The sequence below is a fragment of the Alexandromys fortis genome, unplaced genomic scaffold (genome assembly GCF_014885135.2).
Source record: "Alexandromys fortis isolate MF-2015 unplaced genomic scaffold, M_Fortis_MF-2015_v1.1 scaffold_27, whole genome shotgun sequence".
NCBI classification, from domain to species: domain Eukaryota; kingdom Metazoa; phylum Chordata; class Mammalia; order Rodentia; family Cricetidae; genus Alexandromys; species Alexandromys fortis.
In genome coordinates, this window is record NW_026067952.1 from 9,160,548 (window position 1) to 9,223,982 (window position 63,435).

A 63,435-nucleotide genomic window follows, 5' to 3' on the forward strand; every position below is an offset into this window, starting at 1 on the left:
GGCAGGGTGGCAGACACTATTTGCCATGACCAATCCCTGTGTAATTATCAGTGACTCCCTAAAGTGTTCCAATTTGGCCAGCAAATCGCGTGGATGCCCAGCCCATCTGGTGTGTGCAGACTGAGAACAGTGTCTCCCTGGGTTCTGGGGAGAAGCAGGGGGACAGGCCTGGTGCCGTTCTCATGCCTGAGGAACAAGGCTGTGTAGGGAGATGAGGACAGGGCCACTGGGATGCAAGATGAGTCAGAGACTGACCAGCTGATCTGCAAGGAACAGCTGCTGACTGGCCTGGCTTTCTGTGGTTCCCACGCATCTAGCCACTGTGGAGAAGGAGGCCTGGGCAGAAAGTCAACACATCCCAGCTGCAGCTTCCACAGACCCTTAAGGGAGAATTGATTTCCTGTCAGCCTCGGTTTACCCTTCTGTTAAAGGGGCAGTTACGCAGGCCAGGATGGCTGGGGGTAGAGGGCCAGTACAACTCACAGTGTAGCAGAAGCCCGGCAGAGGAAGCCACATCCAGGCGGGTCTCTTGGGAGCACTGGTGTTCAGTGGCCTGGAAACTCCAGCATGCTGAACAAAGTTTGGGAACATCCCATCGCTCCAGTACCCCCAAGGGAGGGCCTGCCACAAACACGCCCTTGAGTGTGACAGCCAGACTTCGGGGTTCCCATCCAGCTCAACCTTTCCTTCTCTCTGTAAGTCACACTTCTTCTACTGAAAACAGAGACTATAAATCATGGTTTGCGGCTTGGATAAAGCAGAGTGGAGGATGCTCAGAGAGGCAGGAAGCGCGACAGAGCCATTTCCAAAGTATCTGGAACCCTATTCTCTGCTGAACCAGCACAATGGGTTTGTGTCCTGCCCTAGGCAAACCCACCAGGCCAGCACTCCCTGCCCTGCCAGCCTCGCCTACCAGGCCAGCCCTGCCCACCAGACCAGCACCACTCCCCCAGGCCGGCACACTGCCGGGCCAGTCCCATTTCTCCAGGCCAGCAATACCATCCTCTCCACCCACCTGCCCCCACTCCACCCCTCAACCCTCCAGGTAAGCCCCCCCTGAGTCCAGGGTCATTACGATCAGAAGGCCCTGGCAAGCCCTCTGCAGCCAGAGTTCGGCAACAGGTTGCAACAGGGAGCCCCAGCCCACTTACCACGGGCCTAGGCAGGGGTTCCCATTTTCCTGGAGGCCCGACAGCCGGAATCTCAGGATTCAGCAATGACCCGTGTGCCCCAGCATCTCCCTGAAGCCTTGTTTCCCTTGTTGTACTCCAAAGGTCCCTGCTCCACCCTCTCGCCCTCATCGTGGTCACACCCTGTGGCCAGGGAGGCTTTCCTAGCTGTCTGCCTCACCGTTTCCGAGTCTCCTTCGCCAAGGCTGCGCCAGCTGCTGGGTCACAGGAAGAAGTGTAGGCGGGGGCTTTTACTCCATTGTTTGCAAGAAAAGACTCCTCAGGGCCAGTGGCCAAGGCACACAGCTCTAAGTTCTCTGTGCAAGAAAGTCCAGGGTTGTGCTGGACAGACTTGGCCCACAAAAGGGTCTCACAGGCCTGTGAGGATCTCGGGCAACCACTGACAAAACTAATGTGGCCTGGAGTCTCAGAAGCAAGACTCTGACCCAGACCCCACTTCGGGGTCCTCACTCTCTAGGTAGGGTGGATGACATTGTCCCAAGCTGCCCACGATGGTGGGCACCTCTCATTCCACGCAGCCTTTTGACACTGGCTCCGTGGCTGTACAGGTGGGGGTCTGTGTCTCTTCCCTTTGTGACTGCTTTGAGGAGATCGTGCCAGCAGTGTGACACTGTGTGACTTCAAAGCTAGGCTATAAAAATGCACTTCTGTTTGACTGTCTTGGAGCCTGGCCACCAAGCTATAAGGAAGCTTGACCTAATCCCCACACAAAGAGGCCGTGCTGAGGGCCACAGGGAAGGGTTTCTGGCCCGTGCCTGCAGGTGATGAAGGCCCTAAATCCAATGACTGAGTCACCCAGCTAACAACATGGGTGCAGAACAAGTAAAAGACAGGAGATAATAACTGCCCTTCACAGGATACACGTGTAGCAGATCAGACCCAGGACTCGCAGACCCTGAAAACCAGTCACCGCAGGCCTGACTTAGGACTGACCATGCACCTCCCTCTGTAGCTCACTGTACCACACTCGGTAACAAAACTAGATTTCTTATTGCGAGGGAGTTCTGCCCAGAGCCCTGCACAAAGGGGCCACGCATGCCAAATGCTTCCACGCTTGCCCAGAAAATGCAACAATGTCCACCCCTTCTCCATATAATAAAATGTACAGCTTTGTCTGAGTCACAACCGAGCCCAGTCCACTAGGTCTCTTCCATCCTGAGAAGTTTCCGGCACTGGGAGGCCAGAAAGAGTGGAACCTAACCTGCCCCCCAGAAGTTAGGTTCTTGGCCCCAGGCTTCACCTCATTGGTGATGTTAATTGCATAGATTTGCATAATGTGCTCGCTGATTTGCATAATGTGCTCACTGAGGGGCTATTTTACTTGCACTTGAGAATCATCTAATCATCTGTGATTTCCCCCTCTTTATCTTGATGCCAGGAAGGAGGTGAGGGAGGCAAAGGGGTATAGTGCTTCTCTCTGAGTCTCTGTCTCTGTCTTTCTCTCTCTCACATACACACATACTCACTCACATATGTATAGAATACATGACAAAAAGTATCCTTGGACATGGTGGCACATGCCCATACTTCTAGGACTTTAAGAGACTGAGATAGGAGGAGCACAACTTGAGGCTAGCCTGGGCTACATAAGAAGCCTTAGTGTCAAAAAATACATTGTGCTGTGCAACCCTGTTTAACCCAAGACAGACAGACAGACAGACAAACACACACACACACTCACAGCTCACAGTGCTTGCCTGCCTTAGTCTTTTATGCTTACACTCCCACACACACCCCAAGCTTGGTGCCTGCTCCCCAGATCACATAGCTTTCTTGTTTTCTTTGGTTCTTTCTTTAAAAGTTTTAAGATTTACATATTTTATATATGTGAATGTTTGGCTATACATGTGTGTGTGTGTGCCTGGTGCCCATGGAAACCAGAAGAGGGCATGGTGTCACCTAGAACTGTGCTTGCAGAGAGTTGTGTTCCACCATGTGGGTGCTGGGAGATGAACCTGGGTCCTCTGCAAGAGATACCCGCTGAGGGAGCACCGATCGCCTTTTTGTTTTTAATTTAAAATAATCTATTTATATTTCATGTGCATTGGTGTTTTGCCTGTGCATGTGTCCATCGTCACCTGGAACCGGAGTTATAGTTATGAGCTGCCACGTGGGTGCTGGGAATTGAACCCAGGTCCCTCTGGAAAAGCAGGCAGTGCTCTTAACCACTGAACCATCTCTCCAGGCCCTCTGATAGCCTCTTGAGAAAGGTCTTCTGTGACTTTCTCACTCCGTGCCTGTGCGTTGGGGTAGGCGCGTGAATACTCGTATGGAGGCCAGAGGCTGACGTTGAAGCGCGGCCTCTCTCTGAATCTTGAGCTCACGGGACTGATGAACAGGCCTTTGAAAGCTGTCTGATAGGGTAAGGACTCAGAAGCAGCCATTGCCAGAATGTCCTTGCTGAAAGCAAGAGTGCCAGGAGGGTCTGGTTCCTGTTGTGTCAGCTCCTACATGAACACTCCTGCCTGGAGGTTGAAAAGTCACCCCACGAGGTGACTGGAACAGAACAGGCAGCAGACACTTGGTAGGCCTGCGGGTTGACAGTGCACCCCTCCCATAGCTCGCCCCAGTTCCTGATATGTCCTTTAAAAAGTTCCTAACTAGCAACACAATGGTAGCTTATTTCCTGAGATCCCTCCTGATATCCAGGAGCTCCATCCCTCTCTCTTAGGCTCCCAGTTATGAATCTATAATAAATATCACTCTAAAATTTCTTCTCTATGGCCCACTGATTTTTTTTCAATTTTTTCAAAAAAAATTTTTTTGGAGGGACTTTTCGAGACAGGGTTTCCTCTGTGTAACAGTCCTGGCTGTCCTGGAACTAGCCCCCTGTATACCAGGCTGGCCTTGAACTCACAGAGATTCGCCTGCCTCTGCCACCCGAGTGCTGGGATTAAAGGTGTGTGCCACCACCGCCTGACTTTTTTTTTTTTTTCAAATCTTGACACAAGAACACCAAAATCATTTGCTCAAGCCAGCTTGGGCAACTTTAGAGTTTCTTCTGAGAAAGCTTCATCATTCTCAAAGATACCCCACTCTTTCTGTATCCGAATCAGGCCAGTTTGCCAGCCAGTGAACTAGCCTCTTTCTTCCCAGCTGAGATCGCAGACACACACTGCCAGTCTCGGCTTTTATGGGAGTGCTGGGGACCCGAACTCGGGCCCTCATCCTCACACAGCGAGTTCCTTGCTGACTGAGCCGTCTCTTCAGCCCTCCTCTAGCTTCTGTCCTCATTCCTTTTGCTGTTGACGTGTGAGCAGGTGTGAGCAGGTGTGGTAGCACCTGCCTGGTCGTTTGCCCACACTGCTTGTTTCGGCAGGATGTAAGCACCACGGAGGCAGAGGTACCCTAGGGCTCACAGCTTCTGCTTGGCCTGTGATCAGAGTGTGACTCTGCACACTTTCGTCAGAAGGCTAAACACTTCCAAGCCTGATAAAACTGAGATGTGACAGGGTAGGGATGATGACAGCTGCCCAGTCTTGATGTCACCAAAGCCAGTTTTTCTGTGGAAAACTCTCTGAAAGCCTTGACCCCAGGTCAGTGTGCCCCTTAGCTGACATTTCCTGAGCAGAGGAGCCAGCCATCGGCCTTAGGGGAACCTGAGTAAGTTGGTGGCATTTCAGGAACTGGGCAGTGGTTTTTGCAATCCAGGCAGATTCGAGGGGCCCTCACGAGGTTGGGGGGGCAGGGTTGCAAGGTGACCACAGGGACTTTGAGATCAGAGGAGACAGCAGACGTGTGAGTCAAGGTAGCCCTTCAGTCTAAGTTCTCCTGTGCAGAAGGTAAACTGAGGCTCATGACTGAGCAGTCAGAGGAAGTACAGCTGCTGACTACTCTTTTCTGCCTGAGTATGACCTTTCTTCCTGCGGCTCACCCTGGAGGACATTTCTTCCCAGGAAGGCCTCTTTGAAGCACGCGGGTCACTATCCTCTGTTCTCAGGAAACCGCGCTCTTCCCCTTCATTGGCCACGTTTCCTCAGTGACTCTGATGTCAGTCACCCAGTTGCGTATACAATTCCTCGAGATGCATCGCCTGGCCGTGTTGCTCGCTATCCCCCCTCCCAAGCCCAGGGCACTCTGGGTACCCTGGATGAATGCGCAATGTATGTGCTCAGAAATGGGGGGAGACGGGTCAGAAGCGCTTTTCAGTCAGGGGACCACAAACCCTGGCCTAGAATCAAATGGCTCTTTGCCATCCCTGTGTACTGCAGAAGGCATGGCAAGGTCTTGTTGTGGGCACATCGCCCCACGGCCATTATCGTTATATTCCGACTCCAGATAGCCTCTGCCCGGCTGCATACGGAGACATTCATGCATACCACCAGATCAGGAAGCTGCCCTGTCCCTGAGCCTGGATGTGCCAGCTGTTAGATGTCTGGTCCAGCAAGGACCATGGAAACTCCCTGACCTTCATCTTCCTCCTCTGCCAAGTGTCCTCAGCTCAGTGTTCAACATCTCCTGCCCCGAGTGTCTGGGCTCAGAGGCCATGCTTCCTCTGTTCCCAGGTCTCCCCATGCCAAGCCCCCTTTAGTTTCCCAAGGAAGCCATTCTCTGCGTGCCCAGGCCTTGGCACCTGCCAGTCCCACTTGCCTCCCCAGATGGTGCCTACTTCCCTGCAGGGTACCCCAGTGCCATCTGGAAGGCCTCTCTGACCACTCCACCTCAGGTTGCAGTCTGCCCCTTGTCCAGCACAGAGGTGGTCACCTTTGTACATGTCTGTGACACTGCCCAAACTCCAACTGCCTGCGAGCTGACGCGGGCCATTGGCGTGGCAGGCAAGCGGTCTGATCACTAGGGGTGTGTGTATCCCCAGGCTCTTGACGTGTCTGTCTGGGACCTTGGGACTAGCTTGTGTTCAGGGGATCCTGCTGGTCCAGTGGCCTGGCCTCAGGCTGGGAGTACAGTGAGTTGGGGTTAGGGCCTAACAAAGGTCTGTGAGTGAAGGAATGATGCCAGCAGTGATACCAGGATCCAACCACCACCAGCTTTTCCATCTCAGCCTGTGGCTCAGCACCAGTGGGTGAAGAGGGCGGCTGTCTGTTGCAAGGCCGACTGTCCACTGTAGTAGCTGGTTAGCTGTGGGTAAACCACTGTAGTAGCTGGTTAGCTGTGGGTAAACTACTTCTCTGCATCCATGTCCCGACTTGATGAACGAATAGCCCAGAAGTCCTTGCTAGCATTCTGGGGGCCCTTTCTTCTGTTTCTTACATCTGGGGTCAGTAAAAGGCCAAATTACGTGGTCAGAGAGAGAAAGGGGGAGGGTCTCTTTCATTGACAGGGACTGGAGTTGGGGTGGAACTAGATGGCCCTGGGGACATGGCTTTGCCACTAAGGTCCCTAGTGGGACTGTGCTGCTGGCTTCCTTGGCAACCCCTCCCTGACTCAGCCAAGCTTTATCTGGTCTGTCCCCAGTCACCCTTCCAGATACCTAACTCACTAGGTTTGCTTTGGCCTCTTCAACTTTTTGCCTGGACTTGTCTCCGCTGGAAGCAAATTCCAAGAGACCTGGCTCTCCTGGTCCACAGGAATGCAGTGGCTCCAGCTTGGGGTTGCTGGAGTGTTGACCATTGTGATGGATCGATTGCCACAGGACAAGGTTTCTGGACAGCAGAGCCTGGTGGGGGAAGGGACTGAGGATGCTGTTTTGAAACCCAGATCTGTTTTCTAGCCTTTCTCGGTGCTCTCCTCTGTAAAATGGGTTAACAGTAGCCTGAAGGTTGCTTTGCTGAGAGGTCTGGAGACACATTTGTTTGCTTATGAGCACAGTTCACACAGCAGATCTCCAGGGAGGCCACACTCAGGGCAGCCCTGCCTGCTTGTAAAGGCCCGGCTGGTTGGCTGAATAAACCAGGAAGATGGACAGAGGTGCAAAGACTGTGGAGGGACGAAACAGAGGGAAGGAGGGAGGGAAGACAACAGATTAGCAGGGAGAGGGGGAGGGGATGCCTGAAGGGACCTGGGGATACGTGCGTGCATCAGAAGACAGTCCGGACCAAGGATGAACCCAGGTCCCAGTCCCTGCTGAGACCCACGATGCTGAGTGACATGGAAATGCCACAGCCGGGTTTAGACCCGACTTTGCTCTCCTGCACGAGACCGTGAGACCAGGACTCTGGTAGGTGCTTTCAGAGCCCCAGGTGACTGGGCAGCCAAGGAGCTCCAGGAGCTGTCAGTCTCTGACTCAGGGGCAGGAAGACATAGTGAGAGCCTCACTCTGGTCATTGCTACCCTGCTGTCAGGGTGAGCCAATGGCCCTTTACAGAAGAGGACACAGGTTTGTCAGTGGGGTGGTTCTGAGGCCTTCAGTGTGAATACGCAATCACTAAGGAAACAACCTTACTCTTTCTTTTTTCTTTTCTTTCTTTTTTTTTTTGTTTGCTTTTTTTTAATCATTGTTTTTTCCTTTTTGTTTTTTAGGACAGGATTTCTCTGTGTACCTCTGGCTGTCCTGGAACTTGCTTTGTAGACCAGGCCCAGGCTGACCTCAAACTCACAGAGATCTGCCAGCCTCTGACTCCTGAGTGCTGGGATTAAAGGCGAGCACCACCGCCATGGGGCAGGAAAATACTCTTACTTGTTGCTCATCATACAGATGCAGAAGGGGGCTAGGGAATAGTCTTGACTTTATTTTTGTGTTTTGTTTTCATTTTGTTTTGGTTTTTCGAGATGGGGTTCTCTGTAGCTTTGGATCCTGTTCTGGAACTCACTCTGTAGACCAGGCTGGCCTCCAACTCAGAGATCCGCCTGCCTCTGCCTCCCAAGTGCTGGGATTAGAGGCGTGCGCCACCACTGCCCGGCTATTTTTATTTTGAAATGAAGTGTTTATTATTTGTATGGGTGTTTTCTCTGCATGTATGTCTGTGTACCACATGCATACCTGGTACCTACAGAGGACAGAGGTGGGTGTTGGATCACCTGGACTGGAGTTACAGACCACCACGTGGGTGCTGGGAATCAAACCCTGGTCCTCTGGAAGAGCAGCCATTGCTGTCAACCACTGAGTGCTCTTTGGGCTTCCAGGAGTTCCCTGGGGCATCTCAGAGGAAACGCAGCACCAAGAGGCAGATTGGAGCTGGGACATAAGGAGAAGTTGATGGGAGGGGAGGCCAACCTACCAAGGAGCCCAGTAGGGAGAAATAACAGTACCCATAGGATGGGTGCTCGCAAGAGAGATGTTCATGTTATGACCACACTGCCCTTCCTCAGAAAGTTGAATACAAGATGTTGAGGTCACTGGCTAACCAGGGAGGGACAGCAGTCTTATTTGTTCAATTATGATAGACTGGATATTCCCACTTGGGTGTCTGAGGCAACTCACACTTCCCATGCCCAGGGTTAAGCCTCCTTCAGTACCTCCCCATCCCAGACAGTGAGAGTTGCCTTCTTCTTAGGTCAGAATCCTCCCATTTTGTTTTGGCAGCTGTCTCTCCCACCACACTGAAGATGCCCAGAACCCGACCTCTGACCCTTCCACATCTGCTGCACCATGATCTCACATCTGGATTCTGGCTGTAGCCCCTCACTTGCCTAGTGGTTTCAAGGCTCCCCTCAGTGCTTTCTGCCCCCTCCCCCAGCATCAAGAGCCTTCTGCTAAAACCTGACTAAGGTGCATTGCTCCCTACAGCTCTGACTGCTTCACTGGCTCCCATCTCAGAACAAGTCAGCATCTTTGGCATGGCTTTAGACAGGCTAAATGGCCAAGGCTTCCTCAGATTCACAGTAGCTTCTAGGAGGTAAGCAAGGGAGGGGGTATAATGATTGTGTTTCTTGTCACTTTAACCAAATACATACCAAAAGCAACTTAAGGAAGGAAGGATTTATTTGACTCATAGAAAGTGCACTCCATCACAGTGGGGAGGACGCAGGCTGGGGAGGGCAGGAGCTGAAGGTGGTGGGTCACATTGCATCCACCGTCAGGAATCAGAGAGTGAGGAACATATGCACTCAGTTTCTTAGGATTCCAATGCATGGCATTTTGCCACCCACACCAGGGCTGGGGCTCCCCTCTTCAGTTAACTCAGTCTCAAGTTCATCTCCTAGGTGCTAAAAGCTTCTGCCAAGTTGGTATCAACCAACTTGGAGGAGTTGCTCCACTATACTGATGGGAAAACTGAGTCCAGGGCACTGTGGGGTTCACATACCAATCTTGCCCTAGCCACCATTCTGACACTGATGCCTGATTGGCATCTGCTGGAGTCTCTAATCAGGCAGGGTTGTTCTCTGTATCCCCTCTGCAAAGTTCTGGCTCACAGCCCTTCAATGGCGTCAAGCCAGGTGTTGCAATAAGCCAGTGGACACCGTGCACTTGGCCGGAGCAGGTCCCTGGATTCCACCCCTTTTTAGGCCAGATCTGAGCAGTGTGTGGTCCTACTCCAGGCTACTGAGTCACTATCAGAGGAATTAACCTCTCCCCAGGGGCCTGGAATAGGTTAACCCTAAGGCAGACTGCTGGGTCGGGGCTATGCTGATTCACTGAGCCATCCTGGTCAAACCCGTTCTCCACTCAGAGCTACGCTGTGTCTACCACGAAACTCTAGCATCCAACCACGCTTTTCCTCAGAACAAGTCGATGAAGCACAGGCTCACTCTCTGAGGTCAACAAATTGTCTGTAGATTGCTTGGAAATAGAAAGCTGAGTCATGAGAAGCGATATGTCATAGGACATGAGAACCAAAATGTCCAGAGACCTGGAGCGGCAGGACTGAGGGCAGAGTGCGATGAGCTGGAACACGGGGAGTGAGTGACTCCAGCAGCCGGGGCTTGGACTCAACCGCCAGCTAGAGTCGGACTCCGAGGCAGTGCGAGCTTTAAGTCAGCAGGTCTCTGAGGGGCGTTTTACAATTTATAAGGTTATTTTGTGTGTCACAACAATTAAGGGCTGGAGTGACATTTTGGGTCTAAGAATCAGGGATCCTGGGTCTCCCAAAATGTCCAGAAGAGTCTCTCCTCCCACCGAACCTCGCCCTACTCCTTCACTACGGTCAAAAGCCCACTAACAAAAGCCCACTGCAAATCTAAACAAGCCAGGCTTTCGTGCACAGTGGAGCCAAAGGACTTCACAGGAAGTCACAGGAAGGGAACAGGTTGTTAAGGACAGGGAAATAGGAATGGGATAAGGACAGTGACTCAATTTCTGAATCATTTTCTCATTCCACACGGCCTGTCTGGTCAAAAAGCGGAACCGTCTCCAGCTGCAGAGTTAGGGGAAAAGGGTTCTGAGCGTGGCTATAATTACTGCCAACAGCAAAACCAACTGCAGGTGTGGAGGAGAGACAAGGCTTAGCATCCTGCACGAGGTGTGCTGCTAGCCTCTGAGCTGGACGTGTCTCTGAGCTGGGGTGCTCTTTCTGTTTGTGACATCAGTTAGGAACTGCTCACCACTGTGCTCTGGGGGCCCCTTGCTGACACTCTCCAAGTGACAGGTGGCAATGTGTCTTCCTGTGTGTTCTCCTTTCCCAGCTTCCTCGGTTCACATACAAAGGGGTGCATGATGTTACGTCCCGCCCCGGCATCAGGTTTTTCCCTTTTCTTTTTGTTTTGTTTTGTTTTGTTTCTTGAGGCAGGGTTTCTCTGTAGCTTTGGAACCTGTACTGAAACTAGCTCTGTAGACCAGACAGCCTGGAACTCACTCTGTCTCCTGAGTGCTGGGATTAAAGGCGTGCGCTATCACCGCCCGGCTGGGCTCAATTTTCATTTCCAGCTGAAGCCCCTGTCCTTTCACGTCCTGTGCTTCCTGGATCTAAGGGTCACTGGGTACCCACAACCTTGGAATCTGAACTTACTCATTATGGGTGGCCCTGAGTCGGGTCTGTTTCATGTGCCTTCCTGGTGGTTGTTCCCAAGAACATATTGAAAAACATTATCTTATTATAGGTAGCTTCCATCTTATTCCTTCTGTATGTGATAGAGGAGGCACTGCACTGGAGTATGTGTGTATTACCACCTATGAGTTCCATTTAAGAAAATTTAAATGAAAAGAAAGATGAAACACTTGATAAAAAATAACGGACTTGGTGACAGACACTTGTGATTTCAGGCTTGGAGGCTGGAAGTATTATTCTTTTATTTTTTGTTTTTCGAGACAGGGTTTCTCTGTGGATTTGGAGCCTGTCCTGGAACTAGCTCTGTAGACCAGGCTGGTCTCGAACTCACAGAGATCCGCCTGCCTCTGCCTCCCGAGTGCTGGGATTAAAGGCGTGCGCCACCACCGCCCGGCTTAGTATTATTCTTTTAAAGCGGGTGTGAGTGTAGACAAACACAGGACAGACAAGACGTGCGCGCGAAAGGAGGAGACAGACACGCGGCTCCCATGTGGGTGCACTTTAATGGGGGGGAGGGGGACACGATAAGGGACAGGTGTGCAAGACACACAAGGATAAAGGGCAAGAGAGAGCGAGACCTCATGGAAGCTCGCTTTTTAACGAGACGCGCAAGGGTATCTGGGAGAAATGTCCTGCACCTGTGCGCGCCCCCGGGCGCAGGTATCCGTAATCCAGGAGGAATCTGGGAGCTGTAATTTCCAAAAGGAACAACAGGAAGGAAGAGGGTCAGGGATTCAAGGTCACCCTTAGCTGCAGAGACCCTGTCTCCAAACAAAACCTCAAGGAGAAACAGATTGTTTATATATGCCAGAAGGTTTGAGTTAGCAGCACTTATAACAGCCCCAAGTGGGAAGCAGCCCAAGAGAGCTGAAGGGATGTGTTCCCCAAGGAGAGGCACACTGTGAAGTCTTTGGGGGGAGTGTGAGAGAGGGGTTTCAAGACAGGATTTCTCTGTGTAACAGCTTCGGCTGATATGGAACTCGCTTTGTAGATGAGGCCGGCCTCAAACTCACAAAGATCCACCTGCCTCTGCATCCCGAGTACTGAGATTAAAGGTGTGTGCCACCATTGCCCTGCTAAAGCTATTTTTATTATTTTGCACTGCCCCCAGCTGAACACCAAGCCCAGGGCCTTGCACTTGTTAGCAAGCACTCTACCACTAAGCTAAATCCCTAGACCCATGAACTCTTTATAGCAAGGAAGAGGAGTCATGCATCACTGCTCACATGGACACAAATGGAAAGATCACACTCCAACATAGAAGAGAGTAGGAGAGTCAGACACAAGGCTGTATCTAGACACAGCTCCAGAGCAGCATGGGTTATTCTGTCCTGCCAGACACGAGGGAGGTGCCTGCATTTGTGGCCAGTGACCCCTGAAAGTAAACGGGACGGATCTACAGGGAGGTACCCCATTGTTGCCCCATTTCCTGATCTGTCTGACAATGTTAAAAACTCAACAAGTGCGCGCTTGTGAGCACTTCCTTGTGCATATGCCAATCTTAAAGTTTTCCAGAGAAGTAGAAAGGAGAACTCTGTGTGTGTGTATGTGTGTGCGTGTGTGTGTGTGTGTGTGTGTGTGTGTAAGACAGATAGAGGAGATAAATGGATTGAGAAATAGATGCTAGAATAGATAATATTTATAGCTGATAGATGATGGATCGATCGATAGATGATAGATAGATAGATAGATAGATAGATAGATAGATAGATAGATAGATAGATAGATAGAGTATTGATATAAGCTTGCTCTTCAGACCAGGCTGAAGTCAGGCAGGAAGTGACATGGCTGCTTGAATCTCAAGTGAGTTTATGGGTATCCTTACCTCCATTTCTCCCAAGTAATTGAATGAAGGCCCATTGGCTCTACTCAAAGTTGACTGATTTTAATGTTAGATGTTGTTTATCTTGCCTGAAACAACAACAATGAAACAAAAGACTTTCATAGAAACATCTGGGGTCACACCTAGGGTATCATGACCTAGTCAACTGGACGCATAAAGTGAACTAGCACAATGCTGTATTCAATGAAGCGGTTATTAAGGGGAGGGGAGCTTCTGGTTGACAGGTTTGAGACCAGCTAATGTGGAAATGCTCCCAAAAAGCCTCATTAGAGTTATTGTCACTGCAAAGCCTTGTCCACTCCTTGAGCAGACCGGTCAGAACTAGATCCAAGGAGAGTGTGTGCCCATGAGCCCCCACTGCTTGTCAATGTAACCTGGGGAAATGTGGCTGCCTTTGTTACAAACCTGGGGATCATAAGCTGAGCGTCAAGCCAGGATCAGCAACCCCTGTTCAACAACCCAGTTAAAATACCCAGACTATGAGCTAGAGAGACGGCTCAGCAGTTAAGAGCACTTGTTGCTCTTGCAAAGAACTTGGGTTTGATTCCCAGCATCCATGTGGCAGCTCACTACCATCTGTAACTCCAGTCCCAGGAGACCCGATGCCCTCTTCTGACCTCCAAGGACACCATGTACAGACATTCATGCAGACAAAACACTCATACATAAAATGATAAAAGAAATAAATCTAAAATATTTTTCAAAAGAGCCGAAACTAATAGTGGAAATCAGGAAAGAGATTTATTCAGTGTGGTCACATTGAAAAGAGTTCCCGGAAACTCCCTTCTGCCAGGGAAGCTTATACAGCCCAGCAAAATCTTCCAAACAACATAAAAATGACAATGCGGTTACATTCTGGTTTTCAAGTGAACAATTATAATGAATACAAAACAAACAGTAAACACAACTTGTTTTCCACATCCCTTACATGAGTAAACATTTTACATATTACAGGGGAAAAACAAATTATCCCAAGAACCCACATACATTCATACCCAAGCAACTTATTATAGACTGACTATGTGGGCAGCAAGGTATTCTTCTCAGTCAGGTCTTTTACCGACAGGCTCCATTTTGCAGTTACAAAGAAAGGGATGGTTACTTTATTGCTTATCTTGAAAGGTAATCTTATAAGGATTCTTAAAGAAATCACAAACCTAAACTTTTATTTATGAAAAAGAATCAGTCGGCTCTATTTTAAACATTTAGAGTGCAAACCTACACATCAACAGGTTTTTTTTTTTTAATATCTGAAGATTAAGGGGAAAATGGGTATAAGGAATTAATCACCACCTTGGGTGATTAATTAGCCAATCAAAGCAAGAAAGCCACATCTGCCAGTGATAATTGGGCTGCTTTGTTCTTGTTCCCTGACCTTAGTGAGTTCCTCACTCGACTCTGTGCTTTTCTAAAACTTTAGATTGTCTTCTTGTGTTTTTCACCTTAAAGTAATTTGGCAAAACCATCTAGTCTGACCTTAAGATATGTTCAAAGTTTGATTCAGCTATCATACACTTGAAAACCTGTGAACACACCTCCCAACATTAAGGTTAAAAGAATTTAAGCTAACTCAGCTACTGGGACTCAAATTGTTTTTCTTAACCATTAACCTAAGCCACAGTCTACAAGGCTCCCCAACAGAAACTCATGTGTTCTAGCTGTGTGACACTTCCCTGTTTTATTTTTATCATCACAATTAGCATTACTATTATCAATTAGACAGTACAGCTTAGGAAGAAATCATCTTCATAATAATCCACAGGTAAAAATGCCCGGTAGAACAGGATGTATCCTTGATATAAACACACTGCCTTACGGGCAATGGCAATCTACCCACCCCCGTTCACACCATAACGGATACCAGAGAAAGATGGCAGCCGCAAACATGTAAAGGTACAGCAGAAGCAAAAGACATTCCGGGGTCTGTGGTCTCAGGGCCTTGTCTATCTGACATTCCCCCATCAGAGAGGTTCCTCCTGGTGAGCTGACACCCTGAAGTCAACTGCCACCTGCTGCTCCTCTGACATGGCCACCGGCAGGGTGTTCTGAAGGGAAAGCACAGTTTATAAACAGAGGGCCACGTGTATAAACAGATGTGCTCATGTATAACAATTCTAGTTACTCTGTGGTCCAGCCAGCCACTGGCCATGTCTGGGCTTCAGTCTGTTTCTGCAAGGTGGTCTAAGGAATCCTTAGAGCCCTGTAGAATCTTTCAGAGACAAACTTCCCCTCTGGCTAGTGCCTTTCCTTGTCCAAGCAAGAGATTCCTGGGGAAATTCCCATTTCTTTAATTTCAATAATCTGATATCCTTGGAATATCTTCATTTCTTCTGCTGGTCCTGTGGTATTACTAAAAAGTACATTCTCATAGTGACCTGGGCGAGGGTACAGCTAGGCACAGTGGAGCATCACTGGAATCCAGCACTTGGGATGCTGAGGCAGGAGAATTACTAGCTCAAGGCCAGCCCGGGCTACACACCACAACCCTGTCTCAAAGAGCAAAGCACAAATAAACAAAACAAAAATATCTCTGTTTGCAGATATCCATAAGCTTATATAGGGAAAATGGCAAGGGACCAGGAGGAGATTATTAGAGCTCGTGAGCCAGTTCAGTAGGCTTGAGGGACAAAAGATCAATATACGAAATCAATGGCATTTCTACACACTGGCAGAGAATAGTCTGAAATGAAAGGAGCTTCAGTTCCAATAGCATCCAGAAGAAGAAAATACTTAGGGACAAATGTGGTCAAAGTTCATGGCTTATATAGTAAAAACCACAGGGCCTCACTGAAGCAGGGGGTGGAGAGGGAGGGGGGAGGGGGGAGGGTCTGGGCAGAGAGAGGTAGTCATGGAGGCAGGGAAAAACTCACTCCTGAAATCTGTCCCCGTTCTCCACAGGAGTGCCAGGCCACACGAGTGTCCCACCTCCCTACACGCTGTCTAGCTAAATGACTAACTAACTACATAAACTTTTAAAAAAATTCTGGGCACAGTGGTTTGAACTTTTAATCCCAGCCCTGTGAAGGAGACGGGTGGATCCCTGGGGCCAGCAAGCTCCAAGTCAGTGAGCAAAAAGACTGTCTCAGAAAAACAAAATGGATGACTGCTGATGAACGACAACTTTGGTTGATCTCTGGTGACATACATGCCTACACCCTAAAACTAGCCAGCCACACGCACCCACATATACACACATATACACACAGCAATATAATAAGATGCTAAATTTAACGTTAAAAATTCCAGCTGGTTTCTCTTTCCCTCCCTCCCTCCCTCTCTCCCTCCCTCCCTCTCTTTCTTTCTTTCCTTTCTTCCTTCTTTCTTTCTTTCTTTCTGTCTTTTAACAGTAAGAGACATGGTCTTAGATTTCACATAGGATTGCAAGGGACCCCAAACAGTGAGAGTGAGCTGTTTTGTTTTGAACTGGGATCTCATGTAGCCCAGTTGGTCTGGAACTTGGTATGCAGTGGGAGGATGGCCTTGAACTTCTGATCCTCCTGCTTCCATCTCCTGAATGCTGGGATTACAGGTTTGTGGCAGTAGACTCAGCTTCCATCCCTGAAAGATGAGTCCAGTTAGAAGGTTGATGCTTCCCATTTTTAAAATGACAAAACAAAAGTAATCAAGACTGTGTGAGATGGCAGAAGAACAGACATAGATTAGGGAATAGGAGTAAACATTCAGAAATAAACCTGTAAATATACAGCAACTGATTTTCTACAGTGAGCCAAGCCCACTCAGCCCAGGAGAACAGTGTTAGAATGGATCGGTTTAGCTCAGCGGGGTATTTGCATCTGTCATACCGTGTGCACAAAACAACTCAACATGAGCCATGGACCTCAACAAACGCTGAAACCCCCACCCCCAGGGAACTTAAGAGTAGACCTGCACAAGAAGGGGTTTATCTAAGGCTTCTTAGATACCAGACCAAAAAGCACAATACAAACAGCAAGAGGAGAAAATCGATGGACTCAGCAATGAAGTCCTCATGCAGAGCTGGATAGAAGGTACAGAGATAGTGCTTGCTTAGCCAGGTTTGTGGCGCACACCTTTAAACTCAGCACTCGGTAGGCAGGGGCAGGTGGATCTCTATGAGTTCCAGGACAGCCAGGGCTACATAGTGAGGCCTGCTTTCAAAATAAATAAATAGATAATAAAATAAACAAATAATAACAATACGTTTACAAATAGCATCACCAAGGAAGTCAAAAGGCAATGCACGAAATGAGAGAAAAATGCTCGGAAAAGCACCTAGCTTCTCAAGGAATTTATATCCAGGCTGCATAAAGACATTTACAGCTGGGAAGGAAGCCAAATAACTCAGCCTAGGGTAACAGATGTGTGCCGCCGCCATTCGCTGAAGCCTATTCCGGAAGTAAGACAGTATCCTAATACTGATGACAATGGAGAGCCAAGCTCTGTAATCTACGAGGCTCGGTGGTGGTACAATTTTTCAGCAGGTACCTCACATCTCAAAAACAATCGAGGGAATGAGGAAGCCTGACCTAAGTCTACACAGGCAGAAACTTATTCTGAAGAGAGAGTTGTTGACAGGCTCTTACTAGGGGTTCACACCCAGAGCCCAGAAAAACCACATTTACTGCTCTAAACAGAAAGTAATCTAATACAGGAAACTGGGTTCTTGTGAAATCATCGAAAGACCTGGTGAAGTGACCCTGGACCTTTAGGACTGGCTCTCAGAGGTCACCACAAAGCTGGCTTGTTTAGAGAAGCCATTCTCTCTGCTGACAGCCCAGATTAAGGATCATGTTTGGGAATGTGTGTGTTTAGTTCTTATCTAAGGATAGGAGATAGTGCTGGAACCCCAAAATCACTGCTTAGCCCAGGAGCTGGTAACTGAGACCCCACCACAAAAAGTTTCAACGCCTCCAACCCCACGAATATGAAGAGGTCACCTCTACCTTCCTTTGTCTTTGAATGTCACACAAGTGCTTGCTTGTTCTTTTTCAGAGATAGGGCCTTACTATGAGCTCTGACAGGACTCAAAGTTGGGCCAAGAATCTTGATTCTGTCTTCCAGGTGCTGGGATTTATATGTCCGTTCCATGCCAGTATTTAAGATTTAATTTATGTATATGTGCTTCCCCCCCTCGTGTGTGTGTGTGTGTGTGTGTGTGTGTGTGTGTGTGTGTGTGTGTGTGTACAGAAGACAGAAGAAGAACAGGAGTCACAGGCAGTTGGGGAGAAACACCTGACGTAGTTGCCGGGAACTGAACCCAGGGCCTCTGAAGAAACAGGAAATACTCTTAACTGCTGAGCCATCTGTCTGCCCCCCCCCCCCCCCCCCCCCCCCCCCCCCCCCCCCCCCCCCCCCCCCCCCCCCCGCTTCCAGGCCTCCACGGGTGCATTTTAACAGGCATAACCTAGTTGACCTCCAAACTCTAGATGCAAAGGAGTCTGGGAAATACCTTCTTTCTCCTTCCGGATTCTGCATGCCAGAAAGCACACAGAAAGAGGTTGAAATGGACACCTAATGAGTCAGCCTATACCACATGACCCTCCGGCTACAGGGATGTCTCTGTTTGCAGCAATGAACACAAAAACGAGCAACTTAAGTGTGCAATAAAATTAGATGGATAAAAAAGAGTGCATCTATTGCATGAAATTCTATACCGCATTCGCATGCTGCAGAAACGCAAGCCGCTTGAAAAGCAGTAGACACATCGAAAGGGGGCAGGTGGCTCACACGTCACATGGCAACTCTCACTAAAGTAGACACCATGTCCTTCCTGTCCACCACCTGACACGTACTCAGCACAGAGGAGGCCCTCAAAAACACAGGTCTGGAATGATGTAGTGATTCTGTTTTTAGGAAAGCAATGCACAGCTATGCAAGTTTGCAGTTGCCCGGATATAATAGAGCAGGGCAGGGGAGATGTCAACAGTTGCTCTATGCTGGTGATTTTCAGAGTGGCTTTCCCTCTCCTCTTTTAGCTCTTTGAACTTTGTAAATGTCACACAGTGAGCAGGCATTAGTATCAATTAGAGAGAGAGCAGATGTTCTGGAAGAGCCTCAGAGGGAAAACACACTGATCTCATTGCTCGTTCTCTGGTAGGGCTGGCCAAACTGGGCCCACAGTGGGTGCTGCTCCCTGTTTGCTAAGCGGCCGTGGGAGCCTCATTTGACATTGGTGTGTGTGTGTGTGTGTGTGGTGCAGTGTGTGCCTGAGGGGAACTGAGCTTCTAGGGTGATCCTAACTCTTTGGTAGTGTGTTCAATTGGTTGAGCGCCAGAGCTTGGGGCCTTTGAAAGGTCCAGTCTTAAGCACTGCTAAGGCTGGCTCAGGCCACGCTCAGGGTCTGGAAAGACAGGGTCTGTGACTTAGTCCAGCTCCTCCATACACCCATCGGGGCCCTGGGCCATTGCTGTGCCAGCTCCCAAGCCAGGCCTGACATCAAAGCTCCCAGCTGTACCTAAGGACAGAGGATTTCTGGAGATGGGAGGTTAGACAAGCCTGACCTTCCTCGGGGCTGCCCAGCATATTCCCAGGAGACCCTCATGGGAGTGTGCCCATGCCACTGTGTTGGGCTAGAGAGAGGCATGAGATCAAAGTCCAAGAGGCTTCTGCCATCCAGAACTCACTACGTTTGATGAAGCAAGTTATGTGCCTCAGTTTCTCTACCTTTGCCACAGCCAACTGGTAGACAGGACTCCTGGTGACAGCTGCCCTCTTCCTCCTTGGTACCCTTGTAAATTTGGAGCCATTGTAGCATCTATCACACCCACCCAGGGGGCAACAACACAACCAGGGTCACACACTGGGAAAAGAAAATATACGGTGAGGATTACTGTCCCCACCAAGGTCTTCTGAGAATCCAGGGCCGGACCGAAAGGAAGATATAGAGAGGGTTGTCACCATAGGCCCAGGGGCTGATCAACCTCATCCTCAACCCCTGTCCCCCATCCCCTGTCAGACTAGGTGGGAGCTGCTGCCTTGGGTGGCTGTGGGTACCACTGCCACCTTTGACCTCAGCGTATTCATATTTCAGAGGAGCCCAGGGACGTTGACATCACAAAATCCAGCTCTAATTGTCCACAGCTGATTATCTGTCATCATCCCAGACTCTGCCCCAAACATGCACTCTCATTGCGTCAAAATAACCGGCTCTTTGTCGGAACCCAAGCCTGGTGTGTTTTGTTATCTATGCTCCATTCTCTTTCCTTCCCTCCATGGCCTTGAAGCTCCAGTATGGTCAGACTTTTTTTTTTGGGTCGCCAGCTCACAAAAATCAGCACAAAGACTCACTATTAACTATGGAAAGTTGGCCTTAGCTCAGGCTTTCTGTTTCTATTAGGCCACCTCTGTCACGTGGCTCAGCTACCTCTCCTCTGTGCTGTATGCTCAACTTCTTCAGGGTCTCTCTAGTGTCTCTTTAGCACACCTAGATCCTGCCCAAGTTCCTCTCTCTTCCCGGAAGTCCCGCCTAACCACTCCAGCCTAGCTATTGGCCATTTAGTGTTTATTAAGCCAACCAGAAGGTGTCTTAGACACAGACACATCTTCACAGTGTAAACAATAGTCTGTCATGCTTCTCCACGCCTTCTCAGCTCTGGGACTTTGTCCTGTGTGTACATCTAGGTCTGTTGTTGGAAATACTGTACTTTGTCTTGCCTGACTAACTCATGCAGCAACACCCAGACTGTCACCTCTGTGGAGCCTGTCTTGATCTTTCACATCTTGGGTCTCACCTCTTCCCAGCTGTAGCTGAGTTCGGGCTGCGAACCCATTACATGGTGAGCACCTTGGAACCTGCCTCTTTACCCCATCAAGGCAAGAGTTCCTCAACAAAATTCTGTTCACAACTCAGGACACACAAGAGTCTCAATAGATGTTCAGGAAATTATTCTGTCAGTTAATCAAGCTCCAAAACATCTCACAGCTCTGCCTCTAAGTTTCTGGGGGCCTCTGACAAGGGGAGCTATCACTCGCCGGCCTGGCACTGTGGTAAAGAGCTGGCCCAGTATCACAGTTCACCCTGAGTTCCACCGCTAACACCAGAAAATAATGAAGAGAAGGGGGAAGATGGGAGGGAGGGAGGAAGGGTAGAAGAAAGACGGGAAGGAGGGGAGACTGAACTAGCTGCTTCTGAGGTCATGACCTCATGATGTCCAATTTCTGTCTGTCTCCTCACAGCTGAGGTCAGCCTGGGCCCTGTGAAGCTGCCAGCTAGTTCCACAGAAGAGGAAACAGGGAAAGTAAAGTTGACCTCAAGGCCACACAGGCCTAACACGTGGGGCCAAAATCTCCACTGTGGAGCTCCCTCTCTCCAAGATTCCCTCAGCAAGACCCAAAGCTGGGGAAGTGTGTCTGTCTGTCCTGCCCAGACAGAGGGAAAATGCCACCACAAAAATGATGAACTTCCGCTGGAGTCAAGGGAGCGGGGACAGTGCTGGGAGGGGAGGGCCAAGAACAATGGCCAGGCCTTGCAGGAGCTGCGGGGTAGAAGCAAGCAGACGCCTGATCAGCCTAGACAGGTGTGGCGCCTGAAACGTCCACCTGAGTGGGACCAAGGAGTTTGCTGGGTTTCCTGCAGAGCACAGGAATGGGGGTGATGCCTAGCGATTGCATCACCGCCAAGTTCCACCCCATCAGGACTGGTGACCTCATCCAAGGTCCCGCTTTTACTTAGCCTTCCTCTTCTTGTACGTTCTGGTATCTCCCAAGGTCACTTGCAGCTGCGGAAGGATCAATGGCTTGGAACGCCAGGCAAGGGTCTGATGACCCCTTCAGAAGGGTCAGTAGCTCCAGCCCCATTACCACAGACCTGGCTACCAGCGTGTTGTACTGCTCTAGTTGCCATGGCTACGGAGCAAAGTCCAAGAATGGCATCTTGTTATGGCCAGGAGGCAGTGAACACTTCGGTTTAAGTCAAGTGGAGAGGAGCCATTGCCTGCTGCAGGCAATCTGCCTCAGGTTTTAAGAAGCTGTTCTAGGTGCCTTTCCCTTGCTGAGACTAAACACGTTAACCAAAGACAACTAGGGAAGGAAAGGGTTTGGTTTGTCTTCCAGTTCCAGGTCACAGTTCATCACTGAGGGAGGGAGGGAGGGAGGCAAGGCAGGAGCCTGAAGGCAGGGCTGCTTGCTATTTCATGCATGCAGCATTTTCTCCAGCCAGGGAACTCACAGCTAAGGAAGCCGTGGAGAAACCCTGGAGGAATGCTGGCTCTCTTGAAGGCTCACGCATGACTAGCTTTCTTATACATCCAAAGACCACCTCCTAGGGAATGGCGTCGTCCACAGTGGGCTGGGCCCTCTGACGCCCATTAACCACCAAGACGGTTAACTCTGGGCATGACCAAAGCCCAGTATGACCTGAGCAATTCCTCAATTAAAGCTCCCTTTGGATGGAGGGAATCTAGGCTGTGTCAAGTTGACAGTTAAACCTAACAGGCCCAGGAGCCTTCTGACTACTATGTGCCGGGGGGAGGGGGGGGGGGATAGACTAAGGACAAGGGGACAAGGAAGCAGGAAGATTTAATGTAAGTGAAAGACACCAGGACAGGGGTTGTCCTTTTCCAAGAAGCGACTGGTGGATGTGAAAATCATGAGGCAATGAACCCAGGGACCACCGGGGGCAGTCTCAGAACAGCCAGACCTGATTCCAGTAAGGGGTTGCTGGTAGGGGGTGCTTTGAGTCCAGCATGGGAGGTTGCTGGTGGGGGGTGCTTTGAGTCCAGCATGGGAGGTTGCTGGTGGGGGGTGCTTTGAGGAGACTGAGCAAGGAAGGGAGGTGACACTTTGTATTCACTTGGAGATGGGAAGAGTAGAGTAGCTGATGCAGGACCTGTGGGATCCACAGAGATGGATCCAGCACCCATCCCACCCAGCTCAGGAAATCCCAGCAGAGGCCATAGGCGGGTGCCCTGGGCTCTTCAACCTTAGCCTTCCGCACAAACACAGGGCATGGAGCCATTTTGCCGAGAACTGCCCAGAGAATGACAATGTGGGATCAGGTGCAAACAAGCAAGAGTCAGTAATGGACCGGAAGGAGGGGAGGGCCTGCCCAGGAGGGACCACCCGGGTCTTAGCATCTCCACAGCCTCATTCAGCCATAGCTACTGCACAGCATACAGCCATCAGGAAGTGACAGGGTTAATCTAATCAGAGTCTCCAGATTGTGCAGGGACAATTTGCTTTATTTTTAAAAGGTGAAGAAGAAGAAAAAAAGGCCTGTCAGGTCTCATTTAGGAACACCAACATTCTGAAAATACTGGCTCCGAGAGGGGGCTGAGCCTGCTAGAAGGTTCCTCTGGAGGAGTGATACTAATCTAAACTGACAGGGGTATCTCTCTTCTTAAACCAAAAAGGCAGACAGTGCAAATTGCTCTTCTGGGATTGATGGCCTGGGATGCTAACTCGGCAGGCACCCAGCAACTCCAACACCCTGGAATCAGCAAAGAGGCAGATGAGGACCCCTCCTACCCACCCCAGTCACAGCAAAAGCAAACACAGCAGGAGGTGGAACCATCGGAAATGCATTGTTTGATCCCATTTAATCTTTTCACAATGGGAAACTGAGGCCCGGGTAAAGGATATACAAGAATTCCTTCAGCCCGTGGGAAGTCTCTGGACATTCTCTGTCTCCTCCACTGGGGAGGTGCCTGCCTACCTCCAAGGCCACTGAGCCCAGACAGGGGCTATGGTTCTCTGACACCTTACCTTGCAAGGAACTCCCCAAGTCCAGTGTGAGTCCATGAGTATGTCCACGAGTGTCCAGAGGTTCCGGTCTTCTGGGCAGAATGATGAGAGCATCATTAAAGGAGAGACGGGTTCAGTCGTCATTCCACACTAGATGAGGAGACCTGTGAGGGCAGCCACTCGGTCTCCAGCTGGATGACATCCCCCAGATCAACCGGAGGGACTTAGGGACAGCAGGAGACATTCACCCAGAGAGTGAAGACACTGGTCCTCCCAGCGCAGCACCCGGAGGTTGACAGCATCACCTCCGCATCGCCCAGAACTATCTGAAACCAGCCACATAGTCACACTGAAATAAACTGGGGAACCTCCATGACGTGGAATGTTACTTAGTAACGAAAAGGAATCGGTGAAGTCTGCAGCGAGTGGAAGAATCCACCATGATCGTCTAAGTGAGGGAAGCAGGGCACTGAAAGCCATAGGTGCATAAGATTCCACTCATAGGACACTCTGGAAACAATGAAACCAGAGACCTAACAGCCAAGTTGGGCCTGGTGGCTCAGCCTACCAGGTGCTCAGGAGAAGCTGAGAAAGTTTGAGGCCTGTCTGGGGTATAGGGTGGGTCAAGGATAGCTTGGGCTTCTTAGTAAAAATAAAAAAATTTAAAAGGAATCCCGGGGCTATAGCTCGGAAGTAGAGCCATGGCCTGGCATGCCAGAGGCTGTGGGTTTTAATCCAGCATTGTAGATGATCAGCGGTTGCCAGGTACAGAGGAGAGGGAGCAGCTAAGCTTGTAAAAGAGCCTGGAGGCAATTTTGAGGAGCAACAAGAATGTTCTAGAGTCTACATCATGACTGTGAGCTAGCATCCCCTGAGTCATAGCTGACCTGAGTGAAGCGTACCATATGGAATCCAGCATGGGAGGATGGCGTGTAAATTATAATTCAGAATCGGACGTCCTAAAAATATCAAACAAAGCAACTAGAAAAGCCCAGTTAGATGAAAAGTCTGAATGGAAGCCGACTAGGAATAAATCAGCAACTGCCAAACCTTGCTGAAAACTTATGTCCTTGTAAAGATCCAAAGTCCCAGGAGAGTGTCCGATTGGCTGAGTTTGGCCATGAAGTAAGACCACTTGATTGTCATTGGGTAAGACCACTTGATTGTCAGTCACATGAGCTTGAAGGAAGGACCATTATCCAGCGCAAAACCCTGGGCCTACTGTGTCTATAGAGGGCGCTCAAGGTAGAAGGCACTGTGCTGGGGGCTCTGATCCAGGACTCCAGCTATGCCCTCCCAGGTGTGAACCAGACCTCCCTTCTCCCAGAACGACTGGGATCGGGCCTCTCCATGTTGCACTGATTGCTGCTACATATCCACAAGCCCTCAGGAGGCTCAGGATACACGGGATAGACATTGTAGCAAATGTATTTAAATTAGTAGGACAACCTCAACTGAGGCCCTAGAGGCTCATTTGTTTCCATGAAAGAAAGTGCGCTTGGCTCTGTCTGACTGAACTGGGTGTGTCTGGCAGACACAGCCCTGAGTCAGAGGGAGGGATGAGCAGAGCAGCCCTGCAGAATCCGGGCGGAGGATCCCAGCATCCCAGGCATCCCCACTGGGGCTTGGAAACTTGGATGGTCACCTATGCCCATACTCAGGTGACTTTCTCTTATATCTCAGCACTATTGATGGCCATCCTTCATCTCTTCTGTGCTCTGTGACCTTGGACCATTCACGTCACCTCTTTAAACCTTGCTGTATAGAAAGTGAACGTCCTTAGCACCTTCGGGGACTTGAGTCTGAGGAGGTGGAGCGGTCCAGCAGCAAGCATCATTAATCCCAGCCTCCAGAGCAAGGCAAGAGAGATAGCTCCAAGTTCAGGGCTAGCCTGGTCTACGTAATGAGTTCTAGGCCAGCCAGCATAGCGAGAGCCTGACTGATTAAAAAAAAAATACACAAACAGGGCTGTGAGGTGTCGGTCAGGAAACCGCTGGCTTCAGATGTGGGACCCTGAATCTTCTCTTTCTTCCTGGCTCCACTTGTGGCTTCGGCAGGAGAGAGGGCGCCAGCATCCACAGCAGTATTTTCTGCGTTGACTGTGGGTGTGGAGTAAATGTGTCCCTTCTCTTTTTATCCCTGTACTGCATCTACCCACGTTCCCAGCTCCACCATCCTGGAGAATCCCCTTGGTTCTGAAAGCTCCATTCTGAGGGCGCAGAACAGGCCATTCATTCCTAAATTAACCTCCACCTAAGTGAGTCGGAAGAGCATTTCTCCACTGAGAAATGTTTCTCCTCCCCGGGAACACTGGAACCTTTAAGGGCAGCAACCCACCCCAGGCCGGGCCAGGGCCCCTCCCAGCACTGTGGGCAGCTTGGCTGGGTTTTTCCAAACACTCCCCTGCAAGTTTGCATTGACATGCTGAGCGTATGTTTACTGCTGTCTGTCCCCACACAACAGGCCGGTCTGCAGAGACCCCACCCCACCCCACCCCCTGCCCTGCAAATTGCTCTTTTGCTCAACACTGGGACTCAGATTTTTTTTAAACTGAGGAGTATTTAATTCAGAGCCAAGCTAGAGCTCTGCCATGACGCCACAGTCCTAGCCCTGTCTCAAAAAAAAAAAAAAAAAAAAAAAAAAAAGTGTGTGTGTGTGTGCTGTGTGTGTGTATTCGTTAGTCTGGATGTGTGCAAATCCAAGTAGAGACAAGATCCACATACAGTTTCTTTTCTTGCTTACTCTTCACCTTCATTTTTAAAATATTGGGGCGGGGGCTGTGGCTGGGTGAGGAGCACTGGCTGCTCTTGCAGGGGATCTGAATTTGATACCAGCATCCACAACTGTCTGCAACTCCAGTTCCCGGGGGATCTGGAGTCCTCTCCTGACCTCCAAAGGCACCAGACTCAGCACACGGTACATCTGCAGGCAAAACACCAATAAGCAGAAAATAATAATAACAAAAAGTTCAATCTTTATTTTTTAAATAATTTATTTTTATTTTATGTGCATTGATGTTTTGCCTGCGTGTATGTCTATGTGAGGGTATTGGGCCCCCTGGAATTGGAGTCACAGACAGCTGTGAGCTGCCATGAGGGTGCTGGGAATTGAACCCAGGTCCTCTGGAAGAACAGTCAGTGCCCTTAACCACTGAGCCATCTCTCCAGTCTAACTCTTTCATAAAGCACACACTGAGTTTTTACCCCTTCGCCCCCTCTCTCACCTCTTTCTCTTGATACCCCCCCTTTCTTGCCAAGTCCCCTCCTCCTTCAATGTCTTGTCTCCCACCCCGCGTGTTCCGCTTGGTTTAACTGTGGTTTCTGTGTGAACATGAGTGGGAGGTTGGAACGTGGGTGACTTGTGAAACGACCCCATCACCCCCACCCAAGTACCGCCCCTCATCGTCAGCGAAGGGTCAGGCCTCCTGAGCTCCCCCTCCTGCATGGCACACCTATCTGTTTTTTTGAGACTGGGTCTCTCACTAAACCTCAAGTGTACAGTTTGGCTGGGCTGGCTGATCGTTGAGCTTCAGGGTTCTGCCTGTGTCAGCCCCACCCCGAGCCCAGTGCTGGTATCGAGGGCACACTGTTGTGCCCAACTATTCTGTGGCTCTGAGGAATCCAAACTGAGGTCCTCCGGCTTATTTGATTTTAGTGACTAAGCCATCTCATCGGTCCCCAACCTCTTTCCCCTGCCTTTTTTGTTTGTTTGTTTGTTTAGTTGCTAAATAATATTCCTGGGTGTGACTTATTTATTAAAGCCCCCTTTTGGGCCCTTAGGTGGTGGCTGATTTTTGATATAACAATCAACGTTGTACAAAGTGGGATTCGAGCTCTTTCACGGATGTGGACCTGAGGAGGTAGGGTGAGCCTATTGATCTGAAGATGTCAACAGGGACCAGGAAAATGGCTCAGCGTTACATTGCCCCCGGTACATAAGCCCTTGCCCCCAGGTTAACAACCTGAGTTCAATCCTCAGAACCCATACCGTGAAAGGAGAGAACTGACTCCCGCAAGTTGTCCTCTGACCTTCATGCGTGTTCTGTGGCACAGAAATGTCCTCACATGGACACACATAAAGAAATAAATGTGTAAGATGACGTAGGGCCGCAAGGGGCACTTAGCACAGTCTAAGAACTGCTGCACACTGCTGGCCAGATGTGCACCGGTCCCTCTGTGTGCAGGTCAATGTTTGTAGAAGCTTCCGGGCTTAGGTCTGGCTTTCTGCTTTTGCTTTTAGTGACCTGCACTGGTCCCCTCGCATCCTGTCATCAACGTGCGTCATTGGCTATTAATCACACATGATAGAAAAAGTCATCCATTCAAAGTGGTTCTGGCACATCCACAGGCTTGGGCAGCCACCACCACACTCTAATTTTATAACGCCTTCTTTATGTGCCCAAAGAAATCCCTTACTCATTACCTATCGTTCCTTGGCTTTTGGTGGTGAAGATCCACTCTGTCTCCAAAGATCTGCCTGTCCTGGTGTCGTGAAAGCAGAGTTCCGTTGCACCAGGTTGGCCAGTGGCAGCTAGTTCATCTACCAACATGCAGGCCTGAGTCGCTAGGGTATCTCAGCATATTATATTATTATTATTACTATTATTGTTATTCTGATAAGCAGCCCCCCTCTGTGAGTGCTCAAGGCCTACCAGGTGTGGCTTTAGACTAAAAGCCTCTGAGTTCAGTCCTGTGGTCACTGCCCTCTTTACGGAGGAGGAAACTGAGGCTTGGGGTATGAGATCAGATAGAAGACAGGGAAAGTTATGAGGCCACGAGGAGGGGCGCAGATGTGATTTCAGTATTTCAGGCTGGTATTACTTCAAAACTAACAGTTGCAAAGATTGCCTGCATGGAGGCCAAAAAAAAAAAAAAGGTACCCTCCCCTTTCTGGTAATACCTCAAACACAACGGTTAAAACAGCCAGAACACAGTGTGACCTCATCATATGACCTTCTGTAAGTCTGTGTGCCTCTATGATGCTCACAGACACGATAATGACTGTAGTTATAATTTTTTAAATGTCTATTTTTTTTGCTTTTTTTCTGAGACAGAATTTTATATAATTCAGGTTGACCTTTAGTTTTTCCATATAGCTATATAGCTATACCTAAGACTTTCAGATACAAATCTTTCTTTCTTTCTTTCTCTCTCTTTCTTTCTTTCTTTCTTTCTTTCTTTCTTTCTTTCTTTCTTTCTTTCTTTCTTTCGAGACAGGGTTTCTCTGTGTAGCCCTGACTGTCCTGTCCTGGAACTCACATTTAGACCAGGCTGGCCCCGGACTCACAGAGAACTTCCTGACTCTGCCTCCTAAGTGCTGGGATTAAAGGTGTGTGCCACCATGCCTGGCGATGCTTCTCCTTTTTCAAGGATGTTTTTATTGTATATATTTGGATGTTTTCCCTGTATGTATGTGCACCACATGTATTCAGTGCCTGTGGAGGCCAGAAGAGGATGTTAGAACCCTTGGAAGTGAAGTTGCAGACGGTGAGCTGCCTTGAGGGTGCTGGGAACTGAACTCAGGGCCTTTGCATGAGCAGTAAGCTCCCTTACTCACTAAGGCATCTCTCTAGCTCCCCAGTCCTGTTCTTAACAAACTTCAACTTGGCTTTATTCTGGTTGTCCCTGGGATTGTTTGCTGTCTGAGCCATGATCCCAGCTGCACCTGAGTGGACATCCTCGTGAGAAAATCCTGCTGGCAGCGTTACGTTCCTTCTCCCAAGACTAGTGACCCCGTGACAGAACAGACCACAGAAAGTAGCTCACAGAGCTCACCATGGACCTAGGTCTGTCACGCCCCCAGCCTGTGTTGGGTTCCTGGATTGTGACACTGTTAGCGGTGGACTTGAAAGGTTCTGCAGACTGTCACTACTCATTTGACAGAATCTGGGATCACGGGGGAGATGGACCCCTGGGAATGCCTGTCGGGGAGTACCTTGGTTGTCATAGTCAGTTGATATGGGAAGATGTGCCCACTGTGGGGAGCACTATTCCTTGATGGGACTCTGGACTGTGTGGAGAAAGGGTGGGGCAGAGAGCCGCATGTGTTCATCCTTCCTTTCTTCCTGACTGTAGATGCAATACGGTGAGCTGTTGCGTCAAGCTGCTGACTCCAAACTCCCTCTGTGATGGCTTATAACCTCGGACTGTGAGCTAAGGTAAACCCTCTCCGTTTTAAGTTGCTCTTGTCGGAGGATTTTTATCACGGGAACAAGAGAAAAGTGAAGATGGGAAGGCTGAAAAGATACCTCAGTTAGTACAGCATCTGTCGGGCAAGCACCAGGACCTGAGCTGATCCTACACACAAGCTGAATGCATGGTAAACACCTGCCTGGAACCCAGTGCTGGCAGAGTGTAGACAAAGACATTCAACATGGACCTCTGGAGGGATGCTGGTGGCCTTCCAATCAGAGCACCACTGTCTCCACCCCTGCGGCCTAGACATGCCATCTTCTCCAAAAGCTTGCCGGGTCTGCCAGCCCCTTGACATTTCCACACGTCCCTATGCTAATGGCCCCACGGCACCATCATCTCAGCTCAGGGGAGTGGCCCAGCCATCCCGGGTGCCTCACTTCAGATACTGCTCATCCCTGTTAGTCACCATCGGTAGACGAGTGAAGGCGTCTTAGTACCCCTCCAATCCCTGACCCACCCTTTCAGGCAACCCAGGGTCAGCTCTGGCCCAGGGACCTTTGCCCTATGGGAATAGACGGTGTCTGGGAGCCCAGTCATGCTGTGTGACTTAGGTTTGCTCAGTCTCTGAGTTTGCTCTTCCCCTTCTGCCGTTCTTTGCTATTTTTTCTTCAGTTTTTTTCCAACTCATCCCTTTTGCTGTCACGTCACAAGCATTTTGGACTCCCTCAGCATATGACAGACCACAGGTCAAATTCATGAGCTGCAGCCCTGAGGGCCTCCCTTGCTGAGGGCTCAAGACTGAACTGACGGAGGCCCCTGACGGCTTCCCTAGGGCTGACCTGAGCCCTAAGAGTCAGCCTAACCTTTTATCTAAAGCCCTTGACTAAGTGAGGTTAGGCAAGACCCATCCTCTCTTCGGTCCTCTGTTACGTCATTTAACAAACGGCAAAAAGCATGTAGCAAGGCTTCAACAGGATACATGACCATAAATGGAGAATTCAAGTATCCAAAAGCTCACCTTTGGCCATCACTGTGAGACCCAATCATCCCTTCAGATGAGAGACCAAGAACTGAGGGCTATAACACTCAGCACTCTGACCCAGACACACAGAGTCCTCGGGGCACAGGGAGCCCTTTGGAGCACCCCCAGGAAAACCGTGTTCAGCATGTGTGATCTACTCCCCATCCATGGGGAGCCCCACTGTGTGAGGAGGCACCAGATCCTTGCGGGTACCTTCCTAAGGAAGTCATTGGTGATGTTTACTGATTCTATATGTGTATGTGGCCAGTTCTGTGACCAACACCAGTCAGACAATATCTAATTCTTCCAGCTGGGGACCCTTCCATTTTACAGAGGGAGGGATGGGACCAGAGCGCAGAAATCTCAGAAAGCTCAGAGGGTGGGCAAGGGACCCTGGTAATAGGACTGGGAACCAAGCCTCTGGGTTTCAGCTCTATCCTGGCCCCTGACTGCCACCTTCCCTGCAGCCAGCCCTTATTTAACTACCCAGCCCTGTATGGCTCAAGGCCCTGAGTCACTCAAGCGGCTATGGTTCTGTAAGGATGCAGGGCTGGCCGCGGGGTGAGAGGCATGTCTGCAGTTCTGTGCTGAGTTTCTTGCAGGCATCAGGAATAATTGACGGGAAGTCCTCCCCCAATCTGCTCAGTGAGTCACTGCCTGCCGACCCCTACATCGGTCCTGTCACTGTCTGAGCCCACACAGACCTCTCAAGCCCTGCACGGTGACACCATGCACGCCTCCACCATACAGGTGGGAAACAATGATTAAGGGAAACCCAAGCCACACCATTGTGAGGGGATCCCAGACATGACTTCAGGAGGAGGGGCAGCCTCCAAAACAATAGCGACCCTGTGTGGGCAATAGTGTCAGGCCTCCACATCAGCCACAGAGGGGCTGGTTGTGGGCCTTATGGCAATAGTAGCAAGGGGCTGGACAACTTCACGGCATTCCTGTCCTCTGAGGCACGTAGGGTGGAGACAAAGGTCGGAAGAATGTACCCTCCTGGAATGGAAAAGGTCAGCAGAGGCACCTCGGCCCTTCTGTTGTCAGGGCTAACACCCTGGGGACACCTGGCCCTTAGGCCAGCCTGGACTCAAGCGTCCTTAGGTGTTAAGCATTTTAACTATGCCCCAAGAATTCAAATGAATTCTTGTCCTTATTCTTCATGGGACAGAAAGGAAGCCCCCAAAGGTGAGATACCTTCTTGAGCTCTTAGCTGTCAGGGCCAGCATGGGCACTCAGGGTCAGCCTCTTGGCTGGCAGTCGCTCACTAAATGTTCCCTCCGATCCTTCACCAGCCACAGGGAGCAATTTCATAAAGTGGAACAGACATAAAGTGGGGTGACCCAGAGCCCCCAGAAACTGTATGAGTTAGTCCTGGCATCCCGAGTGACATTCAAATAGAGCCCCAGTGTGTTCTTTCAGGACAGAGTAGCCAGTCATGCAAAGTGTTCCAGAAAAAGGGCTGGGGGACCCGCAGGCCTGTGCCTCTTCAGGAATCCCCCCCACACACACACTCAGGCTTTGTGGTGGTAAAGGAGTGTAGCCAGATGTCACCGGAGGAGTTAGGATGGAACTTGGTCCACGGGAAGGGTCAGAGGTCCCTGCAAGGGGACCCTTTGTGCTTTAGTTCACAGTGGGCTACAAAGAAGGGGGGCAGAGGGAAGGAGAGAGAGAAGGGACTAGGTGGGTGGGTGAGAGAGCAACGGGTGGGTGGGGGATTAACGGAATGAGTGACTGGGTGGGACAGGAAGGATATGGGTGTCTGTGGGTGTCCACAAGCCAGTACCTGTGCCCCTGTCTGCCAAGAAAGAGCCTGGAAGCTCCCACATTCAGAGACCTACTCATTTGAGGGTTATATGTGGCTTAGCGGGAATCCAGCCTCACGTCTAGGTGTGGCTCTATCCTGGCTGATCTCTAAGCTTCCAGGGTGATTTAATGTCAGATGTGATCTAAATCACCGTGTTCAAAACTGTTAGTGCATTCTGGGGGACTAGGAATGGAACTCTATGTCTATATGCTTGGTTTTGTGTGTGTGCTCTGTGTGCGTATGTGTGGCGTGTTCATGTGTGTCTATAGTGTGTGAGTGTATGTGGTGCATGTGCACGTGCTCATATGCATGTGGTGTGTACGTGTGTATCTGTGTGTGCGATATAAGTGGTGTGTGGTATGTGTACGTATGTGTGTGTGGAGGGCTGCGTGTTCTTGGCCACTGGTTTATCTGTCCTGTAAATCGTATCTGTGTGTTCCGTGTTCAGTGGCCCTGGTCTGATTTGGGTGTAGATCGCGAGTTCTGTTCCAAAGTTGCCTGTGTCCGGCAGGGGGCGCCCCTGGCCCTCTTGGTCTCTGAACTGACTGCCCCGAGTGTCCGCCCCGCCCCACCCGGGCCCGCCCGGCCACGGGCTATAAGTTCGCGCCGGGCGGCTGGCCCGCAGCACCGAGCTGGTGGTCCACGCCCGAGTGTCCTGTCGCGTCCTAGCTGTCTCCGCTAACCTAGCCATGGCCGAGGGTGAGTGTCTGCGCCGCGTAGGGAGGTGGGGTCGGGACCAGGCAGGGCAGGCTCCAAGTCCCGCAGAGGGGAACAACAGGTGGGCCGGTAGGAGGGAACCTTGCTGGCCTTAAGTTGTGGGCTCAGTTCCCCCAACCCCAGGGCACAGCTCTTAGCCCTACCCCTGAATGAGGTGAAAATGCTACCGGAATGTGTACCTGGAAGGGCAAGGTACCTTTCCCTGACTACTGAGATCTGCATCCCTACTGTGTGCCAGGTACAGGGAAGCTGGCTGAAAGGTTGCACCCCTTGGTGAGGTGCAGCCTTCCTGGCTAATTCTGTGGCCTCAAGTCGAAGGGGCATTCCAGCATTTGGTTGAGCACCGCTGAAGTCAGTCCTGTTCACTGAGGTCGCTTTGAGCCTTCCTGTACTCCAAGCCCAGACCTTGACTGTTGGAAGCTCCATGTCCCGGCTGTAGGTTAGGGACAATAGTGCCAGCCTTGATGTGCCCAGGAGGACTGAGAAGAGAGGAAAGGGTCCAGGGTTCTGCTCATTTTCTGCCCGCCTCCTTTGTGTGGCATGTGCTCTTACATGTTTGTAGGAGGCACACGGGCACACATGGGTCAGGACTGGTACGATGGAGGATCTTCCTAACTGTCTGACCAGAATCCCAGGTGACCATTGAGTCAAGTCCACTCAGGGATGGCCTCTGCCTGCACTGTGACCCCAAGGAAGGGACCCGGGGCAAGGGGAGAGGGGACACGAAGAGGGACCCAAAACATGTAGACAGCAAAGTTCCAGAGGACTAGCCCTACTATGTGGCCTTGGTCACTCCCTTCTCTGGAACCCCAACAGGCTGGGTGATAGGTCACCTAAGGGGCTGCTTACCCCAAGGCAGTTTTCCATCCCTATTTCCAAAAGTTGGGGGACCTGGAAGATGGCCTAGACCTTGGGGCTTCCTCCAGCAGGGTCCCACTGGGTCAGAAGACATAAGGCCTTGAGTTCTGAGATCCTGAGCTATCTGCTGCACCCTCAGCCTGTGGGTGGGGTCCTACACCCTGTCTCCCCAGGCTGGGAGGTAGTTACCCCCAGGGTCTCTAGAGAGACAGCCTCTTTCCCACCTGCCCTAGCCTTCCATGGTTGAGGATTTTGTTTGTCTGTCCTGCCTCAACAGCAGAGCCATTAACTTCTCTACATGGTGAGGTCATTACCAGGGCCACCTTTGAACCTGCTCCAAACCAAAGTAGTCACCTGCTGTGAGACCAGGACCACCCAGCATTTCATCTGAGGTGGTTCCCAGAGCACTTCCCGGACATTTCCTTCCCGGCACAGCAGGAGGTCCGACACCTGGGCTGGATGACCTGGGGGGGGGGACATCCACTCCCTGGGCTTCCACTGAACCACAGGTCCTCCACTGCCCTCCCCACCCCACCCCCGTCAACTCTGAGAGCGTTGTGTCCACTCCCGACCTGAATGAATCCTCAGTCCTGACCATGAGCTTGCTCCGCTCCCGCTTCTCCCCCCCCCCCCGCCCGTCCCCCCTGTCCCCACCACCACCACCTGTGCTTGCCCAGGTCCTCAGCTCCCTCTGGAACAGAAAACTAGAACTTCAGCTCCTCAAACCTCTCCTGGGCTGGGTCCTCTCGTAACTTCCTAGCCCCTTTGGAGGGGTTGGAGAAGGAGGCACAGAGAGGAAGGGACACTTGTCTGGGATCACAGAGCAGCACAGTGGAAGAAAATGTAGGTGTGTCATACGCGCCAAGTGTCATTTTAAAACCTTTCATTCTGGAGGCGACTGGTCATCTGTAAAGCCGAGAGGATAGTGCGGTGCAATAAATTCCTCTGCTCTCACTATCCAACCCGCTCCTGCGTCCGGCCCCTCTGCTGTGCTTGGGGAGAAAAATCTCATGTCGTATCAGCCATGAGTCTGTCAACACATGCCATCAAAAATAAGGACTCTGCTTCACAGTAGACAAGTCAGCAGAATCCCCTGAGGTCTCCGATCCATTAGCGATTCAATTCCCGGCTGTCTCCTGGGCAGAGGGAATGTTTTAAAGTCTTCTTGTAAAAAGCCCCGCACGTGGCAATGGGCAGAACCACGCTTAGTTTCTCATTATGGGGCCTCCCTTCAAGCTTTTTGGTTTGTTGTTGTTTGCTTTTTTGTTTGTTCTTTCTTGCAGTTGAGGTGTTAGGGGAAACAGATCCTTTGCTGGAGGTCTCCCAGAGCCTGAATTTTGTTGACTGTGCCCTGGTCCTGTCCTTTAGCCTGATCCTTAGTCTATGATATTTCCTGTACATTGAAAATTGGGTCTGAGCCAGACAGGAGGGCACAGGCTGTCTTCAGGCCAGGCTGGGCCAGATAGTGAGACTTTGGGTAACAAAAGGGGAAGGAGAAAGGGAAAGGAATAGAAGTAAGAAGAGGAGGGAAGGGGAGGGGAGGGGGAAGAAGGAGAGGGAAGGGGAGCAGGAAATTATTTGGCTCTGACAGCAAATGCTGAGTAACTTCAATAGATCCCACTAAAGCCCACTTGGAGGTTATGACTATGTGGTAGGCCGTGTGGACCAGGGGCCTGTGCATCTTCACACAATCAGTTTACTTAATGTTTGCTGTGGCCCTGTGAGGTCCCGGAAACCAAGGCCCAGAAACTTTGAATTGCTGGCAATCCCATGACTGGGGCACAGCACAGGTCCCTTCTGCTGCAAGCATGACCTTGTGATTAGAACACTGGAGACACTTAGCCTTGTCAAATTCCTGTGACCATGGGAAGCTGTGGGGTTGAATGGGTCAGGGCTGTGCCTTACAGAGGTGAGAGAATGTCACCAGGGTCTAAAGAAGGTCATGGGGGGTGCTGAGGCCCCATATGTAGGTAGTAGGATTGTATCACTGATGACCACAGCCCCCTGAGAGATGCCATGGCGGCTCATGCCCCTTTTTCATTCTCTGTAGAGCTGATCCTGGAGAGGTGTGACTTGGAGATACAGGCCAACGGCCGTGACCATCACACGACTGACCTGTGCCACGAGAAGCTGGTCCTGCGGCGTGGCCAGCGCTTCCGGCTGACGCTGTATTTTGAGGGCCGCGGCTATGAGTCCAGCGTGGACAACCTTACCTTTAGTGCTGTGACTGGTGGGTACCTTGGATCTCCTCTGTGTCCTGCTCCTGGTGGGGACGGAACAAATAAATTCCACCTCTTTTCAAAGCCTTTCCCATCCTCTGAGGATCTCAGCTGTCATTAGCGCCATTTCACAGATGAGGAACTGAGGCCCAGAATAGAAGAGGGAGTGGCTGCATCGGGCCACTATCCACAGCTTTCTGCCTTGGAGGTTCATCACAATCCTATAGGTGACTTTTCTGTCCCACCAGCCAGTTCCCAAATAACCACGCAGAGACTTTTATTAGTTATTAACAATGAGAGTAGTGCATTTTCATAGTGTACAAAAGGATTATTCCACAGCGTGAGGCAGCGTAATGTTTACCACCCTCAACAACCTTCCTGTCTCTTCTCACCAGGGCTTTCTAGAACCCACCAGACCTCCGGGATCTGGCTTAAACCAGCTCTGGGTAGTGGCGAAAGGGGCCTTCTAGAGGAAGGGTGGACTGCTGGCCTGCGGTGACGTATAACAAGACCCTCAGGCTCTCTGAGACTGATTTCATCAGCAGTCACCCTGGAGGGTTAAGTAAGATGGCCCGGGAAATGCCTAGATATTAATGGCTTCTTGCCTCATTCCAGAGGATTCTGGGATAGGCAAAGAGTGCTGGACCCTGTCCACCCTGTTCCCAGTCTCTCTGGTTGACCATTCCTAGGAAACTGGCCTTGAATGCCAAATCAGTTGTCTGACTTCTGGTAGGAACCACTCCCTCGGGGTCAGTAAGGGGTCACCTGACTGGGACTCTGGCCCAAGGGTGAGAAAGGCCAGCTTTCTTCCATCTTTGGGGGCAGAAAGAGTGGCAGGCAGGACTTGTCAACCCAGCCCAGCTGAGGCCCTTTCTATCTGAGGGCTGTTTGATAAGCTTATCTCGGGGTTCACAGGCTGCCAGGATATCCCCTCCATCCCTTCCTCCTCCCTCCTCATCCACAGATGGAGCTATTACCCAGGGACACCCCACCCCAGCACCTGTAGGGCTCTTTCTACCCACCAAAGGGTCCTAGCCAGTCCCTGGCCTTCCAGGCCCTGCAGAGCAGAAGGGCAGCGCTATGCGGTTGTACAGAGCTGGATCATGCTTGGGAAGGTGGTGCACATAGTGGGGTAGTCCACATGCCCACGCTCATGCCATGCTAATGCCTCCAGGGTGGAACCATAATGGGCTCCCATTTTGCAGACAGGGAGCCTGAGGTAAGGCTAGACGGCCAAGTCACTCCCTCAGTGGTTAGATGCACAGCAGGCTTCAGTCCCTGACCCAGCTGTGAGTTGAGGCTCTCTGTCATTTAACCCCGTGTCCACCTGCATGGCCTCGATGTACTCCTTGGTGACAGGGGTGACCGGTGAGCTGTCAGCCTGAGTAGACTGTGAGCACCCACATATCTTCTCCTCCGTCTCCATGGTCTGGGAGCAGAACAGAGGTACTTAGCATCCCGAAGTCAGTGCTGGGAGGTACACTGACCTCCTGAACCCTGCAGCTAATCTCTGTTCGCCAGTCCCCATGGGTCACTTCCATCTGTAGGCAGTCGTGGCTTCCCTGTCCACTATCCAAGACCCTCCCGGGTGCCGGGGATGCCTGAGGGACAATACCAGGAAGCCAGGCTCCTACCTCCAGGCCAGGCTTGAGTCAGTGCCCAGCCCAAGCCTGGCTGGGGACCTCCTTATCCAGCAGAGCCCTCTAGTTTATGTTCAGCCTGTCCTACCACTTCAGGGAAACTGAGGCCCAGAAAAGGGAGAGAGAGAGTCAAGCCACTCAGCGAAGGGGTGTGTGGTCCCACCTCAACTATTTTCCTTAGGCAGTTTGGGGTCTGGTGGGCTCTGCAGCAGTCTCAGGCCACAGTGGACAAACAGCCCTTGTTAAAGGACCAAACACTCCCCTTTTGGAGGGTGGAGGCAGGAGATGAAGCCAGCTCAAGCGGGGAGAAGGGAACAGTTGTGAGGCTCACTGAAGGTGTTACCCTGGAAGCTATACTTGCCCCAGCCCAGGCTGTCACCATGGTCTGGACAGTGCCAAGACCCCTTGGGTCTCTAGAGTTACATGGGTCTAAAGTGGATCTCATGGCACTCTCAACTGCACCAAGACTATCTTGTAGAACCCCAGCCAGGAACTTTGCGAAGAGAGCTATGGAAGCAGTGGTGGGAAGCACAGGACAGTGTGTCCCGGCAAGCCCTCCTGGAAGAAAGGTGTGTGTGTGTGTGTGTGTGTGTGTGTGTACATACACAAGTACATGTGTGACTGTTCCCGGATAGAGAGGTGGGATGCGTGTTTCCTGCCCAGCCCTAGGGATGGTATGTCAACAGAGACAGTGGCAGTGGGACCTGACCCAGGCAGGTTACCAGAGTGACCAGATAATTGATCATCCAAACAGGGACATTTCTGAGAAGGGAAGGGCGATGGTTGGGGTTGCACTGGGGCCGCAAGCGTAATTCTGACTGACCTGCCCCACCCACTCCTAACCACCTGACTCCCTTTGCCTCAGTTTCCACATCTGTGAAGTCATTTCATTGTGCTAAAAGTTATCTGTCTTGTGTTGCGGTCCTCTGAGCCTGCTATCTGGCCTGAGAACTCAGATCCTCGTGTCTTTTTCAGAGGGAACATGTCTGTGGACAGTCCCTGCTCCAAATGCTTTCCATGCGCCCTCACTGAACCCACCAGCTGTGCTAGGACACAGGGCGCGAATAATAGGCCATAGTAACTGTTTACTGAGCACCTACTGTGTGCCTGGCTTGCCTTCCTGAAGTTTCTTGGCAACCTTAGGAGGAACGACTTCATTTCATAGATAGAAAAAGGCCCCATGTCACAGATAGTAGAACTCTGGCTTACAGAAACAAAGTCCCTTGCTACAAGGTTACAAGCCAGCCAGTTCCAGACTTGAAGCTGGCCCTTGTGGGGCATGTGGTCCAAGCCTGTTTCTTTGATGAAGATACTATGGGTCAGAGAAGCCTGGGTTCTTGGCTTAGGTTGCACAGTGCTGGGTTGCGGGAGAGGTGGAAACTAAACTCAGAGTAACTCTCTTGAGTCCCAGGCCTAGCTGGCTCTTTCCCAAATGTCAGCTCTGGAAGTCAGGGAGGGTTTGGATGCCTCCACCTCAGCCCCTGGCACCCAGACAGCCTCTTGAGGCCTGTGTCATGCCTATTAGCTCACGGTTATATTTGGTCCTGGGTGCAGTGGTGCTGGCAGACAGAGAGGAGGGGTGGAGGCTGGGAGGGAGCCCCTCGGTGAGCAGGCCCCAATATTGTCAGCAGTGGATGGCAGAGCCACAGAGAGGGGGTGGAGAAATAAAAATAAACTGCCAGGCTGCCTCCCAGCCAGCCAGAAAGCTCCTCTGTTTCTCGGTTCTCTGCCCAAGGCCGAAGTGACCAGCCCTGCCCACTGTGACTCAGGCCTGCCTGCGTGGGCCAGGCCACCCCTTACCTGGAAGAGGTCTGTGCAGACTGTGACACAGGATCTTTGGAGCCCACCATGAAGCAGCATCTTTGGAAAAGAAGCAGTGTGGTGGTACCAGGGCCTCAAGACCCCAGAAACCCAGGGTCTCCTAAGAGCCCTCCTCTCCAGGCCTCCCTTCTCCACTCTCCAGCCCAGAGTCAGAGCTGTCTATAAGATGCACAGGGCTGTAGGGAAGTGATGACCCTCATGTGCTGCCCATGGGATTTGAACCCATAGCCGGAGGATCCCTGATAGGCTGTTGTCCTCCACCAACCTATAGCCAGGATCTCAAATGTTCAGGTTCTGTCTCGGGAGTATGCAGCTATCTCTGGAGGGGAGCAGCGGTATGCAGGAGAGGGATTCAGAGAGAACTGAGGGTCCCTGGTAATGTCCGCCATCATTCCTGCTTGGTGTCATAGACAGGCAAGCTGGGCCTGTCTAACATCCCCTCTGATCCGAGGTAGATCACCGCAGCTCCCCCAGGCTGTACTGTCCTCTTCCTGGAGACTCTTTCTGCTTGTAGACTCACCATATGCCTATGGCTTTTCAAGTGGGCTCGCAATGCCTACTTGGCCAATGAGAAAACAGAGGTTTAAGGAGGTGGGGCCTCTTGGCAGAGTTCCTCCCGTGGCTGGGGGTGGAACTAAGCCTTGACCCCAGGCCTGGGAGCCTGGACAGTGTCCTGCCAGCTCTTCGCTCACAGCGTCACCTCCCCTCCGCAGGCCCAGTTCCCAGTGAAGAGACCGGGACCAAGGTCCGCTTCCCACTGTCTGATGACGTTGAGGAGGGATCCTGGACAGCCTCAGTGCTGGACCAACAGGACAACGTCCTCGCCCTGCAGCTCTGCACCCCAGCCAATGCCCCGATCGGCCAGTACCGCCTCGGCCTGGAGGCCTCTACTGGCTACCAAGGCTCCAGCTTCGTGCTGGGCCACTTCATCCTGCTCTTCAATGCCTGGTGCCCAGGTGAGCCATTTTCCATCTATGGGGGATAGGGAGTGGCAGGAACCAGTAGAGGAAATGTCAAAGAGGATTGATTGGGCGGGGCCACGGGTCAGCTCCTGTCCAGCCTCAAAATAAGGATTCTTTTGGCATCCCAGTTTATAGACAGGAAGCCAGGTGACTCATCGGTACCAAAGGCTGCAGTCCAGGTCTGGGGCCCATGAGTTCCAACAGCACTAGCAGCTGGGTGTCTGGATCCATTTGACTGATGTCACAGAATCCCATAGACTGGTTATAAATATGGCTGACAGTTCTGGGGATTGGGAGGTACAAGATCAAGACTGTGGGTCACATCCAATGAGGGCCTTCTTATTGTGACCCAGCATGCTGAAAAGTATCACGTGGTGAGAGAGGGAGAGAGGACCAAAGTCTTCTATAGCCACCCTGGAGGTAACTAACCCAGTCCTCTGTTAAGGACAGGACACATTCGTCGGACCTCCCTCCTAACACCACTACCTTGGACTTAAGTTACAAAGCAAGAACGTTGGGGGCACAAGACGGTGTGTGGTTCATGAGTCTCCACTAGGGGAGAGGTGCCCCCAGCTCAAGGCCAGTGCCAGGCGCTGTTCTCGTTCTGTTCACGAGGCCCTGGTTTACACTCATCTAGGTTGCCGTGAGGATGGGAAACTGGGTCGAGTAGGGCTGGTAACCACCTCCTTGCGTAGCTGCCAGGGAAGAAGATGGCAGTTTCCTTGTTGCTCAGACAGGAAACCGAGACTCAGAGGAGTGGTTCTTGGAAGCTCCTTCTGTCGGCAGGGGACAGTGGCAGAGGAGGAAGTGAGAGAGGAGACCTGGGAAAAGCCCAGGCCAGCTTGGGTACTGGGAGGAGGTCAGGCTGGGGCGCACCTCCCCAGCCTCAGTTTCCCCATCTCAGTTGTTTGCTCCTTGCTCTGACACGGTGAGGCAGGAGGGGACTCTCAGGCGGTAAAGCCTGGGAATTCAGTGGCCTTCCAGGCTAGCCCCCCTCCCCCCCACACACACACAGTGTCTGGCCTCTCTGCTGTTAGGCAACTCTTTTCTTCTCTATTTTGGGAAATTTTATGACATACTTGATCGGAGGCTTTTAAAATTCCTCTGTTGTGCCTACTTTGACTTGTCTAATTCTAACAGATGTCAGAAAAAAACTTTTTTTTTAAAAAAAAAATTTAGAGGCAGCATCTCATATAATTTAGGTTAGCTAGCCTCCAACTAACTGTAACTGAGGATGACCTTGAACTTCCGATCCTCCTGCTTCCACACCCATTTAAGAATGACCACTCTGTTTTGTGGGGCTGGAGAGATGACTCTGTGGCTAAAAGCACTGGCTACTTGTCCAAAGGATCAGGGTTTGAACCCCAGCACCCACATAGTGGGTAACAGCCATCTGTAACTCCAGTTCCAGGAGATCCGATGTCCTCTTCTGACACCCTTGGTGGTGTGCACACATATATGCCAGCAAAACACCCATACACTCATACACACATACACATGCACACACACACTCACATGTACACAATGCTCTCTCTCACACACACGCATGCTTTCTCTCACACACACATGCACACTTGCATACACACACTCGATCTCTCACACACACACTCACATGTACACAATGCTCTCTCTCTCACACGCACACACACATGCTTTCTCTCACACACACATGCACACTTGCATACACACACTCGATCGCTCACACACACACTCACATGTACACAATGCTCTCCCACACATACACACACACGCTTTCTCTCACACATGCATACACAAACACTCGATCACACAAACACACACTCTCTCTCTCTCACACACACACATACACACTACACTGGGGACTCTGTTGTCTGCTGGCTTAGGTCAGTATAAGCTCTGTCCATACACAGAATTGCTATATCCAAGATGTCCTCTATCAAACATGAAAGGTCGGGCCTGATATTGCAGACTGAGACAGGAGGATTGTGAGTTCAAGGCCAGACTGGGCAACTTGGTGAGACCCTGTCTCAAAAAGAGAGGGCTGGGGATGTAGCTCAGTGGCCGAGTGCTTGCTTAGCATGCTTGGAGGCCTGGGTCCAATCAGCTAAAATCTGGTTTCTCCTACAGCCGTCTTCAGACCTGTGCACAGTGCTCTGAACACAGCTGCCCAGTCTTTCCAAGAGTCCAAATGCCTTGGTCCTTGCCAACATGGACTGCATCTGCCCAGTGCCCTGCTAATGGCCTTGAGGTCATCCCCAATGGCATGTGGGGTATCTTACAGAGCACACAATACAATGATTTTTTTGGAACAGAGGTGACTTTGCTGAGACAAACTGCCATTTGTTTGGGTGGAGGATGATCCCTTGCCAACCCACAGGGCAGGGAGAGGGCAGCTCCCGGGGATGTCCCCCTTCCTCTGGCTCCGCCTCACCCTGTCCTGAGGGTTGGATTGGGTCCTGGCCAAGCAGTACAATGAGTGACTAAGGTGACCCACATTGCAGGGTCTGGAGGAGACAGGAAGTTGGGCTCGGGTGGGGACAGCTGTAGGGGGAAGTTTCGAGAATGGATGGGAAAGGGCTGGTTCTGCCGGGAAATGGGTTCCCCTGCCCTGGATCTAAGGCCACAGGATGGTGCCGGCGTGCGTATGGCTTCATGTCCCCAGAGCATTCTCAACGTCACCAGAAGTCAGAGCTATGATCCCAATACCATATGTGATAACCACACTCCATGCGGCAACCCTGAATTTCGCTTTCTCTTTTACTCCCCTCCTTCACTCTGCACGGTGGTGCTTAGTAATGGAAAACTAAGACCCCCTCCCCCGACCCCTGCCCCAGCTCCAGAGCCAGAGAGCAGTGTGCCCAGGGTGCCATCGCACTCACGAGGTGCTGGGCACTGCACAGGTCTACCTGGTGGTCTAACCTTGCCTTGTAGTAGCCCCCGGGACCCTTTCTCCAGCAGGTTCAGCAGGGACTGGAGTCTGCCATTCTTTTAGACACCATGAAGATATTTTAATTTCTTTTTTTAAAAAAAAAAGGGGCAGTGCTGGGGTTGCACCTAAGCTGATAAGGTGTTAGCATACCGTACATGAAGCCCTAGGTTTGAGACCTAGCACCACAAAAGGTAGGCAAGGCGACTCACACTTCTGATCCCAGTGCTCAAGAGATAGAGACAGGAGGATCAGAAAGGCAAAGTTTTACCTTTAGCTGCATAGAGAGTTTGAAGACAACCTGCGATCCATGAGACCCTGCCTTTGAAAACGTTTGCTGTTTTTGTTGTTTAAGTGAACCGTTTCATTGTGTGATATCAAGACACCAAGCATAGTTGAATTTTCTCAGTGATGGAGGGAGGAATTCAAAGAGAATAGACACCCAGGCTAGGGGTACCAGAGTCATCATGAGGCCCTCCGTTTTTCCTCCCTGCCTCAGTTTCCCTGACATCATAAAGCCAGCCTGACCACTAAGCCTCAGCCTCGCTGGCCCGTCTCTCCTTACTAGTCACGGGGAACCCTGCAACCCATACCTTCTCTGGACCACAGCTTTGGCAGGGGTCCTAGGCTTATGCTGTGACCTTCCAGCCTCCTCGGTCATGTCTCACTGAGCATCCCTGACCAAAGCTGGCCAAGCTCTGTCTCCCTAGGATGGCAGTGACCCTTCTTGATGTCTTTATGGCTCTGGAACCTTCTCCCCAGGGAGTCCTGCACCTTCCTAGACTGGCTTAGGAATCTGTTCCCAGTGCCCCACACCTGCTACACCTTCACTTTCAGGCAACACCAGGAGGTGCTGAGATGGGCTCAAAGGCCCAGGTCATATTGAAAATGAGCATCGGAGCGGGGTGCTGATGCACAGAGTGGTGGCGCATACCGTTAATCCCAGCACTCTGGAGGCAGAGACAGGTGGATCTCTGAGTTCGAGGAAGTCTGGTCTACAGAGCTAGTTCCAGGACAGCTAGGGCCACACAGAGAAGCCCTGTCTTGAGAAACAAAACAACTAGTCCAGCCTCTGCCATCACTTATTCAGATGTTAGCGTTCTCAACTGCGGTGCACACCTGAGCCTCAGTTTCCCCCGTCTTTAACCTTTTTTTTTAAATATATTTATTTATTATGTATACAACTTTCTGCCTCCATGTATACCCAAAGCCAGAGGAGGGCGCCAGATCTCATTACAGATGGTTTGGAGCCACCATGTGGTTGCTGGGAATTGAACTCAGGACCTCTGGAAGAGCAGACGGAGCTCTTAACCACTGAGCCATCTCTCCAGCCCCCCGTCTTTTATCTTAAAGAGAGTAAATGGATTCACGTGTGTTCTGCTTCCATCACAACTCTGGGCATGTTGGGAAGTGGATGTTGGCAGCCTTGTTCTAAACAATTCATTTCTCTAATTGAGAGAGGCTTGGGCTAGGGAGTTAGCTCCCAGCTGCCATGTTGCAGGGCCCCTGACTTGCCAGCTCAAGCTGAGCCCCCTGCTTCTGTCCACAGCGGACGATGTGTACCTAAACTCAGAGGAGGAGCGACGGGAATACGTCCTTGCCCAGCAGGGCTTCATCTACCAGGGCTCTGTCAAGTTCATCAAGAGTGTGCCTTGGAACTTTGGACAGGTAGGACAGCGCCTGCCCCTCACAGTGACCACAAGGCAGCCTGTTTTGGGGGACCTGGGGATTTCAAGATGCGAGGGGGTTACAGAGTCACCAGTCCATCCTCTTAGAATGCAGGGTGACCATATAGCTGCAGGCCCAGAGAGGTCTAAGGCCTGCCTAAAGTCACACAGCAGAGTCAGCACCCATGGGCTCAGGGTGATGGATGAGGAGAGTCTGGGGGGCAATGAAACCAGCTGGGGTTCTCAGAGGAGGAGGTAGTGAAGGACCCTTGATATAGTGATGGCACCCTGCAGGTATTCAGTGTGTGCTCAGCCTGTGCCAGGAAGTGGGTGAGGACCTTGTTGAGACAATAATTCCTAAGGAGAGCCTCTCTCAGAGATACCTGAAAGCAGAAGCGGCCAAGTCACACACCTAGCTTTTGGTAGACAGATCTGGGTGGGGCTGGAGTTTGCCTTCTCACCAGGGGTGCTGATGCTGCTGTCCTGCTCAGAAACAAACAAGTCTACCACATAAGTTACTGAAAGTAATAATCATTCAACCAGGCCATGGCTCCTTACAAATGGAGACCAGCCATGGCAAAGCTGCGGAGTCCCAGCTGGGCTGGACTCAGACAGTGAGCTGGCTAACTATCTGTCCTGCAGGGCCGGTTCTGTAAACCCAGAAACTCATTTCCTTAATTACCCAGCCTCCCAGAAACCTCTCTATCCTGTAGAGAAAACTTAGAAAGCAGAACCATGGCACCGGGCCGCTGGTGCATTGTGGGGTCTCCGAGCTCATCTTGCAGCCTCTGAATCTAAGTCTGATGTTCAGACCCTCCTTGGGTGGAGCGAAGTCCTCCTGTATGCCTCAGGGTCATGCTGACCACAGCTTCCTCTTGAGGGATCATAGCAGCAGAGATCCCTACCCAGCACAGGCAGCCTGGCTGTGGGAGTGAGCCGTGTCTCCGTGACGCATAAACCACAAATCAGTCTCAGCTTCCAGGGCTTTGCGTTCTCTTCTGAGGAACAGGGTCACATCTCTGCTTTGACCTTGGTGGTTCTCCTTTGCCGAGACTTAACAGAGAGGAGGCCTCATTGTCCATGGTGATCGGGGAGGGCTTCTAGAAATAGGAAGCGTTTGAGCTGGGCTTTGAAGAGCAAGTAAGAGTTTGCCATACGAGAGTCTAGCTCTGTGGGGAGAACTCAGAGGTGGGGAAAACTTAAATGCTGTCTGAGAAGGACATAGTGGGTAATGGAACCTCAAGAGGTGAGACGGGAAAGTCCTGGTTGTAAATATCTCCGGGCATCAGGCAGATGACAATAGACAACAACAAGCCCTAGAGGGCTGCTCTGTCGCATAGAACAAGGCTTGATTCAAAACAGCACAAGATGAAGAGCAGAGGAAGGAGAACCCTTGAGGTGCCAGATGGGCATGCCCCTCCCCCTCTTCACACCCATGCCCCCCAGATGTCACACTGCTCCCTCCTCGGCCTTCAGCAGCTGGAGTCCTGGGACCGCCCAGAACCAGCTGGACGCCCATCTACTAGCGAGAGGGAGTGTGGTCCCTGCAGCTGTGGGGTATAGGACAGCTTCCTGCAGAGGCTGGCATCCCAACTTCCTGTTCTATTGTTTGCTTGGACACAGTTTGAAGATGGCATCCTAGAGACCTGCCTGATGCTCCTGGACATGAACCCCAAATTCCTGAAGGACCGTGCCCGGGACTGCTCACGCCGCAAAAGTCCCATCTATGTGGGCCGGGTGGTGAGCCGCATGGTGAGTTTGGGGGTTCCAGCAGGCCGTTCCCTTCTGGGATGATGAGGCCGTGCTCTGTGTTGGGGATAATGAGGACTTGGGTGCAGAGATAAGTCTCAGCAACAGAAGTTTAGAAAGTTTTACACAAACGAGGTTCCCAATGCACTTCAGCCATTCACCCAGCAAATATTGACTAACGGCCACTAATGTCCTGGGCACTAGGGCAGAGCTGGGTCCAAACTGTGTGTAGCCCTAAATCCCATAATACTCTATTCTAGTGGGTGAGAGAAGGCAGACACTAGTGGAAACATGAGGAATGAGTGCACACGCATTGATCAAGATGCGCGGGCTGGGGGGTCAGGGCGAGCGAGTGACCCAGCACAGGGTCTCACCACAGAGCGGGCTGAGGGGCCTCCCTCTGGTGTGGTCCCCAGAGCGCAGGAAAGGATACACAGCCTGTGCTGAAGGCACGAAGAGAGGCTAGAGGAGGGTGAGCAAGGGGAGCGAGTGGGTGCCAGAGCACCCAGAGCCATGGGCTATGGACCAGAGGTTGGATTCTGTTCTGGAAGCAGTGGATTCTTGAGAGACATGTGGAGCCAGTGTGGGTGTTTGGGAAACTCAATCACATCATGACCCTGGATTCACAAGGCAGGTTCAGGCCCTGAATCAGATCCTTGCCCATGGCTTTGTTAGGTCTTCCTCTCTGTCTCCTGAGCCCTTGGCTGCACCCCCAGTTATCCCTAACATCCCATCTGGTGCACCATGGCACACTGCATCTCCAACCCTTCCTCCTAGGGTGACCTGACTTTGATCCCTTGCTTTATGCCTACTCCTCCTGACCTACCCTCCTCCCTGACCCAGACTTTGCCTCCCATGATGCTTTCTTGATTGCAGGTCAACTGCAATGATGACCAGGGTGTACTTCTGGGCCGATGGGACAACAATTATGGGGATGGTATCAGTCCCATGGCCTGGATTGGCAGCGTGGACATCCTGCGGCGCTGGAGGGAACATAGCTGTCAGCAAGTGAAGTACGGGCAATGCTGGGTGTTTGCGGCTGTAGCCTGCACAGGTAAGCTGCGGCTGGGTAGCCCATGGGGACACAGGGAGACCTGATGTCAGTGCTGTTTCTGCCCTTAAGATACTGTGTGGCCTGGAGAATGTGGCAACTCGTTAGTCCCTTTCCTGTTTCTCTTTTTCCCATGGATTCCATACGCTAACCCTTTCTCTAGGACCTAAGACCCCTTCCCTCCAAGGGACCTCCTGAAGTCTCCTAGAGAGATCCCATACCCCAGCCTCCCACCTAGGTGCCTTTGTCTCTGGCTATAACCACCTTCCAGATTGGTATGTAAAGAGACAAGGAAACCCTCAGTAAAGTCCACAGCTCAGAGACCCAGGGAGCAATGCTTAGTCTAACTTTCCAGTCTCCAGATGGAATTGGGCCAGAGATTCAGTGTATCCAAGCCTCAGTTTCCCCACATGAGAAATAGAGGCAATAGTGATAAACTGATCACAGGGAGCTCTGAGACAGTGCCACTCAGCTGAGTCTTCAAGCCAAGAACAGTTTGGCCTGGGGTCCAGGGCATCTTGGTGGCCCCTTGGGTATTTTATCAGTGCCCGGCCCTCAGCAGCACCAACCACACTGACGGTTGCCTTGGAGGACGTGTGACACTGGCTGTCCCATAGTACCTGCCAGGGCTGCTCTGGGCACCAGGCAGAAGAGACTGCCACACCCATGTCTTCTCCCAGTCACCACATCCTAGCAAGCTGCTATTATAGGCTCCTCTTCCCCAGTGGAAAGAAGGAAGTGACTAGTCCAAGGTCACACTGCTGGCTCAGGGCATAGTCTGGCCTTGAGCCAGGTAAGCGTGACTCTGGGGAAGCCCCAAGTCCTTAGACTGTGGAGATGAGGTCTTTCGGGACACTGTCCCGGAATCAGGAAGGGTGCTGACTCCATGACATCAGCCAGGCAATCGGAGGCACACTGCATATAGAACAAGGCCAGGGCTTACAGCAGCTTCAGCTGAGGCTGCAGGAACCAGGCAAGAGGTAGCAGGCCACTTCTGTCCCTCCCCCTCCAAACACTTCTGTGTCTCCTAGCCAGAAGCCAGGGCCATCTGGGAAGCTCTTTCACAAGCTAATGTAGGGCAAAGGGCAAAGGCCACACCCAGCCTCCCCCTTCAAAGATTCTAAGTCAAACGAAGATTCTAAATCAAAACGAAGAAAAGTAAGGCACAAGTCTCATGACTAGCTCTCTAGGTGAACTTTTGGTCTGGCTTTATCTCTTAGATTCTTACATTCTTTTTCCCACCCCGGGAACCCATCCCTTTTACAGTAAGGGCTGAGTGTGTCTCAGGGTTACCCTGCTTGCCTAGTGGGTCCAAGGCACTTGCAAAGAAACAAGAGTTGGGGCTGTAGCTCGGTTGGTAGAATACCTTGCATATATGAGACCCTGGTTGGCACCCCACCTCCACATTAATGGGCGTTATAGTGAATGCCCGCAATCTCAGGACACAGGAGATGGCGGCAGGAGGATCAAGAACAGAAATTCAAAGTTCGAGAATTCAAAGTAACCCTTGACTATGCAGTTAGGCCAAGCAGGTTACAAGAGACCCTGTCCCGAAATAAATAAAGTGGGGAGGGGCATTCACAATTCTTGTCCTCCTCTTTGTGTTGAGCCTGTGGAGTTGAGCTTAGCCTACCCCGCAGCACTTAACACCTTGCTCCGCCCCCTGCTGTTCTAGACCAGGTCTGACCTCCCTCACCATCTGCCCTTTGCTCCCAGGGCTGTCATGCCAGAGGGTACTGGAGGTCGGTGTGGCTGGAGTGAGATGTGCAAGGAGGTGACCAGGGCTCAGGGGCCACACCAGAGATTGTATTTCAGAATCATGACAGAGGAACATAGTGGGTATGGGGTGACCAGCCAGGCAGGTGTCATTGCGGGGCAAGAGCTGCTGGTGCACAATCTCACCACATGGTCAGTGGGCCCGCCGTCCGCTGGGGTATAGATGGATGGGCCTGCGGAGGCCCGAGCAGGGTAGCTTTGTCAGGAGCCTCAGCAACATTGTGGGCTCTCTTCTTCACCTCCCCACCGCCCAACCTCCAGTGCTGCGGTGCCTCGGCATCCCCACCAGAGTGGTGACCAACTACTACTCAGCCCACGACCAGAACAGCAACCTGCTCATTGAATACTACCGGGATGAGTTTGGGGAGCTGGAGAGCGGCAAGAGCGAGATGATCTGGTGAGCAGCAGCCTGCTGTGAGGCCGGCAGGGGAAACCTGTGGAGCTTCTTAGGACAGGCTGTATACCAAGAACTGGACCTTGATGGCTGAACAGGGATGGGCAGGGGAACTGGCCTGGAGAAAACTGGGTGGAGGCTGAGAGGCAGGAAGCCCACCATAGCCAGCCCTGCATGGGATGGCAGGAGGAACTGGGAGGGGGTGGGGGTCTGGAATGTGAGTTGGGATCCTGGCTGGCTTCCAGGACTATTCTCAGCTTCAGAGGAGGTGAGGACTGAGCCATCCCTATTAGGCCAGGATTGGAGCAGGGAGCTGGAGCTGAGGTGCTCAAGGGGTAGAGAGGGGCCTGGACCAGGCAGGGAGTGAGGGCAAAGAAGGAGAGGTTAGGCAGCCAGATCTGGAGGAGAAGAAAGGGTTCCGAGATTGTGGAAGGTCAGAGGACAAGAAGGAGTCCCCACTAAAGAACTTGCTACTGAGACAGCTCCAGGGGAGGCCAGAGAGGTGGGTTCAGGGCTTCCGGGTCTCCCATAGGCCGTGATGAGTAGGGTTCCTGGGAGTGACTGGAAAACTGTCCCCGGCCTCTGTCCCCACCTAGGAACTTCCACTGCTGGGTAGAGTCCTGGATGACCAGGCCGGACCTGACGCCGGGCTACGAGGGGTGGCAGGCCATTGACCCCACACCGCAGGAGAAGAGCGAAGGTTAGTGGGGAGAGCATTCCTGAGAGGGGAGCTGGGATGGAGGAGCTGCAGCATGGTGGTGCCGAGATGCCAGCCGGAGGCCAGCAATGACGCGGCAGCACTTCATCTGTGAAATCGGCACACCCCTTGTGCAGGAGGCAAATGCCAACGAGCACAAAGAAAAAGCAAATCCCAAATATGACATTTGTATGTGTGAGACAGACAGACAGCACCAAGGCAAGGTCTGACAAAAGGCATGGAAATCCCCTCGGAATATTTTTTAAATGCACAGAATCCAAGGCATGGGGATACAAAGACTATCAAAGTTCTAGAAAATTCTAGAAAACCCCCTTTATGGCATAGTAACACTTGATCCTTACAGAGCGAGTTCTAGGGCTGGGGCCCATGTATGTGACAGCACCTGCTATCTGGGACAACTGCAAGGTCATGGGGAATGTCTGGTTCTTGTTGTGGCAGTTTGTAACTGCCCCATGCTTCGCTGCTTGATTTTGTCATTAGAGGACAAGCTGCCGAAGTTCTGTAAGATAAAGATGTCATTTTTCTACACCTAAAGTCACTGGACCTTTAGGTTCTATTAGAAGCTGGGCAGGGACTGAAGAGCATCAGTGTTAGGCGGCCTTTTGTGGCCTTGTCCATATCCCAGTGTGACAATCCTGTGTTTTTATTTGCTGTGACAATGTACCATCTCAGGACGTGACAAAATACCCCCACCCATCTCTAGCCCCTAACACATTCTGCATTGGCTGAGGCCAAACTGTCATGGGCACTGATTTCCACTCAATGTACCCAGTTGGTGGGAGTGAGACCTGGCCTTCTGATGCTCTGAAGATGCCTTAAGGCACATCTCTGTTTGTCTTATCAAAGACTGTGGAGCTTCATTCAGAGTAGCTTTACCTTTGTGGTTCGTGGACCATCATCAGGTGGGTGCAGACAGAACTCCACAGTGAAATGCAGCTTGGAGAAGTGACCAACTTGCCCAAGGTCACACAGCTAACAAGAGGCGGAGCTCGGACTTCAGTGCCAACCCCAGATGCATTTTGGGAAAGACCTCCCTGGTCAAAGAGTTGTCTGGTTCTGAGAGCTTTTGCTCACGTGGGGCAATCATGGAGGGGTCAGGTGTCACTCTCTCTATAGCTCTGCCCACTTCTTCCCCTTATCCCAAACAGGAACCTACTGCTGTGGCCCAGTCTCAGTGCGGGCCATCAAGGAGGGTGACCTGAGCACCAAGTACGACGCACCCTTTGTGTTCGCCGAGGTCAATGCTGATGTGGTGGACTGGATCCGGCAGGAAGATGGGTCTGTGCACAAGTCCATCAATCGCTCCTTGATCGTGGGGCAGAAGATCAGCACAAAGAGCGTGGGCCGTGACGAGCGGGAGGACATCACCCACACCTACAAGTACCCAGAAGGTAGGTGTCCGCACTCTCAGAGCCTTTAACCTAGCCGTGCAGATGAGCAGCTAATTTTACTAGCCCGTCAGCCTTGTTATACATGTGTACATCTCTAGCTCCCCGAGACTAGGCTTACAGACATGCGCTACCGTCGTGCCTGGTTCTTACAAGGGTGCCAAGGATCTGAAATGAGCTGACCCATGCCCCCACCTTTGTCCCCCTGGTTTATAAGTCTCATTTTTCATTGATCTGAGTCTCAATAAAACTGGAGGGCATAGCTGCTAAGTAGGAGAGACATGGATCTCAGGAGGGAAAGTGGTATGTCTATGTTGTTTTACGGTACTAATGGGGTGCATTGGGGCAGGGTCTTTAGCTGTACACAGACCATGGTTACAGTGTATCCGTGCCAGAAGAACTTGCAGTCCAGGGAGGCCATGAGGTGCATTCCTAGAAACCTGACAGTAACAGGTTCAATCTCACCCGGAAGGCAGCATCTTTTTCTCGCTACTGGAGAATCAGTAAGGAAAAGGCTTTGCAAGACTGGGTGCACCCACCAGCCCACTCAGTACCAAGTCTCACTGTGTGCCAGCCTCTGTGACACTAACGGAGCTGACTGAGATATTGTAATCCTTGCACTGCCTGGCCCTCGCTAAGTCCAGGGCTGCCTGGGGTTAGTACTGTATGGACATGCTCTAGCTGGAAAGGAGAACACAGAAGAAAACATGCTTCCTCTGGCCTTCAGAAGGTTCAGGGCTGGTAGAGCGATAGAAAAACAGGTGTGGAGCTGGAGGGGTGGCTTTGCTGCTCTTACAAGAACATGGCTTGGTTCCCAGCACCTCCAAAGTGCCAGCACCCACACACACAGTGGCTTACAAACATTGGTAACTCCAGTTTCATGGAATCCTACCACCCCCACCCCCGGCCTCCATGGGCACCAGACATGCATGTGGTTTACATACATATATGCAGATAAGCACCCATACACATGCAATAAATCTTTAAAAAATGAAGAATAGATATGTACCCAATAACACGGGGAAGAAAAAGAAAGGGAACACAGGGGAGAGGTGAGTGGAACACAAAGGAAGACTCAGTGAGGAAGAGGAGGGAAGGGCAGTCAGGCGGAGTAGTCCCGGTCCAAACAAACCACTGTGTCCCTGTTTCCTGTGCACCAGCCACTGTCACAACTCTATGTGGCACAGAGACTATATATAGCCTTGATTCTTGATCTGCTGAGGGGTGGGGGGCTGGTAAACACCTGAACGGAAAACAACCGAGGAAGCAGTGGTAAGAAAAGCTTTCTTGGCGGAGGGGTAGCGTAAGGCTAGATCTTGAGGGTAGTATAGGAGTTCAGCTGTGGAGATGAGATACAACCGCCTCCTCCTGGCAGAATCGTAAAGAAGAGGTTGGTTCCCTTGGGCTGCCAGGATCACCCGGACTCTGAAAAGTCAGCTTGCCCTGTCCCAACCCTCTCCCATTGTTGTGGATCAGGTCAGGGTTCTCTTCCCTGTTGTGCAGGGTCGCCCGAGGAGAGAGAAGCCTTCACCAGGGCCAACCACCTGAACAAACTGGCCGAGAAGGAGGAGACTGGGGTGTCCATGCGGATCCGCGTGGGCGAGAGCATGAGCATGGGCAACGACTTTGACGTGTTCGCCCACATCGGCAATGACACCTCAGAGACCCGTGACTGTCGCCTCCTGCTCTGTGCCCGCACCGTCAGCTACAACGGGGTGCTGGGGCCCGAGTGCGGTGTTGAGAACCTCAGCCTGACCCTGGACCCCTACTCTGGTAAGGCTCTGCCTGCCCGGAGCATCCAGTACTTCACGTGTGCATCTCACCTCCCAGACCCTTAACCAGGCATCATGCGGGCCAAGCCCGTGCTAAGCACTTCCTTAGTACCGTGGTGTTTAAGCGTGCGCGTGTGCGTATGCGTGTGCATGCGTGCGTGCAGGCGCGAGTGTGTGCGTGTGTAAGCCAGACGGCACCACAGTGTCATCCCTCAAGTACCATCCACCTTTTTTTGTATATGACAGGCTCTCTCACTGGTCAGCTAGTCCCAGGGATCTGTTTGTCCCTTCTTGCCAGCACTGCCATTACAAGCCAGGCTCCACCCACGCCCCCCCCCCACTGCTCCCACCCCCTACCCCACATCCCCCACTTGGGTTCTGATGCTTGCAAGGCAAGCACTTTGCTAACTGAGTGGTCTCCCTAGCCTCCCAGCATGCTTAATTCTTATAACCAAAAGAGAAGTGGGGGCCGGCATGATGGAGCACTCCTGTAATCCCAGATCTCTGGTGGCTGAGGCAGGAAGATTGAGAATCTGAGGCCAGCCTGGGCCACATAGTGAGACCTTGTCTCAAGAAAAAATAGTGATGTGGAGGGGGGCAGATGTAGATTCCATCCCTGCACCCATTTTCTAGATGAAGAGATGGAGGCACACAGTGGTCAAGCCAGGGGTTCGAGCCTGTCTTGTTTCATGGCATCTTCCCACAACCCTGCTGGCTTTCCCAGCCACTGTGCTCCTCTGCCATAGCCAATTCCCTTCCTCGGTGCTCTCCTAAAATTGTTCTGGACCCTGAGGTCACACGCTGAGCTAGCCCAGTGCCAGGACACAGCCCCGCTCCATAGCCCATTCACCGTTGGCCAGTGTGGACTTCGTGTACTGTTGGACCGTCAACACTTGGTCATGGAGAGCAGTGTGACCTGGAGAAGGGGCGGCCAAGCTGTTACTCTCCGTGCTCCCACTCCTGCCTGCACTCAGAGTGCTTCCGGCTCTTGAGCCAGCACTGTCAAGGCCAGCTTTCCTGGACAGACAGGCCTGTGTTTGGGACCAGCTCTTGACTCCCAGGCCTGGCAAACCCCCTTAGCCCGGGCCAGGGTCCCAGCACTGACACTACAGACGGATGCATTCTGAAGCCAGCTGGACCTGCGGGGCGTTTGCCTCTGCCACCTTCACAGTACACGATGTACAGACTGGCCAGGTGACCACGCCCATCACCTGATGTGCAGCTTCGGGGACTCAGTGTAGATGTGGAGTCACTGTGGCCAGGACCTGGTGCCACGCTTCTGCTTCAGTATGAGACCCAGGGCGACTGAGAGGCTGGGTCTTTCGTTACCCCTAGGGTGACAAGAGGCAGTATCAGCTCAGGGTATCTCTGCAGCCCTTGATGGCATGGCAAGAACACAAGTGACCCCTCTCTGACTGGATCCCAAGTAAAGGGCAGGGCTTCATCACCATGGCTATGTAAGGTAGCCTGGATACCCATATTCTAGTTGCCACCACCTGTGCTGTTGCCCTGGGCAGTTCTCTTCCCATTTAGGCCACAGGCTCCCATTTTGAGGCCCTGAAGGCGGTACCACTCACTTGAGCCTTCTATGAGCTACCCTGAGGGAGGCAGTGATGAACCCCAGCCAAGACCTTACTCCCAGCTGCGGGATCACCTCTGCCCCACAGATAACATCAGAGCGCCTGCATTGTGTTACAGGAGCTCCGGCTGGGCCCACAGTACAGTTGAGGATGTTCTGCCTGCCAGGAATCCATGAGGGACAGCCCAGGGAACAGGGAGGACAGGGTAGGGGTTCTGTGTGCCGGGCTCTGGCTGGAAGGCACAGCTAGTCCAACATGGCCTGTGGGGGCTTCCAAATCCAAGGAGCACCTGGCCGATTCTTCTCCCTTTTTGGCAGTTGCTGACGCTTATTGCTCTTTGATGATATGATCTGGGGACTTCCATGTGCTAATGGACAGGAAACCAGGCCCAGGACAGTTGAATGGAGTCCAGTTGTCCCAGCCTGGCTGCAGCCCAGTTGCTCTCCCCCTCCTCCACCCTGCTCTCTCTCTCTTTCCTCAGCCACCAGTAGGTCAAGAAAGCAGTCCGTGTGCCACACTGACCATCCCCAGGGGGCCTTCTAGAACAGGGCATAGTGTCCAAGGGAGGACTGAGGCTGACAACATTTAGTTTCTCCTCCCAGCAAGTATTTGGCCCGAGGCTAAGGACCGGTCACTGATCTGTGAACACTGGCTCTCCAGGACCTGCCCTGGCCTGGCCTTCTGGCAAAGCCAACAACTATGGCCACATCTTCCTAATGTCCAGTGTTTCCTCTTTCTATTTTGCCCCCAGGGTTGAGCTGTTCATTCCACATTTTTGTCCTCATGGGCACAGAGCTTGGATCCCCAATCATGTCATTGGGCCGGAATAGGTCCCTCTGGGGACGATGCACCTGGGAAGGCCACCCACTGCCTAGCTTTCTAAAGCCTGCACCACCCGCTGCTTGAGCCAACCATAAGCAGGCCACTGACCCCCAGCTTTGTCAATCCTCCAGCTGACCCGAGCAGCCATCCCCTGGTAGGAGCTGAGCCGTGCTAATTTGTCCTTGGCTTCCCAGGCCTAGCGAGTCCCTCATTATCAATTAGCCCTGACCCCCATGACGTGAATGTTCTGCCAGAGTGCAGTAAGCAAGACTTTGTTGGCTTGTATTTATATTTATTGTGGTGTTAGTTTGCTATAAATAATGTTGAAGATCTTCTCTTAGCAAAAGATGATAGTAACGATGGTGGTGATGGTGGTGATTATGATCATGATGGTGATTATGGTGGTAGTGGTGATTGTGGTGATGATGATCATGATGGTGATTATGGGTGGTGGTGGTGGTGGTGGTGATTATGATCATGATGGTGATTATAGTGGTGGTGGTGATGATGATAGTGGGGGTGATAGTGATGATGGTGATGATGATGGTGGTGGTGATGATGGTGGTAATGATGAAGATAGTGATGATGATGGTGGTGGTGGTAGTGCTGATGCTGCTGATGGGGATAGTAGTGATGATGAATTGATAGCAAAAGGGATTTATTTGCTCAGGGTCTCAGTAGATGAGGAGACAGAATGGGTTGTGCAAGCAGTAGATCCCAGCTCTGGGCTCCTTTCTCCAAACCTTCCTGTGTCCTACAGAATCCTATTGCCCCCAGGCCTCCATTTTCTTGCCAGAAAAAAAAAATGAGATTAAGCCCACCCTCAGTCCCTTGGTTGTGTGCCATTGTTAACGTCAGAGCTCTACCCTGTATATGCTAGTGACCCTGGAACAGACAGGGTGGTCATCTTCCTGGGCTCACACAGCCAATTGGTGAGTGCTTCCTGGCAGAGGCATGTCTTCATCTGTAAAATGGGTCAAGGCTGTGGGCCCAGTGGGGAGTGAGTTCATCTTCAGGGGACAGGTGATGCTTGGGCTCTGGTTCAGGTGCCTGGGTGGCATGTTCAGCTGTGTGATGATGCATGACAATACCATTTTACTTGCCCAAGCCTTGGTTTCCTTGAGTGTAAGCCAGGTGATGATCCAAACACAACCACACTTGGGTTGTCAAGAAGGTAAAATGGGAGGCATTGGGAGAGGCATGGTGCCTCCCTGTCCCATTCTGGAAACCCTTCCTAGTCTCCTAAGTACCCATACTGCCCAGATACTATTAATAGGTCCCAGAAGGTGGACACTTGCTGTGTCATCAGCTAGAAGGAACAGAGGCAAACTGGGAATACAATTCAGTGACGGAGTGCTTGCCTGGCGTGCATGAGACAGACTCTGGGTTCTATCCCGGTGTGGTGGTGCATGTCTGTAATCGCGGCAGTTGGTTGGCTCCAGCCCTCACAACTCACATATCACATCGCCCCTCTCTCCCTCATCGCAGAGAATAGCATCCCCCTTCGCATCCTCTACGAGAAATACAATGAGTACCTGACAGAATCAAACCTCATCAAGGTGCGGGGTCTTCTTGTCGAGCCAGCTTCCAACAGCTAAGTGCTGGCTGAGAGAGACATCTACCTGGAGAATCCGGAAATCAAGATCCGGGTAAGGAGCAGACAGGGCCCCAGAACAGTCCCGGGTTAGGGAGAAGGCAGCCTGCATCCATGCATACGCCCACTTCCAGGCAGCCTGGAGCCTTTCTGTGTTTCAGGATCCTTGTAAAAGCAGAGTATCATAAAGATAAGAGAATGCAGGACTGGAGCTTCTGGGAAGGACTTCTAGAGTCCTGGGGTCATGGGACTGTTGGGAATCTAAGACCCAGGTATCCTTAAAACATAAGTGTACCCACCTTGGTGATACTGCTGGGGCCAGAGAAGGGTGACAAGCATGGTGACCCAGGCTTGTGCCTGGGTGGTGCCAAAGGTGCTAATTCACCCTTTGAGCCCCAGTTCACTCCTCTGTGGGACCCAGTCAATGCTGGCACTTAGATGCTGTGAGAATCCCAGTAAGGCCACAGGAAATATCTAGGGTGTGCCCTGCATGTTTGGAGACTTACTTGGTAAAAGCCGACTGTGCCATCACCGCCACCTTCCTCCAAGCCCTCTTCTGAGGTACCCCTGAGTTCCAGATGAGTTGCACTAGAGTACCTTGTAGTCATGGGCCAGGGTCTGCCGAGTGCTACACACCTTAGCTCACCTGTTCTGAAGAACTGGCAACTTTTGCAGAGCTCAGAGAGGGTCCAGTATCACACAGTAGAGAAGAGCAGGGTCAGTAAGCTTCAGTCCTGATCTCTCAACTTCAAATTCTGGGAAGCAGGAGACCCTTCACACACCCCCGGGTTCATGGGGGAGCCTCAGTAAAGCCCCCCGAAAGAGACCTGGGAGCAGCTATCATCTGGGTTCTGCAGATAGGAAACCGGCACCAAGATTTCTTCTGGGAGTGTCAGAGCTGAGAGCAGCTTCATTTAGCAAACATTGGGACAAATTCCGTAAGCATCCAGCCTGACTCCCTTGCCCTAACCTTCATCTGTTTCCTTTCCAGATGTTGGGGGAGCCCAAACAGAACCGCAAACTGGTGGCTGAGGTGTCCCTGAGGAACCCACTCTCAGAGTCCCTGAATGACTGCGTCTTCACTGTGGAGGGGGCTGGCCTGACCAAGGAGCATAAGTCTGTGGAAGTGTAAGTGCTGGGAACTCAAGTCTCAGAGGGGAGGAGGCTGGAGGAGCCAGGAGGCAAGGCCCTTGGACCCAGCCCAGCCTGTAGCCCACTCCACTCATCTGCTCACCTGCGTCCCACCCACCCTAAACCCCAAGCCAGAGTACCCACAGGCAGCCTTTCAAATCTCACAGTGTGCCGACTGCCGGCCACACCAGCACACACCTGACCTGAGACACATCGGTCACAGTGTACCGTCTCCAGAGTCCTCACAGAACTCGATGCCCGCACATATGTCTATGTGTAAATGCACACGCACATGCTGTTTTTCTTTTCCGGTGCCATGTAACTCACACAGTCAAAACAAGTCAAGTGCACGCACAATACACACACACAATGCACACGATGTATTATCTCTCCTGAAGCCACTGAGCATGTCTGTGTTACCCCTCCCCCACCAACCACTGCCAGCACATGGGGCACATCTGTTCACCACATATGATTGCCCATTGACAAGCAACATTCTTGCGCATGCCTATAGATACTTGTGCACGCATGAACATATACTTATTGTCTCAAACACACCCAAACTTGTGTACACACTCAAAGGCATGCACACATGAGCACACACACACCACTCTAGGAGGTGTGGAACTCCTTACCGACTCTGTAGGTCCTGCAGAGGCCATAGGCAGGACCTGTCATGATTTCTGGCCTTAGTCTTAGTCTTCACTGAGGCTCTGGCCTAAGTCTCGTGTGTCTTCACTGGTGCCCCACGCTTCACGTGGCAGCCAGGCCTGTCTCCTCACTCTCTTTCTTTCTTTCTTTCTTCAGCTCAGACCCTGTGCCAGCAGGAGAAGTGGTCAAGGTGAGGGTCGACCTGTTCCCGACTGAAGTTGGCCTCCACAAGCTGGTGGTGAACTTCCAGTGTGACAAGCTGAAGTCTGTGAAGGGTTACCGGAACGTCATCATTGGCCCCGCCTAAGGGACCCCTTTACCCAGCTCCACCCCACCTGCTGCCAACCCTCAACTCAACCTGGTCTTAATCCCGAGATAATGAGCAACTTCACCCCTTCAGGCTGACATGGCTGCCTGGGGCTCTTTGGGAGGAAATGTACTCCTAATCCATCCCATTCCTCTGGTCTTGTTCCCCATCTGTCCCCTTAGCTGTGAGGAATGTTCTGTGCCAACACAGTCGGAACCCTGGCCTTGGCAGACCAGAGCCAGGGGAAGAGGAGAGCCATTGCCAGCACCCTGTGTTGTTTGGACTGTCCCTAGATCCTCAGAGCAAGCACAAAGGGATGGCGAGTCCACTGGCTCAATGAAGGAACCCAGCTGCCCTGGCCATTGGTCTCTCACCCCCAGCCCCCCCCCCCCAAAGGGAACTACACTGTGCTAGACACTTCAGGTTCTCATGGGGTCACCAGCCTGTTCAATGTCCATGAGAAACTGCAGGGTGAAAACCGAGGCTGCCCATGCTGCACTGTGCCAGTAGGCTGACCACCACTTACAGGGCCAGTGGGTGAGCCTGGAAACAGGGCCTACGCTGTCTGACTTGCACTCTAGTACTCTCGCTGTGACATCAGCCCTGACCTGAGTGAGTCAGAGAGGTCATATGGGACCAGTCTGGAAGAACACAGTTGGGGTGAGGAAGTAAGGAGAGGTCAGAGAGGCTGGGGAGCTGGGAGTCAGAGCCTAGGTTTGAGCCCCAAGGAGGAGCCACACTTTGCCCTCCTCTTCTGGGCTTGATGCTCCTTCACCAGAGCAATGATTGGCGGTCCCACCTCCAGAGTCTCTTGGCCCTCTGCTTCTGAAACCTGCCACCCAGGCCCAGGGCACTCTGAGAAGGAGACAGCAGCCCCAGACCTGGATCCAGGCCATCCTGCTTCTCACCTATGTCTGAATCCCCCGGATGCAGTCCCAGGACTACCTAGAAGCTGCCGTCACAGCGCCTAGACTAGATTTCACAGGAGGAGCCTTAACTGTCCATGCTGGTCACTTCCCACCAGGGCCACGCCTCCACCGACCAGCCCTTCCTCCTCAGCCAGCACCCCCAGACACAGCACTTGTCTACAGAAAAGCATGGGAGCCTATGGGTCACCATCCCCTACTACCTCCCCATGGCTGGGCCCTCAAGCTGGAAGACTTCAGAGGTGGAAGGGGTCTCGGGGTAAAGAGGTCAGAGGCTCTGGGACCCCCCTGAAATCCCAGAGAGGAGCTCAGGAAGAATCACACAGATGCCTTCAACACGTTCTGCTTTACACAGAGAATTGCACCATGAGCCATGTATCTGCCCCATTCCCACACAGCTCTGCTTCGATGGTTTGTGCGAGCTTCGGGTTCCAGGCAGGAGTAGGCATGCTTTTGAAGCAAGTGTGAGCACTGAAATAAAGATCTATTTTTCACATTCAAACAAGGTCTGCCCTTATCCTTTGGGAGCTTTTGAGGGGGTGGGTGGAGAGGCTCACTCACACCTGTGCCCACGCTTCATCACCCACGCTTTAACCCAGCCCCACACTTTCCTGGCATTCAAGGCTCTACCCACAAAGCCCTCCCACTAGCAGAGCCAGGACTTCCTGTGTTCCCCAATGTCCTTCCTTCTCGTGCACCTCTTAGTTTTTGCATGTGGTTCCCTGTGCCTGGAGTCATCTGCTTGGCTTAACATGAAGGTCACCTTTGATTGTGTGCTAGGGTAACAAACCATAACGTGGTGGTGCCCATCCATAAACCCAGCTCTAGGGATGTAATCCCAGTTCAGTGGCCAAACAGTCTAGCCTACTAAGTGAGCTCCAGGCCAACCAGAGACTATCTCAAAAACAAGATGAACAGTGCCTGAGAAATGACACCTAGGATTGGCATTTGGTACAGACATGCATGCGCACACAAACAACACATGCCTGCACACATATATAAACATGCACGCGCACACAAAAAGCAAAATAACCCCAACATCACCTTTCCTGGGTGCCAAGTTCCTGTGGTCCCTGAACACTATATTCCTGTGCTGGCTAGGGTGGCTCGGGCATTGACTCAGTAAGTGACATGCTAGAAGTCAGAAACAGGGCCAGTGAGGTGGCTCACTGGGGCAAAGTACCTGCCACCAAGCCTGGTGACTGAATCCACGAGGTGGAAGGAGAGAGTCCTGAAAGTCGTCTTCTGATCTCCACCTGCAGACGCATACACACAATAAATAAAAATAAATAAATAATATATGTGTGTATGTGTGTGTATATATATACATATACATATACATATATATATATGTCTTCTCCCATGGAAGAGGGTTCCAAAAGGCCTGAAAGGCACTGGAGATCCAGGAATCTGGAAGGCCTGGGTGGCAAAGGCTGTCTCACTGTTGAGGGATTACTACAGAAGCAGGCTGGTCTGGCTAATCCTCCTTCATGTTACCTGCTGGCAGATCCTTACCAGAGACCAGCTGGCAAAGGACTCTGGGAAAGTCCCCCTGGAAAGCAGCAGTGGTCAAGCAAGGGAAGGATGGGCTGGGTGGGACCTACTGACATTGACTTCCCGTTATGGAAGACTCTTACTGGGCTTGAGAAACCTGGCCCCACCGAGGTCCCCTCTGTGAGGCCTTCCTAGGCTGTGTCAGATGCTTCTGCCTTGGATAGATGTTTATGCAGGTGGCAGCCAGGGCTGTGAGCAGCCATTTCTACACCTGCCTGTGTTCTGGGTGATCTAGGGCAGGGGCAGACTCACAGCAAGAGGCTTCCGGGGAAGTCAAGGCCACCAACTCTGGTTGCCTGCCTGCCTGCTCACCCCTTACCCCTAACGCGGAGAAGCCAAGTGCCCCAGCCAGCTCTTCTGTACCTAGCTCAGCCGACTTGCGCCCCCTCTCTTGCTTACCCAGCCCCATCCCCCCAATAAACCCTTCTACTTGTTGCTTGTTCCTCATGCTCTGAAAGCACAGCCACAGTTGGAGCCATGGCTCGGCTAGGAAAATGCCTGCCACGCAAGCGTGAGGACTTGAGAGTTTGGATCCTTAGCACACACATAGAAGCTGGGTGCACAGCACCCAAGTTCGCAGTCCCAGTCCTGGAGGGCAAAGCTGAGCAAGTAAGACAAGTGGATCTCAGGGTCAGCCAGGCTAGCTAAATCGGTGATCTCTGGGTTCAGTGATAGACCCTGTCTCAAAAAGTAAGCTGGAGAGACATTGAGGAAGAAACCTGACCTTGACCTCGGACCTCTACGTGCACGTACAC

General features: G+C 51.7%; 1 protein-coding gene and 1 long non-coding RNA gene across 2 annotated transcripts in view; one reads left to right on the plus strand and one right to left on the minus strand.

Annotated features, from left to right (window-relative positions):
- The window catches only part of LOC126507136 (uncharacterized), a 12,214-nt gene extending 10,872 nt beyond the window's left edge, over positions 1 to 1,342 (minus strand). Inside the window, exon 1 of the long non-coding RNA XR_007593427.1 lies at positions 1,152 to 1,342. This is a non-coding gene — a long non-coding RNA (uncharacterized lncRNA). The remainder of the gene's footprint in view (positions 1 to 1,151) is intronic.
- A 31,693-nt stretch (positions 1,343 to 33,035) lies between these two features.
- Tgm2 (transglutaminase 2) lies at positions 33,036 to 60,600 on the plus strand. Its single transcript, XM_050150880.1, has 13 exons — positions 33,036 to 33,177; positions 36,104 to 36,283; positions 40,447 to 40,689; positions 45,150 to 45,268; positions 46,891 to 47,019; positions 47,893 to 48,070; positions 50,105 to 50,240; positions 50,834 to 50,937; positions 52,104 to 52,346; positions 53,847 to 54,116; positions 58,006 to 58,166; positions 59,103 to 59,239; positions 60,050 to 60,600. The coding sequence occupies exons 1-11, from the start codon at positions 33,168 to 33,170 to the stop codon at positions 58,113 to 58,115; spliced, it is 1,722 nt and encodes a 573-aa protein (XP_050006837.1). The 5' UTR covers positions 33,036 to 33,167; the 3' UTR covers positions 58,116 to 58,166; positions 59,103 to 59,239; positions 60,050 to 60,600.
- The last annotated feature ends 2,835 nt before the right edge of the window (positions 60,601 to 63,435 follow it).

Bases quoted from the DNA above. Each gene is read 5' to 3' on its own strand.
- Tgm2 (XM_050150880.1), top strand. The intron at 36,284-40,446 runs GTGGGTACCTTG...TCCCCTCCGCAG, and splicing joins TACCTTTAGTGCTGTGACTG to GCCCAGTTCCCAGTGAAGAG. The intron at 50,938-52,103 runs GTTAGTGGGGAG...TATCCCAAACAG, and splicing joins ACCGCAGGAGAAGAGCGAAG to GAACCTACTGCTGTGGCCCA.